Here is a 72089-nt window from a genome sequence, read left to right on the forward strand (position 1 = left end):
GACAATCATCCAGAGCCGTTTGCTCACTCATCGACTGTGGCAGGTCAGCAGCACTTGCAACCGGTGTTTGCGAGGAGGCCCTCGACCCGGCCTCTCAGGTGCGCCCATTATAGTGAAAGCCCCAAGCTCGGTCTGCATAGCACCAGATTGTCACACCAGGCACCACACAGTGCTCCTAGGCTCACCACCAGACCACACAGTCCACAACGGTAGGCTGCAGCTTGCTGCGTCACTCACGCTTACTCTTATTGGCGATGCCACCATTTCCAGGTGGAGCACTAGCTGCGCTGTGACAGAGGGTGAACCACATGATTACTCACCAGAGGCTACCTTTATATTCTTGTCGCACTGAGTAATGCTGTGGGTCTTTCCCTGCCATGTCCGCCGCTTGACAGCCACCAACACCTCCGGACCATCTCTGGGGGTTCTCCTTCTGCCCCTGCAGGGGCCACGTACCAACAGCCCGAGCTCTAGTCCAGCCGTGAGCGCTCCTATGTCTTCTGCCAACATACAAGGGGGCAGCACCAAAGCCCCTGCGGCCACAGCTCCAAAAAGGGCACTGGCCTCCAGCTCCTTACAGATCTGGTCCCACACTGCACTCCATGGCCTGAAATCAAGCTGCTGTCATAAGCATCATCACCCCCATCGACTTGGGGGGGACACAGCTGGCACCAAAATCCCTGGGCTCTGAAGTTATGCCTCTGCCCAAGTGTGTCTCGTGGGAGACATGATGCAGTCCCTCCCTGCTCACTGATGCTCCTCCGTTCGCTGCCAGTCCTTTAAACTGCACAGTAGCAGATACAGAGGATCCTCTCCTGCCCCAGAAAGCAGCAGCTGTGGTCCCCTATGCCTCCACCGCACTGCGATATGGGCACTGCGCAGTCGTCCCTCAGGGCTGGAGATAAGGCCCGATCACCAGTGCCCCACCCCGTCACTCAGTCGAGCCAGGCTGCAGTCTCTCTGGGGCACACCAGTGCTTCTCCATAGCCGGCATCGCACGTTCCCCGGCGCTTTCATCCATTTGTGCCGACCTCCTGGGGTTTCACCGATGCGGCGCCACCGTCTTCCACCAGCAGTTGTCGGCTGCCAGTTAGAAAACAAGCATTGAAAAAACAATAGGTCTCGCCTTTTATTAAGGTTAAGCCATTTGCTTTGCTAATGGTATTGTATAGCAAAGCAAATGGCTTTAACTTAATGAAAGATGAGATCTATTGCATTTTTAATGCTTGTTTATTTTACGACTTATAATAGTGAGGAATTTCATACCCACAACGTGTTTGATCAGTTGAAATTGTGTGGTTACAAGTTTGCTGTTTTGTCTAGGTTTTTCATAAAGCTTTTCCATGTTTTTGGATTGGTGTCAGCAGTAGCGGTCGGCAGTAGGTGTTTCTGTAGGGCGGTGATGTGGGTAGGGGGAGGGGCAGGCTGGGGGGAAATAATGTATGGATTAGGGAGTTTTACAGGTAAGTAAACATTTAAAACTCCGTAATCCATACATTATTTCCCCCCACCCTGCCCCTCCCCCTGCCCACGGCACCGCCCTACAGAAACACCTACTGCCGACCGCTACTGGGTGTCAGAGTTTAATCTTGGTAAATGTCAATGAATCTGGATGTGGTAGGAAAAAATAACCTTCTTTTTGTCTTGAGTTTGTAGACTTCCTGGCTTGAAGAGCATTTGACCTAATGTGGATAGGAAGAAATATTATTTCAAGTAACTTTAGATCAGCCATGTGGTGGGGTAGTTCCACGAAGAGCTTTCGTTTTTTTATCAGGGTTGCCAATGATGCCCTTGTGGACTTCAATCAAAAGGCCCCTTGGAGAGCGGGGCGTAAATATAATGGCAATGTATAACTTTGAGATTATTTTAATGTTGTTGTTGTCGATAAGCAAGTATTTTAAAGATTTACCTTAATCAAGATGAATGAAGGATTAATTACACTGCTTGAAGTTTTAATAAAAGACTACGCGGTGAACGACAACAACCTACTTCATGTCTTTTATGGGGGAGAGGGCGTCTCGCACCCGGTAGGCACACTATGAGCCAGTAGCCGCCAACTCCCGTCTGGCTCCAGCGTCCCACTGGCTCTGATCCCTGCTACTGCTGTGCTGCAGTTTCGCTTCGGTGCTGGCCGTTCCCAGGCCCAAGGTTTGCACTGTGTCACTGTATAATGCGAGTCACACTGTGGAGCGAGGCCGAAGTGACGCGCACAGCCGGCAAGCAAATTTTAACGAATCCTTCCAGCGCAGCTTTACTAAAGCGGCATGTGAGCTGCGTGGTACCACAGGGTTTCTGCACCCAAAAAATCAACCCAAAAGTATACATCCACTCCCCGAGGAGTGCGTGAATCTCTCTGCAGGAAGCACCTCAAAACTCAGAAAGCATTTTATAACTTGTGCTGTCTCTGCCTGCCGACGTGAATTGTGAATGCGCCACTGTTTTGTCACGCATGCGTACGATGTAAGGCATCACACGCATACGAGACAAAAGAGTGCGAATTGACCCACCAATCACACGCCAAACAAGCATTTCTTAATGCAATAGGACGCGTTTTTACGCAAAACCTATTGCATTGGAAATGGGAGGTTGGGGGCCCAGGAAAGCATGAACGGGATTCGGGGAGGGGGCTGAAGGGGGGATGAAAAGTCACAGACTGCTGAAGGGAGAGGTGAGGACATAGGGGATACAATAGTTTTGGAGTAAAGGGGTCAATAGCCAGGGAAGGATATAAATGACAACATGGCCTTCAGGAGGAGGAATTAACAGCATGAAAACAAATCCAAATGCAGCATTTAAGATTGAAGCCAATGAAAAACATAGACGGAAAAGTGGGCGGAACTTTCCCCCACAATACTGTATACAGCATCTCTCGACGAGACAGTGCATGCGCTGCCTAGCCGCGACCTAAAAATTCCGGATTATGGGGACAATTGACTGAGAGTTCTCAGAATGCATCCGCGATGCTGCCCCTGTTGGCCACGCCACAGCTCATCTATTCCTTACCTTTTGCACGTGTTGCCTACAGAAGCTAGTTTGACATAGAAACAGGTTGTGAAGAAGCTGCACGCTATTATCCTTACAAGGTACATTGCACACATTTACTCAGCTTGTGTTCGACCTATAGCATAACCTAAAACAGTGATAAATGTTCCTTAACCAGGACATTCAACTGTAGTTGCTGGCCATAATCCTCAAATTTAAGCACTGAATAAATGTGAATTTTCAGGGCTTCTTACTTTAGCTTCTGCCAAGGCCTCAAACTCAATGCCCTGATACCAGACTCAAATTCGAAACTAAATGTAACCTACTCGCGTGTACTGACTGATTTCCTTAAACCGCTAACAATCCTACTCTTCTCATGTTAGCATGGAGTCTAGTATCAAGTCATGAAGTCTTCTATCAGAAGGGTTAAGAATTTCGATGTAAAATTAATACATTTAAAGTTAGTTCTACAATGTCCAAACCTGTACATTCAAATACGAAGAAGTACCTGGAATTCAGATACAATACTGAGTATTTGCAATAGAATGCAAAAGCATAGAACAAACCTGGAATATATATTAAAGATTTACCTTGTTCGAGATATTGCAGTCACGTCCTTAGCACTAGCCCGATAGAGAGTACGGATTTCTTTGAAATGGAAGCTATTGCGCTATAAAACGTGGTGCCCTTTAGTACAGGAGACAGTTAATCTAGCTGAATGCCGGTGTGGTTTTCACTTCCCAGAAACCAAGGCCATCACCATTTCCAGCACTTTAAATCATCTTACTGCAATATTTGTTTAAAAGTGAAAGGAAGCAAAGCAATAAATTCCAAAGGTTACACCGCTAAGAACTATCAAGATGAATTCTCAATACCTGCCACCAACAAACAAACTAAATAAGCACATGGGCACGGGGCAGGGAGAAGGCTGCAAAAAATATTGCAATGAAGCCCAATCCAATGACATATATACCAATCGACAGGTGATGGTGGCAACCAAATCCTCCAATAGCACTTAGAGCACACGAAATGAATGAATGATGCACTATGGACGAAATAAGTAAGAATGCAAAACCGCACCACATTGGTAGGACTAGATGCAGAAAACTTGTTATCACAGTTGTTTAACCATTGACTGGTGAAAGACCTCCATTCCTCTTTCTTTCTTGATGAAATCCCACAACTGGCTGCCAATGTCAATCAAAGAAGATCTTCATAGAGCCCAAGCTGGAGCCGGGCAGGGTCCATGAAATGCAAAAAAACTAGTTGTTCTTGGTGCTTACTATGTCTCACAGATGTCTTCTTAAAGAAAAAAAACAAGTGTCAACGGTAGTTCGATCATGATTAAAGCTCACAGGGGTATATTATCAACAACTAGCGATAATTTTTGTCTCTAACTTGTTTAGAGACAAAAATTATCGCCGCACATCGGCGATTTTTATCGCAGATAAACCTTGCTATTAGCAAGGTTTATCGCAAATGCGATAAAAAACGCCCGCAATGCATGAATATCGCTGAAAAGTCAGCGATATTCATGCATTATCGAGCAAATGCTCTTAGCCATGTTATCCACCTCCCATTGGATAACATGGCTAAGAACTGCTCAGGGCAGGTGTTAGCTTTTGGAGATATTCGCCCTTAGCGCAAATATCTCCAAAAGTTGGTAATAGGAGATAGCGATGTTAGCGACTGTTTCCAGTCGCTAACATCTTGGCACGCCCACTTTGCATATCATTAGTGATAAATATCACTGACATGCAAAGTGGGGCCCAAGATGGTCGCTATTTCCTATTAGCTGTCGCTAACTGGTGTTAGCGACAGCTTGGTAATAGGGAGATAATTTTATCTCCGCTTTCTTGGCTTTTAAAGCCAAAAAAGCGGAGATAAAACCCCTTGATAATATACCCCACAGTTTTAAACCTTGAACACTACTCTCTGCGTTGCTTGTATGAGGCTCTAAGGAGCCAATATACACCCAGCTTAGAAGAGGAAAGAGAAGTTTACATGAGAGTGTTTCACTGGAAATCCGAAGCTTTTTCTCTCACTGTGGCATTACCGCATTTAAAATAATACTAGGGACAAACCCAAGTTACAGACAGAACTGGCACACGGGGCAGACTTAAGAAGCAATTGATGCTAATTCTGTTAAAAGCACGTTTCTTTCATAACCAGTTCCTTAATTTGTACTCATATCTATTATTATTATTTCATTTGATCAAATAAAAATTGATCATTTACATGAATGAAGGCCATCATAATGCAATATCACATAACAGTTAAAAAAATTCAATAAAGGATCTTATATCAAATAGAGACAATTACAATTAAAAGATAGGAGTTCATTTCATATCTATTCTCAACCTTTGTCAGTTTAGGACACTGGTTAATTTCTAAAAAAAAGAAGTGTTGGGGCCCTCGTCAGGGGGCAACTTGCATCAGCCAATTTCTCTTAAAACAGAACCAATTACTAACTATGAAATTTGGGAGAGGACTTGGGGTAGTGCCCAGAGCTGCTGACTTCAGAGCTGGGGAACAAGGTTCGAGCCTCCCTGTTGGTTCAACATCCTGTGATTTTGGACAAATAACGTAATCTCCCTGTAAATGAATGCGTCCTTAACTGGTGCTCATGAAAAGTGCTTGTGTTGATGATTAAGTGCCAGTGCTGAGCAATAGAAACCACTGGTTCAAATTAAGTACTGATTTAGGACTAATGCCTTCATCCATCATTCAAGGTGTTTGCTGTGCATCATGGGGCTTATTTACAAGTCCCTTGCACAACAGGTGGCACATTTTAATGCCCCATATTTACAAGGACAGGAAAAGCCCCCTGTGAGGCTTTTCCTATCGTTGTAAATATGGCCCTTTACACGCAGCACTTTGCGTGAAAGGGGCATTCCATGGGTGTTGCTGTGGGTGTTCACACACACCACCTATGGAACCTAACACATTTCCATTTTACCAGAAATTGTAAACCTGAAATGCATCTGAATGCTGTGCCTCCCTAGGAGAGGCATAGGGAGGGGCAAAGACTAGAAATGTATTAATGTCTCCTCGTTTGTTTCCTCTTTCTATGCGTGCTGCATTCTGCAGCACGCATAGAACGAGGAAATCACCTCTGGTTACTGTTTATGTACAGGAAGGTGTCCCTTTCTGCACATAAAAACAATCATACCAGAGATGCATGCATCCTTGCACCATGGTGCAAATGTCCTTATGTTGGTGCATGTCAGCTGTTAGATTTGGGGGTCTCTAGTTGCTTGGTAGCTTGGCACAAGCAGGCAGGCTTATCTCAGAGGCAGTGTGTAAAGCATTTGTGAACACATACAGTAACATAGTGACAACACTACAGATGGACTTAACACAAGTCCACAAAACAACAAAAATCCACAATACTGTACTTTAGAATGGTAGAAATAGCTTAGTTCACTTTAGATGGTAAATGCAACACTTTACATTCAATGTACCTTTGGATGCGTAACGCTATACAACAAAAGAGTTGCAGGGAATGTGATGCATTGGTTCCTTACATGCAAGAACAGTGATGCGTCGGTTTCCTCCTGCTGCGTAGGGGACAGTGATGCATCGGTTATTCTCCGCATGGGGAGGTGAGGCGTCGGTTTCTTAGTGCGCTTCCGTGGCGATGCGACTCACAATGCCGTGATGCGATGACGATCCGATGCAATGAAACAAAATGGTGTCTTCTTCTTGATGCGACAATGACGAGGCGATGCCTGCACGCCGACTGCCGTGCAGCGACTCTACAAATCTTCTGGCAGGCCCTGCGACACGCTTCTCCTGGGATGTGACGGCGTCTGTTGCGACGGTGACACTTTTCTCCTGGGATGCGAGGCGCTTCGGTGATGCGATCAGACAGCTGTGACATCCTTTTTCAGTGATGTGACAACAGCGGCTGCGGCGGCGTCACGCTTCTTCTCCGTGAGTCACTCTTCCAGCTCCCAGCGACACGCAGTGTCTCAGAAGGCCCAGCACAATATGCAGGCACTTCAAATTCCCAGCAAGGGAACTCAGGGGAGCTATTTGATGAAGTCTGTTATCCCTGAGACTTCAGCAGGAGGCAAGCTCAATTTCCAAGCCCTTGGAGATCCTTTACAAGTTGATGAAAGTAGCACAAAATTCCTTTCTCCTTTCTTTGGCAGTCAGGCAACCACTACAGGCCAATCCCCCAAACAGTACTCAGCTTAGGGATAGTCTCCTACTTCAGTTTCTCTCTGGTTCCTCTCCTCAGCAAAGGTTCTTCTTGTTTCCCAAAAGGGATCTCAAGTTCTGGGTTCTGGTCCACTCTTTTATACACCAAAATCCTTTGTCTCTGAAGGCAGAGAGTGTCTGTGCCTAGTCCAAACCAGTTCTGTGCAGTCCTGGACTACTTTCTTTACAGGACTTCTTCTCTTCCTTTGACAGTGTAGGTCAGGGACATCAGAGGCACAACAGGAGGTGGAGCCAGCATTGTGGAAGGCAGGCACAGCCCTATTCAGGTCCCAGGAGCTCCCCTCCCACTACTCTACATGCAGATGGGTCTATTCAGCCCTGTGCTGACTCACCCTGTCTCCTGGAATCCCCCAGCCCCTGTCACTCAAACTCCAGACAAGGAATACACAACCTAGCAGAGGCAAGCTTGGATAGTTAGGCACTTTCTAAAAGTGGTATTTTCAAACACAGAATGTTAAAACCAACTTCACTAAAATATGTACTTTATTATTCTGAGTTCAGGCATACTAAACTCGAATCTCTACCTAGTTCCATGAGTCAGTTAGGATTTTAAAATGTTATAATCAAACTGCCCATTCTGGCCTATGGGGAGCAGGTAGCCTTACAATAGTGAAAACTGAAAATGGCTGTAATACATTATTAGGACATGCCACACACATCAGGGCATGTCCTACCTTTTACCTACAATGCACCCTGCCCTTGGGCCTACCATAGGGGTGAGTAATATGCAGCAAAGGGAAGGTTTAGGGCTGGCAAGTGGGTGCACTTGCCAGTCAACATGGCAGTACCAGACTGCTCACAGGCTCTGCAATGGCAGGCCTGAGATACACTTTACAGGCTGCTTCTGTGGGTGGCACAACCAGTGCTGCAGGCCCACCAGCAGCATTTTATTTACAAGCCCTGGGCGCACTTTAATAGGGAATGACGAGTAAACCAAACCAGCCAATCATGGAGTCACTAATCCATACATCAATTTACCATAGGGAGCACTTGTGCTGTGGCACTGAATAGCAGTGGAACAGTGCCCAAAGCATCTATGACCAGCAAGAACATATAAGGCAACAGCAAAAAATGGAAGGAAGATCTACGCCAATGGTGCCAGGTCTAACACGTGTCCCCTCCAGCTGAAATGGGGGGAGAACTACCCTATCTCCTGGGAGTTCTCATCACTAAGGGGGAAAATCTAGACAGGCCTACAGCATTTGCGTGTTCTCTACCAGGGCAGAGTTCCACCGTGAAATCCATCCCCTGTAGGGAAATGCACCACCTCAACAGCTTTGGATTCTCACCCCTCATCTGCATCAACCATCTGAGGGGCCTGTCGTCTCTCTGAACCCGGAAGTGAGTCCCAAATAAGTATGGTCTCAACTTCTTTAGTGCCCAGACCACAGCAAATGCCTCACGCTGAATTGCACTCCACCTCTGTTCCAGTGGAAGTAAACTCCTACTGATGAAGGCTATGGGTTGATCTAGGCCCCCCTCATTTATCTATGAGAAAACAGCACCCACAACATGCAATGAAGCGTCTGTTTGAACGATAAACTCTCTTGAGAAGTTGGGTGCCAAGGGCACGGGCGCTGTGCACATGGCAGTCTTCTGGGTATCAAAAGCTTTCTGGCAGGTGTCAGTCCAAATCACTTTCTTGGGCTGCTTCCTGGAAGTCAGCTCTGTCAATGGGGCAATGATGCTGTCATACCCCTTGACAAACCTCCTGTAATACCCAGTGAGTCCCAAAAAGACTCTCACCTCTGTCTTGGTCTTGGGGGGTTCCCAAGCCAGGATGGTCTCAATCTTGGACTGTAGGGGCGCCACCTGGCCGCTCCCAAACTGGTGTCCCAAGTACACCACGGAACCCTGCCTGATATGGCACTTACTCGCTTTGATCCTGAAGCCTGCTCTCCGCAGCGACATCAACACTTCCCAGAGGTGGCGCAGATGTTCTTCCCAACTGGTGCTGAACACCGCAATGTCATCCAGGTAGGCAGCACTGAACTCATCCAGTCCTGCCAACACCTGGTTGACCAACCTCTGAAAGGTGGCAGGGGCATTCTTCATCCTAAAGGGCATAACCCGGAACTGGTATTGCGCATCTGGTGTGGAGAATGCTGACCTCTCTCTTGCCCCATCAGTCAAGGTGATCTTCCAGTACCCAGACTTTAAGTCAAATGTGCTGAGGTACTGTGCAGCCCCTAACCAATCTATGAGCTCATCAGCTCTAGGGATGGGGTGCGCGTCAGTCCTGTTGACTGGATTGAGCCCTCAGTAGTCCACACAGAACTGCAGTTCTGGTGTGACACCCAGTGCAGCAGCCTTTGGGACCAAGACCACTGGGCTGGGCCAAGTACTGTTAGAGGATTCAATCACCCCTACCACAAGCAACTTGGAGGCCTCCTCCTTGATGCAAACCTTCACCCTGTCAGTTACCCTGTACGTTTTGTGCTTAACAGGAGGACTGTCTCCAGTGTCCACATCATGGACGCACCAATCAGTGACACTGGGAATCAGGAAGAACAGATCAGAAAACTGTCCCAGCAACTGGTGACAGTCATTATGTTCCTCAGGGTGAAAGAGGGGTTCACACCATCCACTGACCCATCTCGCTCTGTTGCAGACAGAAGGTCAGGAAGAGGCTCAGTCTCCTCCTCCATTCCAGGGTCTGTTGCTAGGAGTATGCCCACTTCGAACCTCTCTAAGTGGGGCTTTAAGCGATTGACATGCAGGACCCGCAAGGGGTTTCTGGGAGACTGCAAGTCCACCAAGTAGGTAACAGGACTTTTGAGCTCCACCACCTCAAATGGTCTGGTCCACTTATCCTGGAGCGCACAGGGCTCCACTGGGGCCATGACCCACACTTTCTGACCAGGCTGAAGCTCAACCAGAGTGGCATTCTGGTCGTACCACTGCTTCATCTCCTCCTGGCTGGCTTCCAGATTCACCACACCGAGTAGTCTGAATCGGCCAGTTTGATTCCTGAAAGCCAGTATGTAGCTATATACGTCCTGGGGAGGTTTCCTGGGAGATTGCTCCCAGCCTTCCTTGACCGAACTCAAAGGTCCTCTCACTGGGTGACCATAGAGAAGTTCAAAGGGTCTGAACCCTAGGGACTTCTGTGGCACCTCGCGGTAAGCAAAGAGAAGGCATGGTATGAGGACGTCCCACATACGCCTCACGGGTTCTTCCAGACCCATAATCATGCCTTTGATGGTCCGGTTGAACCTTTCAACCACCCCATTACCTTGGAGGTGGTAAGGAGTGGTAAACTTGCATGTTACACAGCACTCCTGCCACAGGGACTTCATATACTTGAAATGAAGTTTGTAACTCGGTCAGTCACCACCTCTCTAGGGAACCCCACATGGGAGAAAATTCCCATCAGTGCCCGTCCCACCACGGGGGCTGTCACTGTCCTGAGAGGGATGGCTTCCAGGTACCGAGTGGGGTCCACCAAGACCAGTATGAACCTATTGCCCACGGCTGGCTTGGGGTCCAGTGGCCCCACAATGTCAATACTAAGGGCGGGCGTAGTTGGCGGAGTACTACTACGCGTTGCTCCATCAGGCTCCCAATTAATAAAACAGAAACCTCATATACTTTTGGTAAAATAACAAGTATCTCTGTCTTTACATGCTAAAATGCATATAGTAATTTCCCAAAAGTGAAAATGAAAATTATGGGACGGGATTAGCAGTGGGCAGTGAATATTAAAGTATCCATTATCAAAATAATTCTACAAAGAGCTGCAGTTCAACTAGTCGTTACTAGGTGTCCCTCACGAGTCAAATGCAAAAGCATTGAAATTATTACATAAAGATGCAGTTCCACTAGTCGTTACTAGGGGTCCCTCACGAGTCAAATGCAAAAGCTTTGAAAGCCTTTCATGAAGCTGCAGTTCGACTAGTCGTTACTAGGTGTCCCTCATGAGTGAAATGCAAAAGATTTGTTACTGACATTGTTTGCATTGCAAAAGTAAAATTAATGCAATTTTGCTTTGAATGTGTTTTCTACTTTCATTGAGACCTCACTAGACAGTATGAAGTGCTGGACTTGTTCACTCCCAATAAGCCAGGTCTGACCAATAGGCTGTTGCCTTTATGTAATGCTTTCTGTTATGAACAGAGAGCCTTATTTAGATTTTAGCAAAAGGAATATTCAATAACAAACATGGTGGATGCCCCGTCTCATGTATTTCAGCAAATTTACTATGGCAGACAGGATATACTGTCCATTAATCCCTAAATAAATGCCTGGGTTTTTAAATCAGCATCATCATATTTCTTTATTTCGGCATTATTTTGCCATAAAAGATTTTAACAATAAACATTTCATTTAAAACAATCCAAAATCCATTTAACACACTATGATATAAATGATATTTAACATGTTTAAAATTAATAAATTTTAAAAATCATAAAATATTACAGCGTGGCTGTCTAATTCAACCGACAGAATCAGTTCTTAACAACATGCAAACGTCCCATAGCTTTACAACTTTAAGCCTTTTTTCTTACGAATAAAAAAGATGGAGTGGAGGTATCTGCTGGTACTGAATACAATAATCTGTGATGTATCGGATTTGATTATTCTAAGTGCCGTCATATATGACCTACTTCCTAAAAAATTGCACAAGGGTTTAATCCACTTTCTTCTGGCCAGAGTATATGCTGGGCAGAAGAAAAGGATATGAATGTCGTCCTCCTTATAATTGCCCTCACACAAAGTACATACATTTCCTACAGTTGGAATATCATTAACATTTTTCCTAGACCAACGTGCTAGAGTTGAATTAATCATAAGGTTGCCATACCTGAATTTCAAAAAAAGGGTTTTTGCAAGTGGGGGCTCAATTTCGTCAAGAAAACTCTCAAATATGGGTACATCCTTAAAGGTTAGAAAAGTACTAACCAATGACCCACTATTATTGCTGTTAAATACTTGATTGTTTATAAAGCCCCAAAAGGCCTTTTTTACCACATTTTTACAATTCGGCGGCAACCCTTCAGGGCTTTTCCAAAAATGGGGAAGGCCTATTTTAGTAAAACATATTCTGATATGTGTTAGCCAAACGTTGGAATTAGATACGTCTAAGCACAATAACTCTTTTAACCCATTCCTATAATCAAGCAATTCTGGAGTCTGCCATAGTCTGACCCAGAACATCAGCGGCCGTACTATAGTATAATGATCGGTCCTCCTAATATCCAAATCGAGTTGAAGGGGAACCAATGGCGTACCTTTCGGGGCCCTTACAATGCTGCGCATGAATTTATTGTCCAAAATGTCAAAAGCATCCTTTGACATTGGCCCCCAGATTTCGGCGCCATAAAGGCCTGCTGGTTGTACTTTATATTTAAAAAGCTCAACAGCTGGTGATACCGCTTTACTAGTACTTGAATTGTGCTTATGGAGAATGGGTTTTGTGTTCTGTGCAAATATTACCTTGCTCTTCTCAATCTGTGGGTTCCACGTGAATTTAGAATCAAGCGAGACCCCCAGATAGGAACACGATTCACCCAATTCCAGCCTTTGGCTATTCAAAAATAAAGATCCTTTATCAGATTTAATAGGGTTCAGAGTCATTTTGTTACATTAATTTCTAACCCTTTTTTATTACAATAGTCACCGAATGAATGGAGTAGTGCCTGGAGACCTTTCTTAGTTTGCGAAATAAGGATGGTATCGTCCGCAAAGAGTAGCGCAGGCACCCTCTCTCCATTCAATTTCGGAGAGTCGTTCGAACAGTCATCTAAGTATTCAGGAATATTGTTCACAAACAGCGAAAATAGGGTCGGGCCAAAACGCTGCCCTGACGCACGCCGCGCTCGATTGGTATATCCTTAGTAAGTTCACCATTCGGGCCCCACCTAACTTTGGCAAAGTTCCTAGCGTGCAACTCGACTATCTGGGTTAACAGACAATTGGGTAGTCCAGCATTATGAAGGGACCTCCAGAGAAGTTCTCACGGAACTAAGTTAAATGCCGCCTTAAGGTCTACAAAGGCGACATACAAATGGCCCTTTTTTATGTGAACGTATTTCCAATAAAGGCAGCAGAACCTAAAGACCTGATCGATGGTACTCACTTTGCTCCTAAACCCAGCCTGGAACTTAGTGAGGACCATCTTGTCATCTAACCACTCATTTACGCTGGTTAAAATATGCCTTGAATAGATTTTCTGGAGGATGTCCATTAGGCTGATAGGTCGATAGTTCGAAGGGTTCGACCTGTCGCCTTTTTTAAAAATTAGGACAATCTCGGCTCCACGCCAGCTATTGGGAAAATCTTTGCTACGTGACAGCATGTTGCATAAAAAGTTTATGTAGGGTGCCCATATCTTTATGTTGTGTTTATAGAGATCCCCAGGTATTTTGTCTAACCCTGGTGCCTTACCGCTCTTCACAGAGTTTATTGCTGCCTCTGTTTCTTCAATTGTGAAATCAAGTGGGTCAGTAAGGGCTGTGTGCCAAGGTTCCTCAGCGTTAATCTCGCAGGGATTCCCATCATATTTTTTGTATAAGGTTGAGAAGTGGTTGACCCACATCATCTCATCGAGATAGACGTCCTTAACAACTCTTCCTACATGATTCCCATTCGCGACTAGCCGCCAAAAACCTATTATATCCTTTGTTTTTGCAGCATCTAGCATGTTGGCCCAACTGGCCTCTTCCCACAGCTTCTTTGATGCAGCCTGTACTCTCTTATAATCTTCCCTTGCAATTCTAACATCTGCTGGTGTTTTGGTTTTGATCGCCAACAATAGTTTCCCCTTGGATACCCTACAAGCCTTGTCATACCAGGGTTTACTATGTGACAAATTGCTCAGGTTTTGATGGCTCTTTTTTTGCATTTTTGTCACCAATACTTTTAATGCCTTAAAAAATTCATTGTGAAGAGCAATAAACTGTTCAGGGGTATTTAACTCGGGGGTGGGGTCTATGAAGGCTTCAAAATGCCCAGCTAGGTGTGAATATATTGCCGCAAGAATGTCGCCATACTCTAATATACGAGACCACTTCACTATGCGCCTGTTGTTACTAGCCAGGACCTCATCACTGGGACTATAAGACTCTTGTAATTTTGGTGTGCCCTCCTCCAAAACCAAACATTCTTCAATCAATAGATCCAGAGGGTAGTGATCACTCTCTGTCCTATCCTTCACTTCAAGATCTACCATGTGGTGCCAAATGGACAACGAAATAATTATAAAGTCTAAATTACTTTTACTGTTGTTCCTACAGAAGGTCGGTTTTTTTGAGGCGTCCGACGGGAGGTGACCATTGGCCCTAAGACCATGTTCCGCAGTCAATTTTACTAATTGTCCTGCCAGGGTTGTACAGTTTACAGATACAATGTTTTCCAGCGGAGGAATATTATTTGCTTGGTCTTCCTCCTCAAAGATCCCACTTAGCCCTTTGACTGGTTCCAAGTTACAGTTTAGATCACCAGCTATGATGATTGCTTCCTTACCTGCTAAACTTCCCAAAAAGCAATCTAGCTTTGTTAGGATAAGCGACTCCTTAGATGTAGATGCGGGTCTGTTGTAGACATTAATTAGGTAAAATACTTTCCCCACATCATTAGTAATTTTTAGAGCTAGTAGGTCTAAAGAGCCAGTGTCCATAACTTCAACCTGGATCCTCAGTGATAAGGCCACCTGATGGCCTACCCCTTGTCGATGGCACTGCTCCAATCCCATAGGTTTTGAAGCCCACCCTGTGGGGTACATCAACCGCCCATGATTCTTGTAGTAGGCAGAAGTCACTAGAATCATCATACTCTGCCCAGTCTGGGTCCCTCAAATTTTTGGCTACACCAGCTATATTCCACGATATTAATCTCAGTGTTGCCTAGCTGCGACTTGTTACTGGGGCTATTTCTAAATTTACCTGCCTTGGGTTAGGGACGAACGTGCCTGTTGAGTACACCATCTGTAGGTTCTCTACAGTAAACAATGTGTCTTGCTCACCATATATATTATCTATGTGTGTGCCGTTAATCCCTTTTTTTACAACAATGTTGGGAGTATTTCTCCCTCCCTGCTTATTCCCTTCAGCCATCACCTTTTTCCGCTCTGCTAGGGGACATTCCCTGGGATTATACACAGAATTAGGACTACTTGTGCGTGGTGAATCAACAGTGCTAATTTTGACACCCATCGTAGGCCTCAGTCAATCCACTGCTTCCAAACAGCTGAATCTGTTGTGTGTTGGGACACCTATCCAATGTCTTTGGTTACCCTGTCTCTCACCACTAGACCCTCCCTGAGCATAATGATTAACCAGACTCCACCCTCCCCCCCCCATCAATACGCTTTTCTGGCGGATAAAAGAAGGAGAGTGGTTTGGTGTCAATCTCAAGGGGTCCACTAAAAGAGTTCCACGCACAGATATGAATTACAGTACGTGGATCTTCAAATGTTACAATAACACAATCACCCGCAATGGATTTATTTCTGGGGCCTATCCATGGGGTCCTACGAAACATTAGGATTTTGCTCTTAGCGTGGTGAGGTATAGGTCTTTTTTCATTTAGCCAGTAAGAGACTTTGTTTTTGAGTGACCAGAAGGTTTCCTCATGATTATTATTATTTACTTCAGGTACCCCCGTCAACACTTCAACAAAGGGACTAGCATCCGGTGGTAAATTGATATATCCTCCTCTCCCTTTTCCCCCTTTCTGAATCCCCTTTTGATCCTGTTGGATGCGCTTAGTAGCATTTGTACCCTGGTGTGGGATTCTTTGATCTCTTTGGACAGTGACTACATGATTCAAGGTCCCTTTGGTCTGTTTGGACAGTGGCTACATGATTCAAGGTCGTTGCTTTTGGGTTGTTAGCGCTCTTACCCTTTATCGGGGAATTAGGTTTGGTCACATGGGGGGCCAGCCTGGCCAGTGGAGTCTGACTAGCACCAGTGATGGAATTAGGCGTTGGTCCGGCTATACTAATGCTTGTTAAGGCTATAATGCTTTTTTCCACCTCGAGTAACTGTTTTTCTATAGATGTCAATCTCGTTTCAAGAGGGGGTAAAAGTTTTTTTATGATATCACCTATTTCCTTCAATAAAATGTTAGTCCCACCTTCCGCATTCCTAGTTCCCAAACCTCCCGAATTACCTAAGTTTCCCATACTTTGCGGGCTCTCAGATATGTCTAAGTTTACAACATTTTGGACCTCTTTATCCCCACTTAATGAATTAAGAGGTACCAATTCAGTCCTATTTCCCTCATTGTTCACCACACACCTTGACACCTGTTCTTTTACTATTTTAGATTTTTTTCTAGCATAGGCTGAGGCGTTGGGCCGTTTCCTTTTTGATATTGCGCCTTCCTGTCTACCAGCAGTTGCCTCAAGCTTGCGTCGTCACCCTGGACGTCTGTCTCAATTTGTTTTACTAAAGTGTCTCCCGTGACGACTTGCCCATCGGGACTTGTGTTATCAGTGATAGTTTGCATGGTTTCTTGTGGCGAGGTTAATGTTGTGGAATGGGGAACCGGAATGTTGTGTATGTCGGCGTGTGTAACAAGTGAAACAGGGCTAGATACACGTTCGGGAGTTCTAGCTGATGCTATATGACCCAATGAAGACTTTTTCGACATTGCAATGTCCTGGGACAATCTCCTTGCAGCTGCTAGATCCATCGAAACTTTATGTTCCATTAGTTGAATACCCATGTCTATTACAGAATTTGATCTAGTAATAAAATCGTCAAGAGTGCCTGTAAGCAATTTTCCCCTTTGGCAGCCTTACTTCTACTTTCCCTAGTGGCCATCCTTTGTTATCCTTATATATTTTAATGGACTCACTAAAGACAATGTTTATATGTGGAGTAACACAAGATATAAGGCACAAAGAAGAATAATATGAAACCAAGGGAGGTGGCCTGGTCTGGTCTGGATCGGTCAGGAACGGGCTAGAACGGGCCCGCCCTTGGCCAGGCTTTGCCCTGCGCCGTCCCGCGCGCGTCCCGCGTGCGCGTTGGTGGGGGTGGCTAAATAGGCAGGAGGCAGGGCGGGAAGAGTCGCAGGTGCGGCCGGTTGAGCGCCCAAGTCACCCCTGGGACTCGCTGTCCCGCTCGGCCAATGTCCCTCCAGCAAATCAGCCCAAAAGTAGAAGTCCGGTTTCCTGGAACAGCAGGGAAGCAGCCAAAGCACCTCACGCCTCTCGCTGCGACTGCCTCGGCCCCGGCACACCCTCACTCAGTCTCCGGATCACTCAAGTGTTTTGGTGACTGCTTCCTCTCGTTTCCAAAGTCGTACTTTACGTTTTTAAATATATTCACAAACCGAAAATATCACATTGTTTTTATATTTCCTGATTTGCCTGGGTAGACTTAGTTCTCAAAGCTTCAGGTGCGATCTGTGGTTTTCCCAATGACGATTATAGCTTCCCGTTGGGCACTATCGGGCAGCTACTCAAAGCTTTTGCCCCAATTATCTTCACTCTATTTTCAAAATTCTTCATATTGATTTCGAAATCCTGTTGTAGATTGTTCATATATATATATATATATATATATGTATATTACCTACTGGCGGTCGCCAGTAGGTAGTTATAGATAGGACCTAGTTTCCATAGGAAATCCTCAACATTCTATTTGGATTAACTTTGGCTCTGGTGGATGAATCTTTGCGAATTTCTCAAAGAAGATGGCTCAGTCCGCTGCGCTCCTTCCCGGAAAGTTTGGGGGGGATTGGTGAAGCGGGGGCTGAGATAAAAGGGGGGTCCCAAAACTTGTTTTCTCCATGTTATTTTCCATAGGACGTTTAGACACGGCTACAGGTCGAACGGCTGAATGGGTTTATAAGAAATTTGGCAAAACTGTAGAGTCCGGCTCGCAGATTACGCTTTTTTTGGAATGGTGTAAATCCGTTCAGTAGTTGCTGAGAAAATTAAAGTTAAAGTCAATTATATATCTGTAAGCGCGCATCATCGCTGGCTGCGCACATGCTGAGTGCTTCTGATGCCACTAATTCAGTGCACCACAAGTCACCACCACTTGGCCTTATTGAGGCAGAATTAATTAGGCAAAAGACATTGCTCCAAGTGCGGCTCACCCAAACCACGCATCTTCGCTGGTTGCGCACACGCTGAGCGCCATTCTTGCCACTTACTCAGTTCACCACAAGTCAACACAACGTGGTTGTGGGCCCTTGTTCACTGCTGCCTCCGGCCTACACTGCAGTCAGCAGGTCTCACACATATCCAATCTAATCCTTTTCTGCATCAACACGCCCTCATCGCTGGCTGCACACACGCTGAGCTCTTCAGGTGCCACTAACTCTGTGCATAACAACTCAGGGACTCTTTATGATTCATGCTGTAGACACCGGGGCCAACAATGTCACCTCAGGCAGCAGGAATATTCCGAAAGGACATTAACAATTTCTTCACATGAGCATGCTCATCTCTGGCGCCCCTACCTCAGTGCACCACAACTCATGGACCCTTTATGATATAATCTTTTGTGTATGATTTCAGATCTGCTGCCCCTACCGCACCACACCGCAAGTCATGGACCCTTTACTATAGAATATTTTGTGTGTTATTTCAGATCTGGTGCCCCTATCTTAGTGCACCACAAGTCATGGAACATTTATGATTGAATCTCTGTGTGTGATCTGATAATCACTGTTATAGTTGTTTCCAACACTAACCATTCCCTGAGGGCTGGCTTACACTCACCCCACACGCATCCAGCACAAACGTCAATGGACATGTGACTCTGGTAATAAAAAGGGGCCGGGCGCACGTGTCCGTAGCCAGTTCCACTATCTATCTAACTGTGTCTGTGTGTTCATTATGTATGCATGATGGCCCTGGGCCCAACCACATTACATTGTGCTGTTGACTGCGCATGCAACCATGTTACCTCTGGCAGTGGGGAAGTCCTAGGTTATGTAACTTTGTCTCGGTCATTCGATAAGTACATGCGTAGAGACTGGATGATTAGAATACTGCAAGGAGAGTACGTGGTGAATTTATAAGTGCTTGGGGCTTGGCGGAGTGATTGGATAAGTGCATATGTTGGCGGAGTCTAACCCTGAGCATGAGCTTGGCTCTAATTGGCTGCCAACCAGTGGCAACTCCAGCAGAGCATCAGGATTGCAAACCAAACCTCGGGAGAGCCGCGCTACCTATGGGAGCGTGAGTAGGCACACCGCCAGTTCCTGAGGCACCCGACTTCTTTGCTACAGGATCCCCACAGCCTTTGCTCCAGTTCCCTGGGTTCCCACCCACTAAAATCTGGGCCACTGACTAGCGGGACTTCCGCATGGATGCCTAGAAAACCAAGTCCATGAGCTTGGAATTCTCATTGTGGTACACTGTATTCTCATTCAGTGGATACCCTCCCAGGTCGTTGATCTCTGGATCAAGGAATTCTGACTTTTGGATCCCCGGAGTCCCTTCCACTGGATCCCCTAAAGCGAGATGCTGGGTCCGTGGAGCACCGGTAATAAAAGGCCCAGAATCCTGTCTGCAAGAAATTCCCAGCCCCACAGCTGGGTCATTGACATATGGCGGATAGAATCTACGGAATTCTGTAAGCGTAAGAGGAGTGGCAAGAGCTGGCGTACGCCAGTCATGGGTGCAACTAGAGGCAAATTTTGGGGGAGGCTGATAAAAATTTTGGGGGAGGCCTAATTCTTCCAGTCATAGGCAGAGTGGAGATGCAGGGGCTCTAAGAAGGAGTGAAAACACAACAAAGCCTCATTAACAGGTAAATGGTCTTTTAAAGACCTGTGAAGTACTGGGGTGCCGTGCTGAGCTGCGCACCCAACATGTTCACACTAGGGGGCCGTGCTGAGAGCCGCACGACCAGTGCGTTCACATTAGAGGGACGTGCTGAGAGCCACGCACCCAGCCCGTTCACACTAGGGGGCCGTGCTGAGCGCTGCGTTAGGATTGCCACTCCAAACTTTTCTAAAAAAAAAGGTCCACTTACATTAATTGATACTTGCCTCAAGGACCCCATCCCCCGGGCACATGCCCAATTCTTGAATGCTTTTATTAATGGATGCCTGCATGGATGCCTGGAAAAACGAGTCCAGGAGCTTGGAACTCTCATTGTGGTATACCACGTTCTCATTCAGTGGATATCCTCCCAGGTCGTTGATTTCTGGATCACGGAATTTTGACTGTTGGATCCTGGAGTCCCCTCCACTGGATCCCATAAATCGAGATACTAGGCCCGTGGAGCACCGGTAATAAAAGGCCCAGAATCCTGTCTGCAAGATATTCCCAGCCCCACAGCTGGTTAATTGACTTTTGGCGGATAGAATCTATGTAATTCTGTAAGCGTAAGAGGAGTGGGCAGAGCTGGCGTACGCCAGTCAGGGGTGCAACTAAAGCCAAATTTCGGGTGAGGCTGATAAAAATTCCGGGGGGGGGGCTAATTCTTCTAGTCATAGGCAGAGTGGAGATGCAGGGGCTCTAAGAAGGAGTGAAAACACAACAAAGCCTCATTAACAGGTAAATGGTCTTTTAAAGACCTGTGAAGTACTCGGGTGCCATGCTGAGATCTGCGCACGCAGCACGTTCACACTAGGGTGCCGCGCTGAGAGCCGCGCACCGCACCCAGTGCGTTCACACTAGAGGGTCATGCTGAGAGCCACGCACCCAGCCGTTCACACTAGGGAGCCATGCTGAGAGCTGCATTAGGATCGCCTCTCCGAACTTTTCTAAAAAAAAAGGTCCACTTACATTCATTTATATTTGCCCCGAGGACCCCATCCCCAGGACACATGCCCAAATGTTGAATGTTTTTATTAATCATTAGGAAGGGGGGTACGTGGTCCCCCTTCCCTTGTCCACTTCTGGCCCTGGGGACCCCATCCCTGGGGCCTCCCCTCTTCATTGGGGACCATGGGGAGAGCCCGAATGCTCTCACAGTCCCCCGGCTGCCAGCCTCCTATGGGAACCAACATTGCTTTGGAGCAAGGGGAACTGCTAACATGCAGCTCCCCTTGCCCAAGAGCAATCCTGCTTTGCTTCCTGCCTTGCCATAGCAAACACCAATGTCTAGGTGTTTGGTACCCTGGGAAATTGCATGAGCTGGGCCTGGGGGGTGGTGGTCCCCAGTACCATCACGGGCTCCAGGAGGGGGGCCGCGTGGCCCACCTCACTCTATTTTCAAAGCCCTGGAGAAGTGGTGGTCCCTGGGGCTTTGCAGGGCCCACAAGGCCCCCCCTGCATATTTAATCAAAGCCCTGGGGGTGGTGGTCACCGGGGCTTAGGAAAGCCTCAGAGGCCGCCCACTAATTACAAAACAAGCCCCGGGGAGGTGGCAGTCCCCGGCACTGTGGAAAGGCCATGTGCCCTCCCGCACCTAAAATACATAGCCCCAGGGAGGTGGCGGTCCTTGGGGCTTCGGAGGCCCCACAGGCCCCCACAATATAATTACAGGATTGCCCCCGGAACCTGGCCCACCCGGGGCTCATTTAAATGAAGTGGGGGAGCACCCGCTTCATTTTTTTAAAATGTTTTCATCCGGATTCGCGCACCCATCGTACATTCAGACTTTAAAAAAAACTATATATATCATTTTGGGCCTGGGCGTCCTTGTGGGACCCCTGAGCAGGACAAGGGGGTCAGGGTGTTTCTACCCTGCCCCCTTTTTTTCTTTTTTAATCGTTTTTCAACTGTTTTCTTGTGACTAGGTTCTACTGAGTCAAAAAATGGCTGCCAACACTTCCTGGTTTGGAGTGTTGGCAGCCAATCACAATAAAGCTTGTGGTCATGGCAGCCAATCACAGTGAAGCTCGTTGTCAGGAAAGTGTGCGAACCCACCGCTGCCCCAGATATCGAATCTTGTATTTTTTTTAATTGCTAAGCAACTACTGAATGGATTTACACCATTTAAAAAAAAATCGCTTTCAGAACCAAGCACTACCTTTTTTCCAAATTTGGTGTAATTCCATTCAGCAGTTCTGGCTGTGGCCTTGGCTAAAGTTTCCCATGGGAAATTGATTTTCAGACTTTTCTTTTTTGAATTTCTCAACAACTACTTAACGGATTTACACCATTTAAAGAAAGGTCGCTTTCTGAACCAAGCGCTACCTTTTTGCCAAATTTGGTGTAATTCCGTTCAGCAGTTCGGGCTGTAGCCTCTAATAAAATTTCCTATGGAAATTAACATGGAGAAAAGAATAAGTTCTAACTATAACTACCTACTGGCAACCATCTATCCTTGGAGTCCAGTGAGAAAAGTGAGCTGGAAAGTAGGGGACAAATGACTTTCATTCCAATTCTTGCTGTGTCCTCTCCCTGAACCGTGGACGAAAATTATTACCCGCCATGACACTCTGCTAATAACATGCGGCATTGTGGAACCTGTAGTTTTCCAATCCACACAACCATTGTCAGCCAGCAGGTAACGTGGTCCAGGTGCACGCTTCACCATTGGGGAAGGAGGCGCTTACAAAAGACATTACTCAGAGAGACTGCGCAAAGATGGAGGCATCCGAAGAAGGCAGTTCGCTGAAACGCGTTATGCCCAAATATTCTAATAAAGGTCTTTGAAACCCCGCTGTGTCCCTTGTTGCTGCTTGATGGGAGGAGAACTACTGTGTTTTTTGCATGTTTGCCAGTGACACGCATAAAGTAACCCTTTCTGCAAGAGGTCACAACAGACATTGGCAAAAAGTGAAGGTGTTTCTGTGGCAGCGGATTGTCGTGACCCGCCACCTGACCCCTGGAACCGAGGATGTGCCAGCATATGCAGGTCCATGTCTCCACGGAATGGCGCAGTCAATGTACAGGCACCTTCTATCCTTGGAGTCCAGTGGGAAAAGGTGAGCTGGAAAGTAGGGGACAAATGACTTTCATTCCAATTCTTGCTGAGTCCTCTCCCTGAACCGTGGACGAAAAATCGTACATGCCATGACACTCTGCTAACAACATGCAGCATTGTGGAACCTGTAGTTTTCCAATCCAAACTACCGTTGTCAGCCAGCAGGTAACGTGGTCCAGGTGCATGCTTGACCATTGGGGAAGGAGGCGCCTACAAAAGACTTTACTCAGAGAGGCTGCGCAAAGATGGAGGCATCTGAGGAAGGCAGTTCACCAAAACGCGTAATGCCCAAATCTTCGAATAAAGGTCTATGAAGCCCCCCTGTGCCACTTGTTTCTGCTTGATGAGAGGAGAACTACTGTGGATATTTTGCCTGTTTGCCAGTGACATGCATAAAGGGACCCTTTTTACAAGAGGTCACGACAGACATTGGCAAAAAGTGAAGGTGTTTCCGTGGCAACGGATTGTCGTGACCCGCCACCTGACCCCTCTTTGAAATAAAACAACATTCCATTGAGAACTTCTCAGGCATACATTTCCCAAATGCATTTCGGGCTTTCTTTGCCCTTCGTCAGGGGGGCAACTATAAAGAAAACATAGGACCACTTTTCTAAAAATTAAATGGATCACAAAGGAAACCGCCTTATACATATTAGTGCCTGTTTAAATGCACCACTCTGTGAATATACACTCATGCTTACTTGACCAAGGATTGAAAAGAAAACCCTAGTGTTAAAAAGAAAAGAAAGAACAGAAAATGCATACTAACTGTTCCATGTGAGTTCTTCTGTTAATAACCGAGTTGAGGGACACAGGGCATTTCGCTCTATACATCGTCAGTCTAGAAACAAAACAAAATCGCTCCTCACAGTAATCAGTACCAAACATGAATACTATTAATAGGAACTGACCTCACCATGAAACAAATGTCTCTATGGTAGTTATTGTGGAACTAAAACACACTGCTTTATGAGCTTGAACAACAAACAGGCATTACCAACTGCATGAGAGCAGCTCAAAAGACTCACCCGCGGTCAACGATTGAATGACACTTGTTAGAAAGTCATCCTTTTGCCATGTTCACCCCCGTTTTTTGCCTAATGATCCTGGGGGTATCTGACTCTGACTGTACTCTGGGCCCTGCTAACCAGGGCCAGTGCTATATGTAAGAAAGTACATGTAATAGGGTACACTTACAATTGCAATGACATACTCTATAAGTTTCTAGTAGATTACAGGGCCAGTGGGTTCAAAATACCTATAAGTTCCAAATATATGGTGGGGCATGGAGGTTTAGAGGCCTAGCAGATTTCCTGCACTTGCATTTGTGCAATGCTGTGTGCCTAATGTTCCTTAAAAGGCGGACCTGCCTTGCAGGCTCACAATTTTTATTGACAGACCTTATATGTCCCTAGTGTATAATAGGGTCAGGAGGTTTGAACAACCTATAAGTCCCTAGTATGTAATACGGCCTGCAAGTATAGAGATCAGCAAATTTCCTGCACTTGCATGTGTGCACTGCTGAGTGCCTGCTGTCATTTTTACTGCAGCCTGGCCTTGTAGACTGTTTTGAAAAGTAAAATTGTGTACAAACTTGACTTTGGTGGTGTGATCACTTTAAAAGTGATGATCTAACTTATTTTTATATATTAGGTACCCCCAGAGTCTAACCTAGGTGTCTCAGGGTTGGGGTGGATGGGCATGTCACTATAAGCAGGGGCCTGATCAAAGATGTTTTTTATGCCCCGGTGAGGGAAAAACCTCCCATTTCAAGTTTCCCCACAGTAATTACCTAGCTCCATATGCTAACACAGCAATATTTAATTTAGTTTTAAATATTGCTGGAAAAGGAGGCAAATATCATTCAAGGACTGAAAAGATTGGTATTGAAAAATCCCACAACTTTCCATTGTTGAATTTATCATAACTAATTCAGAAGAGAAGTAACAGATCTTTCTTTTCTGTAAGCCAACATCCAGCCTTCTAGTGGTCTCTGCTGATTGTTCAGCCTTAACAGGCTTATCCAGTCTGCTTTGATTAGGTGATAAGTGCCCAGGCAGGATCAGTGGATATCTGAAGGAGAGAGCTCTGCCGCTAGGAAGGGTAGGGCCTGCATAGGGGGCTAGGTAAATCAAATTGAGCTCAAAGAGAGAGCAGATTAGTAAGGAATGCCAGGCATACTACAAGAAGTCCTTTATTACAAGTATCAGTGACAAGATGCGTACACAGCATTCACCACAAGTCTCACTCTCTAACTGCCATATTCCCCCATTTCCATCTCCCTTGGCAACCGCAAAGTTCCAAGGAAAATGTTAGTACTCAAAACGTACCTACCCCCACATCCTGTGCCCCAGCCATATGGTAGGTTTAGAACAGGTATTTGCAGAGGGAGGAGAGCTAATGAAAATGAGCCACACTGTGAGTTGGTTTAGCTAGCTCTTACTCCTCTGGAGGGAACTGATCTATGTTGGATTTTGGAAGTGCATTGCTTTGTGGGACAAGAAGATGCCACACTTTGGAGGACGTTGAGATGCTTTTGGGTGGCACCCAGTATCTCAATGGACAGAGTCCCCTGCTTGTTCCACAGAACACTGAATACATATCTAAGAGCTGCATAGTCTATCAGATGTGCTGCTGAAACTACAAGGAAAAGAAGGATTGCCCTGCTGGAATCTGGATTTGCACCCAAAGGCCTGGGCTCAGAATGACTGCGTCTGCTACACAATCTGGTACTAAAGCCCTAAGGGACTGTGCCTTGCTTTAGGAAGTATTAAGGATTGGACTACATGTAAGCTACAGGTTAACAGAGCCCACATGCATCATCTCCACCAAGAATCCCCATCCTGGAGTGCGTCCAGTGGACTTTTATGGATTTGGCATGGTGCATTGTGGGAATTGTCTCCCAGACATCCCAGAGACCATTTATGAGATTCCAGACCTTGGGATTGGTCATTTGGCTACTATGAATCTACAGAGAGACCTTCAGGAAGCACCTCTTGAAGTTGGGAGAACTTTTATGAAAATGCTCCATAAGGTGACCGACCAGACCTCGTCAAGACGGCAACCTTGAACCAACCCAGCCAGGATCTCAGGTTTGTCCTGCTGAAAGCTCCAGAGCTCCAAACCTCTAGGATTTGACTGGGACCTCGTGAGAAGTCCATCTGGCGAACCCTCTCTGAATCTAGCCTGCTGTTGAGTGCCGTCGGAAGAAAAAAGCTCCAGAAAAGTTTTTAAGTGTGAAGGTAAAATGTTGACCGGGTCTTCCCGCTTAGTGTTTCCAATCAGGGCTCCATCGTGGTCAGCCTCAAACTTTAACTTTGTCCCGGTCACACACGACCATATGTCCCAGAGTGGTGCCTAAGGCCTTTAAACACTATGAAGTGGTTAATACTCAAAAATTCACATCTCCAGTTTCCTACATCAGATTATTGTTGTTTTGGTGTCTATTTGTTCATAAAATTATTTCCTATTTTTATAAATTGGCATGGGATTTTGATTGGATGTTATGTTTTACTTATTTGATGTGTTGTTGTTTTTAAATGCTTTACACTCCTGTCCCCTAAGTTAGGCCTGACTTCTCGTCGGCTATAAACGGTTGAGCAAGGGGCTAATTTACTGAGACCTTTACTGGACCCTATACTGTGTTAGTGACCTTATTACTAGTGGTAGGTGCCTACTTACCAATGCCAAAAACCCACTTTCCAACAACATTGGACATGCCTGTCATGTAAAGTGAATCCAACATAAAGGTGTTTATCTTCCTACAAGTATTAGCCATTATATTTCATGACCATGTAGTTGTGTAAGTGCATCATTCCTTGTTTTGTGATCCACTTGTGCAAAAGTCCGATGCCGGCCACCTTCCCTGCGGTCACCTTCCCCTTGTAGGTAAACATCTACTGCAATCCCTCTACCTGGTGCAAGTGTAGATGCATTATTCAAATATATGGTCATGTGCATGCATAATATGAAGTCTTACCTCAAATGTTGAAAGGCCACTAACTAAGCACAAATGCTTCAAAAAGAACCAGCATTACCAGACAACTCAGTAAAAGGCAAATATAATACAATGTGATGTATTAAAATATGTGATCGCAAATTAGAGTCATTAAATTGTGCATCCTGATAACATGTACAAAATATGCAATGCTATGGTATTGAGAGGTTAAGTATTGTCAACATCAACAATCCAAATTCTGTTAGAAAAAAACAAAACATTTCCAGGATATCATTCATCCCCCAGGCATAAATAAAGAATATTTTAAGATTTATCCCAGCATTTTCACATTGCAAAAATCTTTTTACATTGTCAACACCTGTGGTAGATGTTACCCCTTTAAGGACCTGGATATGAAGTTGTGAAATATTATGTTTACATTGATGCTAATGGGACACCATACTGGAGGTCTTATCCATATATTACTTTTGTGTTTGGTCATTCTCACTTATGTTTCCCTTTCAGTTTTCCCTACATATAATAGGTCATAAGAGCTCTTCAAAGCATAAATACAACTTCTTGAATCACAACTTGCAGAGTGAGTTGATGCTATTTTATTGCCTTGGCATTAGAATGTCACTGTGTTGCCTAGAATTATATTATTGCAGAGTACACAATTTCCACATTTGATAGTTCTTTTGTATTTAGATTTATTGCTTGTCCCTTTTGTCTCTTCTTTTTTAGCAATGACTATGCTAGTTGCCCAGGATTTCCTGTCCCAGTCTGAACCCACCATCATAAACCTGGTAGTAAAAACCTCCTGTGCCTGGTACCTGAAAGGCTAGACTTGCAGAACTAGACATTTTGGATGATTCTAAAGTTGTACTACATTTAGAAATATCTCATATAAGACAAACCTCTTCTAATCAATGGAAGAGATCAGGGATTCGTTAAGGATTTGTGTGCAGTCATGTTTTTTTCGATTATTAATAGCGTGCATAGGGTGCTTTTACACTCAATTAAACATGTACACACTAATATAACTACTTCATCAGTCTACTTGTCTTGCCCCACATTAATTTCTTATGATGTGTAGAAGTATGTTTTCCTGATCCTTGTTAACTAGACTTCGGGGGCCTAGAAGTCATCTTTTTCAAAACGGATGCCTTCCCTGACTACCCCCTGCACATTTCACTGTTCCTTATTTCTGCAGCACACAGTTAAGCAGTCATGTTTGCTTATTTACATTGCCACATTTTTCACTGTTCATGATCAATCTCCCTAGTTTGGTACCTAAGGGCCTGATTTAGATTTCTGTGGACGAGTTCTCTGCCACAACGGTAACGGATATCCAGTATGCCGAAATATAAATCCCATAGTATATTATAGGATTTATTTTCCGGCGGACATGATATCCATCATCAGTGTGGCAGAGAAACCCATCTGCCAAAATCGAAATGAGCTCTAAATTGTAACTTATGTCAGGTTCCCTATGCTAGCTTGTGGACATCGCAGATAATTGCCTTAGCATGAGCTGAAGCCATTTTATTTGTGGCACCCATTTTGTTAGCCATGTGATTCTGCCGTCTTCACTGTTGCCTGCCTTTCTATTCTGCATGAGTCATCAACTGTAGTTAACTCCTTCAGTACTGTGCCAGAGCACTGTGTAAGCTCAGAAAGGCCTGTAGCTGCTAGAATGCACCTGTTTTTAGAATGTAACTGGCAGGCTGTTCCAACTGATGTAAGCAGTTCTGTCTCCCCTCCCACTCTGCTGACAAAGTGGTTTCTAACTGTCCATGTTAGTCGATAGCTATTCCTGTATATGCTTCTGCCTTCTACTTGAGTCTCCATACTTGCTGTGAAAGAAACAGGATATAAAAGACCCTTGATTTCTCTATTCCTTGTACTACCTCATACAGTGCCCGAGGGTGTTTTATTGATGTAGTCCCACTACAAGCGCGGCGAGGCCTCCGGGTAGTTTCAGCGCTATACAAATGCAATTTTCATTCATTCACTAGTGAGTGATTAATAAACTTGTTATTTGATATTCCAGCTTCCGTGCCAATCTCTATTTTGTTGGCTTAAGGACCAGTGGACGGATAAGGGTGAACCCCCGCACCGGTGGGCTCCTGAAAAAAGGCAAATTTTTACAAATTGGCGCCCAACTCGCGTGGCTCATTGGAGACGCAGCTGCCCGAAGAAGTGGTCTTGACGGAAGACAGGAATCTACTGAGAAGGTACCCTGCACGAGGAGACTCTTTGTCTTTGCAGATCAACGTGTTTTTCCAGTTTTCCCAATCTGACCCTCCAGGTGGTAGCCGGTCCTGACTAAGATCTCTTTTGGCATAAGTATTGCAGTGACCATTTGGTCAACCCAGAGCTTGGCAGGTAGAGGCTGGGGACTTTTGTCATTTAGTAAAATTCGTAAGTAGAGATATGGAGCGCTCTTGGGTGTTCCGCCAGGACATTTGGTATTTCGGTCTCTTCTTGTAAAGGCTTGGGAGTTTTACCCTATCTTCTTTTGGATGGGTCTGCAGACCCCTGTAATAGGCATGCCTTATGATTTGGTAATGACACAGAGTGTTTATGAACACCTCGCCAGACTAACTGGTAATTCAGCGTATTTTGGAAAAGGTCTGGGGCTAGAGCCTGTCTTCTTTGGTAAGGTCGTTGAAGCGGCACTTTTGATTTTGGGTTTGCGTGGCCAAGATTCTTGTTTTGTTTGTTTGTTTGCTGCAATAAACAAAGGCAGGTAATGAGGGGATTTTTGTCTCTACTGTTTAGACTTGGGATAAATACTATTTGATTATAATATTATATTTTATTATAATATTTTTGGCATGCCTGCTCCTAGCACACTTTGTAGAATGTGTTGCTGTATTGGAGGTACCAATATGGATCTAGAATGTAGTTAGCTGGCTCCCCTAGAGGGGACACTTAACAGGTTTATGTATATTAAATATGGCATTTCGTCCATAATGTATAGTACACTTTGGAACAAATATATAAACAAGGATCCTGATCTACGATGGCCAGTAAATGGGTCATTTGATTTAAAAAAGATTTTATGTTTGATTGTGTACAAATGTGGGGATTTTTCTCCTTATGATATCTGTAACATGGAACAGTCTTTGGGCTGTTTACTTGTCTTGGTACTGTATCGGGACTGCTTTTGAGAGCTCTTTTGTTTGTAAATATGATTTACAATTGGTTTGGTTTGGGTACAGTCTGTGGGCTGCCTCTTGTTTTTGTCCTAGTGTTAATTCATGGGTTGATTGTGTGTTTGAGTGTCTATGAGGTTTGTGGACTGACACAGGTGGTAATGCTTGTGATGTACATGTTTGAGGGAATCGCGACTGTGCTCTTTGTGTAATGATGGCGTGCCTCAGCAAGCTGTGTTGTGTGTTATGAGTGTGTGGCCCCTTCTTGAAAATGTCTGAAATGAACTCAATTTGGGTTGTTGTCGTCGTTGTGTTCTGCAGATGCCATTGAAAGAATTACACTTTAAATTTCAAAGAATAAATTATATAAAATATGTTTTGTAGCTGCACACTACTATGGAAAGTAAAAGCAGTAACAAAGTATAGATGTGTGAACATTTAATTATTATATTGCCACAATGGTAAAAATTTAGAATTAAAACTCGAAGCAGAATTGCCTAGCCTTCTATATAAAAAGAAATACCACTTGTAAATGTTATCTCACAACATATAAAGCGCTTTGAGACCTTTGGGTATACCAAGAGCTATATAATGTTAAACTAACTTTACCTAGAAAAAGGCACTCAAGAGGAAAAAGTAGGGCTCAATGAGAAAAATGAATTTGTGTGTTTTATACAACTAGGACTTAACAAAATTAAAAATAGATGCCCAGCATTTTGTTAGTACTGCCTATCAGCTGTGCAAAATGTTACAGCACTATCCTTAGATACATCATATTAAATATTAAAGGCATTCACAATATATGAGTAATTGGTTGCTGCTAAAATAAAAGTGTCCTTCTTTTACCACACTGCAAAAAATAGATTTTGACTGGCTTGGAATGCCTGGTTTTTAATAGAATGAACTGAGCCTCATTCCCAGCATCAGAAAGAGAGCTTTTAACAGCTGCTCAAGCTGTCTGTCCGAAGGAAGCTCTCTGTCAGAGCAGAGGGAGGTAATGAGTGGATTATCAACTTTTTGGTGTTTCTGTGAAGAAATTAGAATACAGCACATTGCTTTCATATTGGAAACAAATAGCATCATAATGGGCCCAGTGCCATTAAATGTCAGACAGGATTTATCAGCCCTAGCGCACAATGCCTTCTCTCCTGAAAAAAGTGTAGAAGCTAACACCTGCCGGTCATAAAACACAGCTAAGTAAATAGGACAGGCTTTACCCAGGCACAAGCTACAAATAAACACTGTGGCACCTAGGTTTAAAGTTAGTACAAAATGGCATAAAAGCATGTGCATTAAATTACTAATTTTGAAAAGTTTGAAATACAGCTTCATTATTTTGGATAAAAGAGAAAGGATAAAAGTAAGGACTTTCTTTCCTGTTGTTTTCCTAAGAAGCACATTTGTGACTCTGATGGTAAATAATGACTACTTTCTAAAGGGTGGAACAAACTATCTATGTTTCAGTAAAGTTTCTGTGCTTAGTTTCAAAAGAAGTTTTGTAAGTGTTATAAATAAATGCATTTAAGGACAAAAGGAAAGGAAGGAGGCTTGATTTTCATATGTAGAAACAGCAAAAGGGTTAGTGATCATTATCCAAAAATTGACTGCATGTAAAAAATTATTAAACGTCAGTGCACTAAAATCATTTTTGCATTATTATGATCTTTATAATGTCTAATAACATAACTGTTAAAATTCAATAATATTTAGCAATGAAGAAAATTACCCTGTGCAGATTGTGCATTAAAATTTCAGGGGCAGATTTACAAGCCACTTGCACCTCTTTTACACCGCGGTTGCGTCACTTTTGTGATGCAGCTGTGGTGCAAAGCCAGCGCCATGCTGCGGGGTATTTACAACGTGAGGCATCTGGGAGATGCTTCACGTTGTATAGCACTGTTGAAAACAAAATGCCCACACAGGAGGGTTTATTTCTGGCACTTCAATTGGAAGACATTCCGTAGGAGGGGGCAAGAGCTTAGAGGGAGAGGGGAAGCTTTGCATATTATTTTTGCTAAAAGACCAGGCAGGTTCTCTGAAGCCATAAGAGAGAAGGAGGGGCAGCAGCTTCTGTGGGCAATGTGCAGAAAGCATCTCTGCCATGCATAAAGAATAATGTTTTTCAACTTAAGTTTGAGGTGGCAGGACTAGATAAGGAGGCAATGAAATTTAGTTTGCATTCTTGTGTGATCATGATAAAACAGTACAATAGCTAAAGGAATTGGTAGTTGGTCATTGGATTAATGTTTTCTAGTATTGGACATGACCTACTTGACATGGATTCCCCTAGCTATTTACCTCCTACTAGTCTGTTTGTGCCCAGCTGCCAAAGGGGGTATGGTAAGAACATGGAACTTGTTTCCTCCATTCATCAGAAAAATCTCTTCTACGTCTCTCTTCAGAATGGAAGCAAAATCATTCCTGATGAGCAAATTCCTACATTAATTCCGCACAACCGCGGCACCAGTTCTTCAACCCCTCATTTACCTCTACTCTCGGGTTGCCAGACGCAAAATGAAGACCTACATGATCCTATTTTGTCTTTTACTGCTCAGAACATTTCTTCTCATTACGGCCTCGAGAATTGAAGACCTACACGAACTTGAATGGTCTTTTACTGCGCAGAACAATTATGCTCAATGCTGCTACTTTTTGTTATGTTCAGATTTTGTTTTCTGTGTATGTAATGTTCCCCCGTTGATTATGATCATGGTACGCCTTATGTAAAGCGCTCTGATACCCTGATACCCTAGCTTGGGTCTGGTTTGCGCTCTATAAAACTTTAAAAATAAATAAATAAAATAAATAAATAAAGTATTGTCAACAGGTCACCTGCTTAGGTTACCTACCTACTGTCGAAGGGGGGTAGGAGACTAGCTCTTGGGCAAATTAAGGGTAAGCAAAATTAAGTAATGCACTGTATTTTCACAGGGCAGCTTGTTGTTGTGTGCTCTCTCTCCCTCTCTTGGATAAGGATGAAAGGATGGGTAGAATAGACTGATATTCCCTTATTTGACATTTAAGGGGAACTATATGTTAAATTGTTTTTGTTCCAAATCCCCAGGTGGCAACACAATTATTGGTTATGTTATTACAGCACTACATAAGTCGCAGAGGCATCACAAGTCCCTCATTAGTTAGTCTATGTAATCTAGCTGACAGCCCTTGCTAGAGCTGGTGAAAAGGTTTCTCCCCTGAATATGATATTGCATGGCCCAGATTGTGAAAAGTATGATGAATATGGTTCACAATGCTAGAAAAGAGGCCCAAATGCCCTTAGCACACATTTTTAACAACAAAATGTCCTTATGCTTTTTTTATTGTCTGCCACAAACAAGTTCTGCTTCAAAATTCATGACCTACTAGATTATGTTTAATTTATCAGTTATTCATGTAATATGGGTTTCTGTTACATTCACAGTTTTAAAGTTACCTGCTACACCTATAATATAAGAGCATGGTCATAAAGGGTAAAACATGGTTGTTCTTATGCAAGGAAAATAATTTTAGAGGTGTCTGCAGTTTTGCACAATAGAGAAGGTTCACAAAGTCAAAGCTGTATTGTAATTTCTATGACTTATTAAATTCAAGTTTATTAAAAAATATAGTTGTTGTGAAATTCCTTTTCTTTGAGGTTCCTCAGATGAATAATTTAGGGGCATTTCTGAAATAGAATATCATCCTTTGATTGATTATTTGTATGTTGCGTCTAAAGATTTCTGTTCTGTTTACTAACAGATATATGCTGCCCTACGACCATTGCCAGAGGGGCCCGGACATCAGATCCAGCCTGGGGATTCAGCGCAAGTCCAGCTTGGAGCCTAGGTGAAGGGAACCAGCACTGGCAACTAGGACCGCAGAGAAGGTAGAAGGCCGGAAGCACCGGGTCCATGAAAGTGACATGAAACGTTTACCCCTACCACTGTTGGATAATTCTTGGGTGAAAGATGGGGTCACAAATCAGGACAGAGAACTGATTCTTCACTTTGTTCCTGGTTTTTTGATGCCTAGCTAAGAGAGGCACAGACCTATAACAAGCAGCAAGTTTCTGTGCATCAGGCCTCTGAGATCCGGTCCCCAAGTGAAAGCAAGTCTGCACCTTTGTTTGTTGATAAGCAGGTGCCTGGGCACACTAGGTACAATCTGCGGCCCGACAAAAGAGCAGTGCGCCAGCAGAGCAACACAGGATTCAGGGAAGGACTTGAGTTTAGGGTACAGGTGCTGTGTCTCTGGTGCCTGTTAGATCACAGTAAAGAATACCGGTGCACTGCCTGAGACGCTGGACAGGATTGTTGAGGGTATTTGCCCTGGAGGGTGATTGCCCTATCCTGAAAGAAAGATTTTTTCCTTATCCTGTGCCTTGATTGTTTTTCTGCAAGTTGTGCAGCTCCACCATGGGAGAAGTGAACACTTGGTGAGCAATTAGAGCCTCCGTGTGAGGCTCAGGTGGACACAGGGAGATAACTCCCCTCTGGCTGGTTGTACAGTGGCTTCAATGCCCCAAGCACTTTTTTGGTAGCAATGTACCCCTTTGGTCGTCCCATTTTTTAGGAGGAGCAGCCCTTTGCGGCTCCTCATCCTAATTCCCATGGCCCGGTTTGGTCCTCCTGGTCCCCAAAACAAAGATTGTTTTTGTAACAATTGTTCTATTCGTATTTGGAATACTGTTTTTTCTGCAGGAAAAATATTTTGTGCACATTTTGATAAATACTACTCCCCCCGAACATATCATTGTTACTCTAGCCCTCATAAAGAAGAACACTAGTAGGTCTATCAAGATAATGTTTTTATTTAGACATTGCATCAGACATGTGCTGTTGGCTATTTCTAAGCTGCATACAAAAGCTACTGAAATCCACCAGAACTCAGGGACATGAACTTGGACTGGATGGCTATGGACACTGTTTTCTATCTGGGGCTGGAAGTTCTTATCAGCCCTATGTATAATTGTTGCAATCCTTTTTTCCTGCTACCTCTGTATACAATCTGGCCCAATGATCTGTTCCCTTTGTGCTCCTACCTGTACCTCATGTATAGCAGCTAAACAAAATGTTCAGAATGTAAATGCCTGACTAGCAACTGACCAAGAAATAAGAGAATTTGACATAGGTCGTAACGTTTATGTTTCTTCTACTGCATAGCGATGTCTTCAGCTAATGCTAAAAGGGCTATCTGTGGAAATCGCAGATAATTGCCTTTTTAATTGCCATTTTAGTTGTGGCACCCATTTTGTTAACCATGTGAGTCTGCCATCTTCACTGTTGCCTGCCTTTCTATTCTGCTTGAGTCATCAACTGTAGTTAACTCCTTCAGTACTGAGCCAGAGCACTGTGTAAGCTCAGAAAGGCCTGTAGCTGCTAGAATGCACCTGTTTTAGAATGTACCTGTCAGGCTGTTCCAACTGATGTAAGCAGTTCTGTTTCCCCTCCCACTCTGCTGACAAAGTGATTTCTATCTGTCCATGTTAGTTGATAGCTATTCCTATGTATGCTTCTGCCTTCGATTTGAGTCTCCATGCATATTGTGCAGCAAATAGGGTATTAATGACCCTTGGTTTCTGTATTCCTTGTACTACCTCATACAGTGCCCGAGGGTGTTGTACTGATGTTGTCCCACTCATGAGTGATTAATAAACTTGTTATTTGATATTCCAGCTTCTGTGTCAATCTCTATTTTGTTGGTTTAAGGACCAGTTGACAGATAAGGGTGAACCCCTGAACCTGTGGGCCCCTAAATAGGCTCATTTCCACAATCTCACAGTACTCTATTCATTCAAAATAGCTTTATGTGTTTCATGTCTTTACTTTTTTTCAACCAATTCCAGACGACATTAGCATATAGTGGGCAGAATCAATATTGATGTTGTTGGCTACCACTTCTGTGCTTAGGCAACATGACGCATAGTAAAATTGTGTTCTGATTTGCTGAGAATATAAGACTTTTGATCATACCACAATAATTCTGTGATTTAATAGGAAAATAGTGTATATACACAGTGTGTTTTGGGGTTGAGAAAGAGCACTTTCCGATTCCAATAGGGATGCTGTCCCTTTCCCTATTGATTTTGCTGCCCACTCAGGATTTAGAATAATTTTTCCTTGAGCACTTTTCTGTAATTTCCTATTTGCTGAACAGCCTTCATGGCAATTATTCTGAACCTTTTTCTTTTTTTTTTTTGGGTCTTATCGTGCGCAAACTTAGCCCAATGGGTGTCAAGGCGCCTCATTCCAGAGCCAGCTCATAGCAGAAACCCTGCAGTTCAGCCTGTGTAGGCTCTTGAAAAGCACCACGTTTTCAAGGCCTTTTTAAACAACACTAGAGAGGGTAGAGTCTTGATCTCCATAGGCAAGATGTTCCAGAGCTGGGGGGCAGCGACAGAGAAGGCCCTAGCTCCCCATCTGGTGAGCTTGAAGCGAGGGACAACAAGCTGGAGTAATCCCGAAGAGCAAAGACACCTTGTAGGATGGTAACGGGTAAGCAGGGAACTGATAGCGCCTTTAGGTCCATCCTCGAGAGCTCTGTAGGTCAGACACAGAATTTTAAAGTAAATTCTGTGCTGAATAGGCAGCCAGTGGAGGTCTCTCCTCGCAGTAGTAGCAGAAGAAGCCCTAGAGAGGTCTAGGACAAAACGTGCAGCAGCATTCTGCACGATTTGCAGCCGATGTATAAGGCCCTTGTTGGACTCCATGTAGAGAGAGTTGCAATAATCTAACCTGGAACCAACAAGGGCGACTGCAATCTGCTTACGTGCTTGAAGAGACAGATAGCTGCGAATTCTATTGAGCGTCTTGATCACACCCCAACAGGTTGCAACAGTCTGATTCACCTGAAGAGACATCGAGAGTGAAGTATCAAACACCACACCCAGATTTCTGGCAGATTGAGAGGGAGTGGGGCAGGTGCCGAGAGAGGAAGGCCACCACTCACTCGACCAGACATCTTGGTCCTTTCCAAAGACCAAGACCTCAGTCTTGTCGCCATTTAGCTTCAGGAAGTTGATAACCATCCCGTCTGCAACATGTTGCATACAGGACCTGAAGCTAGAGGCAGATGTTATAACAGAGGACTGAGTGAGTGACACCATAATCTGGGTGTCATCGGCGTATGATACCACCTCCATCCCCTGCGATCTTACAAGCCTAGCAAGGGGGGCCACGTAGATGTTAAACAGGGTCGGACTTAATGCCGACCCCTGTGGCACCCCACATTGCAAAGACTTCGCTGGGGAGAGGTGGTTGCCGAGCATCACTCTCTGTTCCCTATCCAGGAGAAAGGAGTTGAGGAGGCTCAGGGCCGAACCAGTGACACCTGCCTCCCTAAGCCGAGATGTTAAAATGGCAGGAGACAAGGTGTCAAATGCGGCCGTGAGGTCCAATAACACTAGAACAGTAGTTTGTCCAGCATCAACTGTACGTCGGATGTTATCGACTACAAAGGTGAGAGCGGATTCTGTGTTATGATGTTTTCGAAATCCATGTTGGGTGATGTCTAGATACTCAGAGGCCTCAAGAAAAGAAGATAAATGGCGATTCAAATGTGCTTCTAGAATTTTTGCAGGTGCAGGGAGCAGGGAAATGGGTCTAAAATTTTTCAGGAGGCCGGGGTCAAGTGAAGGCTTCTTAAGGAGCGGTTTCACGATGGCCTTCTTCCATACCGATGGAAAAGAGCCTTGGGCAATCGCCTTATTCATCACCTCAAGCAAGGAGGGAAGGAGACTACTCCTACACTCTTAGCTTTTTAAGAGGCAATGGGTCCAATGGAGAAGAGGATTTCATCCTGTCGAGAAGAAGATTCAGTCCTTCCAAAGACAGAGATGGAAAATCCGAAAGAAGGCTAGAAGGGGCTATATCCAGTGACTCAAGAAAGCTTATGCCTGAAGAAATATTTTCGGCCAGGGAGAGACGTTGTACTTCTAAAGAAGTATGAATATCAGAAATTTTTTATGAAAAAAGTCTGCAATGTCGTCACAGAGACGTTGAGAACTGACTACGTGAATGTTGTAATAAAAACTTTACATTTATTCTGCTGATCTAGGACTCATTTATTGATTGGGCTCTTTATCTAATTGTATTTGTGATAATTCTGATGTATTGGGAGGTGCTTTATTTTGGAGATGCATTGCTTTATGAAATTGAGGTTTAACACCATCTACAATTCATCGAACTGTGGGTGTTATGTTGAGGTAGAGTTCTGGGGTGTCAGGATTTTGGACCCTCCCCCCACACACACACATAGTCACAATGGAAATCCTTGTAAGGTGTACTTCATGTAAGTATTTCAATCAGCTAGTGCAGTTACCCAGTCACATCAAGAGCTAAATTGCAACTTTGTGCCATCCCTTTGGGTTAATATGCAGAAAGTTCGATCTGTATTGTGTCAATGGTAAAGTGACTAATGAAAAGTTCTCGTGAAGCAACATACCTTATAGAAAACTATTATATATCAAATTGTTAAACAACCCATACAAAAAAACTGGCAAGAGTGGCATGACCATAAACACACTTTAATGTGCAGGGTGAGGAAAGAAAGAAATATCAAAACAATTCAATGTCTTTAATACTCCCTAAACCACAGCTTTTTCATCCTAAGACTTAAAGGGCCGGATGTAGGTCGGCAAATACCGGTCGGGACCGGTATTTGCAAATGGAGATGTAGGGGCCTTATTTACCATGTAATACTATTGCATGGTAAATAACAAATTCTAGTGTACATGCACATCTGTGCATGTATACCTGTGCCGATTGTGGAGATGAAGGGGCCTTAAAATATACAGAATCGGTATATTAACCGATTCGGTAAATTTACCGATTCTGTAAAATACCGAATCGGTGAATTTACCGAATCGGTAAATACAGATGTAGGTGGCACTTCAAACAGTGCCACAGGCCATTACCGATTCGTTATTTACCATGTAATACTATTGCATGGTAAATAACGAATTCTAGTGTACATGCACATCTGTGCATGTATACCTGTGCCAATTACCGATTTGCCAAGGGGGAAAGGGTGTCACTTTGACACCCTGTTGCACCACTATTACTGGCTTGTGTGCCATGTGACACACATACATGCCCTTATGTATGTGTGTCACATGGCACACAAGCCAGTAACAGGGGTGCAACAGGGTGTCAAAGTGACACCCTGTCCCCCTTGGCAAATCGGTAATTTTACCAATTCGGTAATTACCAAATCGGTATTTGCCATTGATTCCTATAGGCTTCAAGGCCCATAGGAATCAATGACACATACCGATTCAGTAATTACAGAATCGGTAAATACCGAAACCTACCGATTCGGTATTTTCTACAGAATAATTACCAACATTAGATTTACCGATTCATGAATACCGAATCGGTAAAATTCGGTATTTATGAATCAGTAAATCTAATTTACCTACATCGGGCCCATAGTTGCCAATTATGGGCTTCAGGGTGCGAATCCCCACATCTACTGCTCAAACAAACCGTCACTTATTGAAAAGGCATTGATACATCTTTTTCACATAGTAGACTTTAAGTCCTGCTGAAAGTTTCACAGCGCAACATTTGTTGCTTATTTTCAACATACTAAGAAATGTTGTGCCATAGCCAACTTCTTAAAGCTCTCCGTAGAGATCATTACATCCACCAGTGAGTACCATGAAACATAAGCTCACCTAACTGGCAATTTTTATGTAGTTTATCTTGGACGCAAAATTGTGTTTCCATATTAGAATCCTTTGTCCTTATATAACAAATCATTGGTTTCTAGGAGTTCTTTACATTATTTGAGTCAAAAGAACCAACTGGACAAATGCAATCTAAATTGAAAAATGTTACAAAGAATCAATGTTCGTGCTAATTGAGCACTGTTTTTATGTTTGGAGTATGCCAGATAGCTTATTCCAGATCGAGTCTATAGTTTCCATCCTGTCAGGGTGTCATTGCTCTGAACACGTAATTTATTAATATGAGCCCTATACATTTCAGTGATAGATGTGAGATAACATGCTTGTTCACGACTGCTATTTTATCAGAACCGATGGAGGAACAAGTGTGAGTCTAAGGGCGATATGTATCATGCCTGTTTGCGAACGCATTTTCGCAAAATGGTATGTATCACCCAAATCTGCATGCAAAATAAGAAATCGCAAAATTTGCGATTCCTTATTTTGCGATTCCATTTAAGGAATCGCAAATTTTGCGATTCCTTAAATGCAATGTAAGAAGCCCAAAAAATTTGCTAAATGGCCTTAAGGAATCGCAAATTACCACCAACTTCTAGTTGGTGGTAAGTTGCGATTTACTTGAAAAATGCACATTTCGGCATTTTTCAAAGTGCCATGTGACGCACATACATGCCCTTAGGGCATGTATGTGCGCCACATGTGCACCCATGCATATTTCAGGGGTGCAACAGGGTGTCCTTTGGACACCCCTGCACCCTTGAAATTATTCTCAATTTGCGATTAGCAAATTGCGAATCGCAAATTGCGAATTGCAAATTGAGAATAACTTCTCATTCATTCCTATGGGCCTCCGGGCCCATAGAAATGAAAGGGAAAGTATTCCTTAATTGCGAATTCGCAATTTGCAAATTCGCAATTAAGGAATATCAAGAAATCGCTAAAAAAATGCAAGTTTCTTGATACATACCAATTAGCGATTCTGAAATAGCGATTTCTTAAAAATCGCTATTACAGAATCGCTAATTGGTACCTTGATACATATGGCCCTAAGTCCCTACAGTGAGGTGGTGACAGACTGCTAATGAACGTGCTCTCCTAGCTATGACGTCAGAGATGCAAAAAGTGATGGTCTCACCGTTTGGGCATCTACATATATACAGGGAATTATATAGGTGTTCACCAGTTACAGCAGATGTTGCAGGTGCATCTCATGATAAAGTAATATTTGATCTTGTGCAATATAAACAATCTACATTTTGCTGTAAACAGTTGTCTCTCAGTAATCAAAGTATTTTCCAACCTTTCATTATACACACTTATTAGTAGATATATGAACTTTTGCCCTCCAAATTGTTTTACAACAACCACCAGTAGTTCTGATGTGAAATAGTTTTGCAAAGTGGTTACCCCATCAACAGTACAACACTCTAGGACCCACTTTTCTCAACAAAAAGACCCAAGGTATGCTTTACCTTGTTTCAAAAGCAGTTTCATTTTAAGCCTTGATGGTTTAAGCAGTGTCTAATACTGTCCCTATATTGCAGACCTATCCGTAAGTTGACTCTCGGTCAGTTATTATTTTCAATTTCTTGTCTGTAATCATTAAATATGTTGCATAAGAATCTGTGTATACCACTGCGCCACATGACTGTGGACCTCAAAGCTATGCATTGAAATCAATGTGCACCTTCTTCTGATGCTGAATGCGCTAGTTATGATAAAAAAATGTTTCTTACATTCTTTGACCTGGGCATGCGTTTAAATATCATCATTCTGAAGTACGGTACTGATGATGACACTGTCTGTTTGCACAGTCACAGATCAATCAATGTTAAATAAAACTTCTTATTCAGTTTCTTCTTTACCTGTCTCATACATGAATCAACCTATGAGACGTAGAGATTCCAGTGGGCCTCCTTCTCATTTCTCTCCCTGCCTGAGCCAAAGTACATCTTCTTTTCACTCATGCAAAGCCTTATTTATGTACCAAGAATCATTCTAGTACATTTCTCTCTTCCTCGTCCAAGTCCTTACTAATCAGAGGTGAGGGCACCTTACAGATATTGATGAATCACAGATACAATATTGAAATCAAAAATATTGTGTAACACGTATATATTGTGCCAAAAATATTGTGTACAAAAATATTGTCCCCCTATCCTTATAATGGAAAGTTCACAAATATTGGGCGAAAAACTATAATTTCAAACTAATATAAATAAAAAACATATAACAATATTGTTTTTAATATATACAAAGTTTAAATTAGTAAATCCTAAATATTTTAATAAATACTATGACTATGTTAATTAAAACATCTAACTAATATTTAATACAATACCGTAAATAAATATATAAAGAATCTTAAAGAATCACACTTATATATGTGTGTGTATCTTTATATATGTATATCTATATATATATATATATATATATATATATACACACATATATATCATATATTTATAATGTAACACTATTATTAAAATATATATTTTACATTAAATTACATTTTTGTTTCATTTTTCACATTCACTACTATAAAAAGCACTACCTATATATACACACATATATATATGCATATATACATACATATAAATATATGTATACATAAACACATATATCTGTGCATGAAACATTAAAATATGAACAATTCAATGTCAAAACATTAAATAAATGACCAAACAAATAAAGTGTAAAAAGTAAAATATACCTTTATAAAAATGTTAAAACAAATAAAAATGTACCCAAACAATATAAGATTCAAATTATAAATATATATTAATAATAACTATATTTAGCCAATATTAGGAACTGTATTGGAGTCTGGGAGTAATAGATATACTATTACCTCCCCAGTTTATGGAACATTGAAGAAAGTGTAGGACTACAGAGGGGTTACATTTATTATTTGAACTCCAAACAGCGCAATAGTAGGGAAAGTGTTGGACTTCAGAGGGGTATGATTTACTATTCCGACTCAAGTCTATGCAACAGTAGGGAAAGGGCTGGACTTCGGAGGGGTAACATTTACTATTCCCACTCCTGTCTAAGCAACTGTCGGGAAACCATTAGATTTTTTTTCGAGAGTTTACATTTACTATTCCCACTCCAATTAGCAGGACAGTAGTGAAAGTATTGGACTTCAGAAGGATTACATTTACTATTCCCACTCCAAGCCGCACAGCAGTAAGGAACATGATGGACTTTGCAGTGGTTAGATTTACTATTCCCACTCCAAACGATGCAATATTAGAAAAAGTGTTGGACTTCAGAGGGGATATATTTACTATTCCCATTCCAGTATGTGTAAAAGTAGGGAAATTGTTGGACTAAGGAGAGGTGATATTTACTATTTCCCATCCAGTCTGTGCAACAGGAGGGAAAGCGTTGGACTTTGGAGGTGTTACATTTACTATTCCCACAAGGATCTGTGCACCAGTAGGGAAAGTGTTGGACTTCGGAGTAGTCAAAAACTAAAAAACAAAAAATGTAAAAAATGAATAAACAATGTTATAAATAAAATTCAATAAAAATAATTCCTATTTAATTATTACTTAATTAACTTGAAACCTAAACCCCTATAAACCTAGCAAACCACACCTAAAATACAACTAAAATAAATAAGTATAACACAATTTACATAATTGATAATTAATTACATAATTACCAATGAATAAATAAGTGTTAATTATCATTGCCTAATTAACTTTCCAACCTATAACCCTACATACCCAGCAGCTCACAGCACCTCCACCACGGGTTCAATCTCATAATCAGGCCCTAAGTCAACTGACCATCACAATTTAAGAACTGGAATGAGGAAGATGGAGGTCCTAATAATGGAATTACCAGTGAGTAATCAAACATTACCTCCTCATCCACTTCCTAGTCACAGTTCTTTCTAAAATTAGAAAATACGTAAAGAGACTTATGCTCCATTCAAATAAAATTGCAGCGCTTAGTGGTCAGCACGCGTATCAAAGAAATCAAAAGAATAAGGGAATCCACAACTACCAGATAACCTGGAACAATAACAAATGAATACCAAAACTCACTTCCCTTACTAATGCCCATCCCCAGATGGGAGGAGAATACCAACCAGGAGCAACACCAGCTAATGGGCTGTAAAGGGCTAGCATACCAGGCACACAGAATACAGTCAACGTTTGAGGAGAGCGCCCCAAAACCTCCAAAGAGCTTGACACATTAGGGAGGAACTTTAAGACAAGTTGAAGCCACTGACTACTATTAGATGCATTCAGCTAAAAGTGAATTAATAAAAGCTGACCGAAAAGCAGTAACACTCATGCTGACTCAAGCCAGTAATTGAATGTTTTGAGAGACAGCAAGGTGGTGAAGTCCAGGACATGGAACTGGAAAAAACCCTGAAGAGGAGGGAAAAGATCAAAATATACCACAATATTTACTGTTAAAACTGGAAGAAGTAGTAGACACTGGGAACAATCTCTGGAACCTGGAGGATAAGAATGACATTGTGAAAATATGAGGAGGACAAACAAGGACCTCTAGCCTACCCATAAAATGAGTCAGAAGAGAAAGTCACCAGCACCAGAAATGTAAGACCCACAGGCACAGGACTGTATTCAAGGGAATTGTGCAGATAAAACAGCCCCATGACAGAATCTACAAAGGAGTAGGAGACTGTATTTGATTATAGTGCCTGCACAACCCTTGCAACAGATGGGGGTAGAGGAAAACAGTCAAATGAACTTTGTCGAAAGAAATAAGGAAGGTGTTAAAACCTGCCCACTGGACTCAAAGGATTAAGAGTTGAAACTAAAAAAAGAAGAACCAAATAAACCAAACAAGATTGAAACACAGTTTCAAGAATATATCCCAGGGAACACAGTAAGAACTTGCGTATTCCAGAGAAAACCAAGCAACAAACTAGTATCAGGATGACAAGCAGGATGAATCCCTATAGCCACACCCTGTGACAAGTCTATGCTGAAAGGCCTCAGTCACAAAACATCCAGACTGAACACTAAGGCTCCTGGAAGTGAATAGAAAGATGAGTAGAAGGGGAAGAATGGGGGCAAAAAACAAAATCCACCATCATGAACTAATTGTTGGGTGCACAGCATTGGAACAATGCATCCAGAACCACAAAGGAATTATCAAATATATATTACCAATTTTCCCTAATTTTGAGTCCATCCTCGATGCAGAAATGAGAGAAAGAGAAAAGGTGTAAAGAAGGCCAAGGAGCTCATAGGGCAATCAGCCTCCGAAAGTTAAGACACAAAGTTGAACTTACAACAGGGTCTGGTATCGATGCTCAACAAGAGTAGCAGCATTATTCAGGTCCAGAATGGGGAACCGAAGGGCATATTTACAATTCCCTATCACCACAGGAATGTGTCTTTTCACAACTTTGGGGTGACGATAGGTACTTCGTCTTACTTACAAGGCAGTATTAAGCCACTTTATGTGGGCTAACGCTGCCTTGTAAATCATGCACCCTTTCACGCTATACTTAGCATGAAAGGGGAGGAAAATGGGAGAAGCACTTTCCTGTTGCTGGCGTGCTGTTAATCAGAGTGGGAGTTTGCAGTGATTGAAGGACTGTAAAATTAAAGCGCCGAAGCCGCCTCAGCGCTTCAGATTGGAAAAGCGCATTTTGGCAGCGCTCTTTGAAAATTCCTGGCAGCGCATTTTGGCAGCGCTCTCTTCAACTACAGCTCGCGTTTCCCGCTTCGCGGGAAACACTCGCCTGGGTGTGCCGGTGGAAGGCAGGTCAGACACAAACTACATTGACCAGAAGCCTCGACGGACAGGACCAGTCCCTGCCACGCCCCCCTCACCTGGCTTCATTAACTCCAGAAGTCTGCAAAGAGGTGGAGAAGCACTTTCCTGTTGCTGGCGTGCTGTTAATCAGAGTGGGAGTTTGCAGTGATTGAAGGACTGTAAAATTAAAGCGCCGAAGCCGCCTCAGCGCTTCAGATTGGAAAAGCGCATTTTGGCAGCGCTCTTTGAAAATTCCTGGCAGCGCATTTTGGCAGCGCTCTCTTCAACTACAGCTCGCGTTTCCCGCTTCGCGGGAAACACTCGCCTGGGTGTGCCGGTGGAAGGCAGGTCAGACACAAACTACATTGACCAGAAGCCTCGACGGACAGGACCAGTACCTGCCACGCCCCCCTCACCTGGCTTCATTAACTTCAGAAGATCCCGCATCGCGGGACGCGCGCGGGTGACGCCGGGCTAAGCCCGGGCAAAGGGCGGGCCCTCTGTGGCCCTCAGTGGCCGAGGTAGGCTGGGCTGGGCCCGGTTACTTACATTGACTGCGTTATTTTAATTGTGTGTCATCGAGACTATTTGATATTCGCTGGACGGTCAGAGGAAGAGTTACCTATTGAAACTGTGCCGTCATCTTCTTGAACTGTTTATTTTGTCAGTCTCTATTGGATCTCCTGGATTATATGTTTTATTGTGGAGTATTATCCTAATATCTTATATTAACTCTTCTGGAAGTTCAGCATCTTTTGTACCACTAGTTTGTGAGTTAACCTTATAAAAGATGTTTAAAAAACTGCGTTCTGGGAGGGAAGTAGGAGGCACATTAGCCTCACAAAAAGAGCCTGTTCGTATAAGAAACAAATCTGTTAATAACCCCCCACTGAAGGGTCAATGCCAACTATTTGATCTCTGGGATTTGCCGACCCTCAAGAACGCTAATCTGTCCATGAATAAAGCCACTGGTGTTACGGCCCAGGAGGTCTATACTCCTGTTTTACGTCTCCCCCGCCCATTTTGGTGCAGCCCTCAGTCTTACAATCTGCACTAGCGGTGTCTCCTCCTCTTGTTCATGCTGAAGGGAAGGGAGAAAGTAAGGTTGATCTTGCTGGACCTGAAGGGGATCCCACGAATTATCCACTGCTGTCTCATACTCCGCAGAATGATAGGTCGGGTGGTGGCTTGTTATTACTATCCACCGACCCTGCACTCTGTGGTCGGTATGTAAATATAGCTAAAGTGGAAACTCAGGCCCCTATTAGATCGTCGGGGGGTGCGACTCCTTCTGGGCTTATGTTGTATAGTAGTACCCCCTCTTTAAATGGTCAGGATACGTCTAATCTGTTAGATGCTTCTGGGTCTTTGGGTCTTAATCTATCGGGTATATGCCATCCTCAGGAGGCGTGTGAAAAACCTATTTCTGAATCCATGATTGCCTTGGAACAATTATTATCCTCGATTTTAGCCCTATTGGGGAAATTTGTTGGCAGCTCAGATTGCATCTTGGACTCAGTTACCCAAATTTTGAAGGCTCTGTTACAAAAATCATCTGATATGAGAGGTGTTTTTCCTTCTATGACCGAACACAGTCAGCCAGTGGGAGAAATAAATGCCCCTTTAGAAGTCGCTAACACGAAGGATGTGGCGGCATCTCTGCAAATACACACTGTAGCTATCCCCTTAACTGCAGTGCCAAATTGTATTAAGAACTCAGTTTTAGAGATTGAGGAAGAAAACAAATCCATCTCTGGGTCTAAAGGGGTTCAAGACCTATTTCCCATTTTTACGTCTGAGAATAGAAAAGACGCGAATGATACTAAACAAGAGGTAAAGGTAAAAATTGCCAAACATGGAAACAATAAAGGGAATAAAAAGAAACCAATTCGAAAGCATAGGAAGAAAAGGCAGCGTCGAATAATTTTCCAAAATTGTTCGGCCGAAGTGGAGAATGAAGTAGTGGACTTGGAACTCTGCTCATTATCCGCAAAGGCGGATGTTGAGTGGAACTCCTTCATTCCTTCACCTTTAAAAGGTGATAGTGAACCGTGTCCATCAACATCTCTGGAAGTTTTGTCACAAATAGTGGGTCATTTTCCAAGTCAGACTCTACCGCCTGTGAGTGGAGACCCAAATTATTGTCCATCTGGGCCTCTTAACCGCTTGGCTCCTCCTTTCTCTATAGTTCTAGAGACTGATGATGGCCTTATAGCGGATCACCCCCAAATAACATTAAAAGCTCCAGTGGACACTCTTGTTTTAGACTTTCTTCCTCTATTTGATGTGGACCTTCCCTTAAACAGAGCCTGGCTACTTAAGCGCTTTAGTGAGAGTGAAAGTCTCCACCATATCCAAACTAGGGACATTGAGTTGGTCACCCTGTTTGGTGAAGTCAAGGTCTCCAGTATAAGGGTTACATTTTATTCACCTATTATTGTAAACCTGATACTGCAGCAAGCTGAGTTCTTCCAACGTACAGGTATTGATATTCTCCCGATCTGTAACCTGGGAAATATTAATCACTCCTTTGGGGAGGTACCTGGAAGAGATAAGATTAAGGGGGTAGCCTCTTCCCTTGAGGATCTGAAGATTCGGGTCTCTAAGGGAAAACGCTCGGTCCTGCAAGTGAAGCCACTTCTGCTAACGCAGACTGCCTCCCTTATAGAGGATAACGATCGGTGGAACTGGCTGCATAGTGCCTTAACTACAAAAACTAAAGATAACCCCAGATTGTTTCAGCATCTTTAACACCTCGCTGAAAATTATTTCCTGGAACGCGTCAGGGATTCATAGCAGCCCAGAGAATTTTGGACTCCTTTTTTCGTTAGGAGCTAATGTGATTTGTTTACAGGAAACTTGGTGTGTCAATATGTTGAATGTTTCTAAGGACTATTATGTCTTGGAAGTGCCTGCTGCCCCTTCCAAGAAAGGGCACGCTAGGGGGGGAATCGCCTGTTTATTATCTAATAAATTTCAATGGAGATTCTCCCATTATATTGATTCCAGTAAACTTTTCCATGCTATAACTATTGAAAACCTGTTTAATGTTGCCATAAAGGCCCCCATCGTGATTTTAAATGTGTATATTCCTCCAGAAGAGCGTTTTAATGTGTTAATGAAGCAGGTATTTCGTTATGTAGATCAAATTAAAAATGTTCCATTTCCCCCGGAAGTCATGATTGTGGGCGATTTGAATTGCAAGATTTCTAACGTTAGTCTGGAGCTCTTTAGGAATAAGTCTAAAGAAGAGGCGTATTTTGTTCCTCAAGCTCTCTTTCCTGAAAAGTCAGTGACAAATAAAAGAGGGAAGATCCTGTTAAAAGAATTACTGGCTGTCGATGGGCTTATATTAAATGGGAGATTCCCGTCGGACGTTCCTGCAAAATTCACTCATAAGTCTCCCTTTGGGTCTTCCATCTTGGACTATGTCATTGCTGACTATGGCCTGTTTCCATTTATTCTTGACCTTTAGACTATACCTACCCCTCTGAGTGACCATACCATACTATTTGTAACTATTTCCTTAAATTCCCTGCCTACTGCACCGTGGTCCCTTAAGGGCAGTGATCCTGCCTTTCATGTTTCATCGGGAAGGTGCTTTTGGAACTCCTCAGCCATCAATGGGGTGCAGGACCTTTTATCCGATACCCTTTTAGTTTTAAATGAGTGGCGTGGAAATGAAATAGTATACTTTGAAGAATTTTTGCGGAAGATTATTTCTTGCGCTAATAAATCTTGAAGATCGAGAAGAGGGGTTGCAGTTCCCAGTACATTGTGTATCCTAAATAAAGAAATTAACAATTTAGTCCGGGAACAATACTTAGATCGAGGTACGGAACGTGGAAAAGAGATCTCCAGGCTAAAAAGAAAGAGAAGTAGACTTAAGTCAAAAATAAAAAAGGGCAAGGAAGACAATGTCTGGATTGACTTAAGGGAATCTGTTGCTCATGGTAGGATCAGAGATTTCTGGGCAATAATTGGTAAGGGGTGTGGGTCTAGATTAAGCCCCTCCCCTATCCCTATAGCGGAAGAGGTATGGACCACTTATATTCGGGACCTTTATGCAGGGAATTGTACCTCTGATACTATCGCCTTTGATGATACTTTAGGTGATGATATCACTATCGGTTTGACTGCGGATGGCCTTATGAACTATCCTTCTGAAAAGGAAATTGAGATGGCCATAAAAAATATGCGTGTCTCCGGGGCAATGGGCCCAGATGAACTCCCCATGACGGTCCTCAAACAGGATCCTGTAAGGTGGAGTAAAATCCTGTACCCCTTGTATAAAGCATGTTTTATGTCTAAAATGGTACCTGCCTCTTGGAGGGGGAGTATCCTGGTCCCCATTTTTAAGAAGGGAACTAGGGATTGCCCAAGTAATTATCGTTTGATTGCTCTCCTCGATTCAATCGGAAAGGTTTTTGCGAAATGTCTTTTAGGATCCCTCTCCGCTTGGGTTGAGGAGAACAACATCCTGCCGCTTGAACAGACTGGCTTCCGCAGGAACCACGGAACGTTGGATAATCTTACCGCTCTTCATGTGGTCACGGATAAATATGTACAGGTGAGGCGGGGGGCAGTGTATGCAGCTTTTATAGATTTCTCCACAGCATTCGACAAAGTGGACCGTGGAATGCTGTGGAGAAAATTGGCTGCGCTTGGCCTCCCGTCTTATCTGTTGGAGTTGGTGCGGGCTCTCCATACAGAGACTTGGTGTAGGGTCCTGCTCGGGGGTGAAGGGGGGCTATCTGACCCAATTCCATCGGGTAATGGCCTTAAACAAGGCTGTTTATTAGCTCCCCTTTTGTTCTCCTTATATACGGCTGACCTGCCCGCCGCTTTATCTGCCACAGAGGGCATCGCCCCATTGGTGGGGGGGACCCCAATATCTTGCTTGATGTACGCCAATGATGTCCTTATTCTTGATTTAACCCCTAAAGGACTCTCAAATCGGCTACATGCTCTCCATAGTTATGCTGTGGCTCATTGCATGAAGATTAACATAACCAAAAGTAAAGTCATGTGTATAGTAGGCAAGAAGAGGTGTCGAGCTGCAGATTTCGGTTGGTTTATCGGGGGCAAAAATTGGAGGTTGTAAAGTCTTATATTTTTTTGGGGAAAATCGTTACGGCTAATTTGAGTGAGAAGCTGCATATAGAGCATTGCTCTCGCAAAGCTCTAGCCCATGGCAAAGGTTTAAACTCACTATACCATGCAACGGGGAAACGGCACTTTCCGATTTTATTGGAAGTGTACAGATCTAAAATCCCCGCAACAATTCTCTATGGCATTGAGTTAATAGAGGTGAAAAAGTGGGACTTTTGCCATAAGATTGAGGGGAAACTCTTAAGATCGCTTTCTTCCCTAAATACTGCTTGCTCTCTGGCCGCCTGCAGGCTCGACTTTGGTCTAAGGAGCAGTTGGGTACAAGGACTATGTGCCCTAGTAAGATGGGTGGCCTGTCTTGCGAGAGCGGAAGTTGGGACATTGAGAGTTCTCCTTAAAAGTGAATTATTGGGTAATTTCAAAGAGTTTTCTCAACTTGTTTGTAATTTTAGAAAAGCCGTAACTCTTTTAAAATTAGATGAAACTACTCTTTTTGTGTACTCCCCTTTACAGTTAAAACTTGTTTTAAAAGCAGCCTCTTGGGACCTTTGCTTTCAATCGGATAAAAAGTTAATTCGTGGAAAAAGGAATGTAGATATCCTTTCTGACACCTATCTGATGAAGCATCCACAACCTTATGTGTGTTGGTCCCTTCCTCACGGTATTCGTAGATTTTGGTTCCTGCTACGTTACGACCTAATACCACTAAATCTCTTGTTATCTAAATGGTATGGTTCCTCCTCTTTGTGCAATCTATGTAATTTGAATACTCAGGACTGTATGCATGTTTTACTGATTTGCCCGGCGCTATGTAAATTGCGCTCTAGATGGATAAAAGTTATTTGTCTCCGTCTGGGCATTCTCACTTTGAATGATTTTCTTCATGCACTTTATTGTCCCCCCAATGAAATGTTCTGCTTCCACATTTTTAAATTTTTTAAAGGTTTTTTAGCTATTTATTATTAATCCATGGAGATGCTTCTTGACTTGCCAATTTTCTACAGTTCTGTTGTGTATGTTAGCTTGTATTCAATTTAGGTATTTTTAGGGCAGACTTTGTTTGTATAATGCATTGTATTGTTTGTATTTCTGTACATTTTATGTGGCCCTCGGCTGAGAGCCAAAACATAATAAACAATTTGATGATGATTTATGGGGAGGAAAATGGGTGTTGCGATCGGCGTTCCACTGCAAACCCATTGATTTTAAATGCTGCCCTATATTTACAAGGGTGGCGTGAATATGGGGCAGCACCAAGACCAAGGAAATGTTTACTTTCTTCTTATTCTTGTTGTTTCCATGTGTGCTGCATTGTGCAGCACACATGGAAAAAGCAAAACGCTATTGATTGTTTATGTGCAGGAAGGTGTCCCTTCCTGTACATAAACAATCATTTAAAAATGACGATTTGCAACTTCTATGTGTGCTGCATTAAGCAGCACATATAGATGTTACAAAATGTAGGGACACCTACCTGCACAGAAACAATCTTCCCCTGCAAAGCAGACACCCTTACAATATAGTGCCAGGGTGCCCGCATTGGCGCTAGGCAGCTAAATTTAGTTCCAGCGCAGGGGAAAACACACCATATTGTTGTAAATATTGTGCAGCCCTGCATTTCAGAAGTGGCAGAGCGCAGCATTAAGCTAATAAGGCCAACGGCGCGCTCTGCACTTCTATTGTAAATATGCCCCTAGTGTTTTTATTCAACCAAATGGCCGCAGGATATGTGAAAAAGAAGGCTGAGCAAGGAAAGTCCCCCAGGCAGCTATGCATACAGTAGACCTGCACAGTGAGCAAGAAAAACAGGAAGACTGCCAAGTGAAAAAACTCAGACTGCCACTTCAGTAAAATGCCCTGTTCTGGAGTATCCCAAATTGAAGAAGTATTTCCAGGCAGGGAACTTGGAAAAGTACTTACTTAACCAAAAAGCCCAGATTGAGAAGACAATAAGAGCATATTCAAATACTAGGAGTCAAGAGGGGCAGAAAGGACTGGATCGCCCTCCACTCAATCCAACAATAGTCAAAAAATGACCCAGTCCTCAAGGCAACACAGAAGTATGTGGGGCTGTAAACAGTTCTAGATCGTCCAAAGAGCACTCTAATTATATCTCTATTTATAGAGATTATAACACTGTTTCAGTCTATTGCCAACGTTAAAAATAAGCCCATCTCTGATAAACAGAAAACCATCCAACACAGTACAAACATTCACTAGAAGGACAACATTTAGAAAAAGTGTGAATAGCTAGATGACACCTCACGGGCGCACCACCAATGGGGCCCCTGGTTGGTACTCACCAGGTCGGCCCTGTTCTCATCATCGGTGTCAAATAGCTTAACGAAAACGTGTCCAAAACCCAAAGTAAAGAAAGTAACAGTGAATGGTGCAGTGTACAAACAACATATATGTGACACGGACTAACAACGTTCAACATATAACACACACAAAACTGCGCAACAAGATACTACTCATTACTTTATTTATATCTTCTTGTTGCATTGCAGTTTAACATGTAATATAAAAAGGGTGAGTTATGAATACTACCTATCGCCTCATACTCAGCCCCCAGCCGACATGTTTCATTGCCTTAGGTATTATATCAGGTAATTTCTTCAGGGCCAACGTATATTTACGATGTCACTGCCAGCGATACTGTGCTTTTAAAATGCTAGATAAGTCCTTTACTTTCATACCGTTACCGCTCTGGCTCTGTGCAAACTCATAGACCCCCTTCCGATCGGTAAGTAGGGTCCCGCCTCCCTTCTATGAGCACTCGTGGAGGTACTACAAACGGCGTTTCCTCAACCGTGGAGGTACTACAAACGGCGTTTCCTCAACCGGTGTTGAGGAAACGCCGTTTGTAGTACCTCCACGAGTGCTCATAGAAGGGAGGCGGGACCCTACTTACCGATCGGAAGGGGGTCTATGAGTTTGCACAGAGCCAGAGCGGTAACGGTATGAAAGTAAAGGACTTATCTAGCATTTTAAAAGCACAGTATCGCTGGCAGTGACATCGTAAATATACGTTGGCCCTGAAGAAATTGCCTGATATAATACCTTAGGCAATGAAACATGTCGGCTGGGGGCTGAGTATGAGGCGATAGGTAGTATTCATAACTCACCCTTTTTATATTACATGTTAAACTACAATGCAACAAGAAGATATAAATAAAGTAATGAGTAGTATCTTGTTGCGCAGTTTTGTGTGTGTTATATGTTGAACGTTGTTAGTCCGTGTCACATATATGTTGTTTGTACACTGCACCATTCACTGTTACTTTCTTTACTTTGGGTTTTGGACACGTTTTCGTTAAGCTATTTGACACCGATGATGAGAACAGGGCCGACCTGGTGAGTACCAACCAGGGGCCCCATTGGTGGTGCGCCCGTGAGGTATCATCTAGCTATTCACACTTTTTCTAAATGTTGTCCTTCTAGTGAATGTTTGTACTGTGTTGGATGGTTTTCTGTTTATCAGAGATGGGCTTATTTTTAACGTTGGCAATAGACTGAAACAGTGTTATAATCTCTATAAATAGAGATATAATTAGAGTGCTCTTTGGATGATCTAGAACTGTTTACAGCCCCACATACTTCTGTGTTGCCAAGACAATAAGAGCAACCTTCATTCCAAACACTAAGGTCCAAGTAAAGGGTAGCTAGTGCCAATTCTTACTGTACAAATGGAGAGCTAATATAAAAGACCCAATGAAAGCATCCACAAGTGACAATATCAGCAGACCATGAAGAGAACAAAAAAGAGAGATGGAATGAGACCCACTCCACCCAAATGTAAAAGAAAAGATCCAAGATACTTCATCTAGATCTGGACATGTCAAAGGGGTCAGAACAATGCTGCAGTGATGATGCCCTAGACCTGCATCCAAGTTATATCGGTTGCCACTCTCAGAGACAAAATATGTTGCAAGAGGGCATATAGATAATGCATAGTGCACAGGCAGGAACACTGTTCCCGGGTTTGTTTGAAGAAGGTACCTGGGAGTGAGAACGTCACATAAGTATATTAAACTTGAGGAGAAGGAAAGGAAAATGGTGAGAAAACACAATGCACACCATGGAAACAGTAGATCCGGGCAGTATTGTAGAGCCCACAGCAAGTGATCAGTCATCCAGAAACAGTAGGATAGGGATCCATCTAATTATGGAGAAACCTCACAAAGTAGGGCCATCTCAGTGAAAAACTGGAAGTGTGAACACCACATGAGGACCATAACCCAGAGTAGACATTAGTTATCCTACAAAAACAGAAGAACTGGAATAAGCAAGAGAGAAAATGTCCATGGAGACAGGACCTATCAATCCAGAAACTACTAGATGACTACTTCGGTATCCTGTTTAGCTCTGGGTTTGAAATGGAATCCTCTCTTGATTAGTAGTGTACAACAATTTAAGAAAATCGTGGAAGCAATTTTTAGATTGGGTAGCAAGTCCATAAAAGAAATGCTAACTCTGTATAACACCAAATGTATCTCGGCAGGGTACATGAAGCAGGCCTATGGGGCTATTCAAGTTTGTTTACTCTCCAACGGGCAGAGAACAGTTTTATCAACAGATTACTGATGACTCCACCAGAGACTGCCATGCTTGTCCCCCATGAGTTCTAGGACTGGCATACCAAGAAGATAGGTTGGAACTTGCCTTGCTTTTATTATGGATAAAGATGGGGATTAACCCAGAGGCCCACTTGATTAAGTCCTGTATTCAGCATTGCCTTGCCCTAGATGTGTGGCCCGTATTCCATCGATCACATATCTGAAACAACCGTTTGAGGCATTAGGCTAAAAGAGTTGTTTGAAGACACAATTTATTACATATCAGTCAGACATAAGACTAAGGGAGGCACAGTCCATGGTTTCTTTGAAAAGATATGGTGAGATCTCGACCACAGATTATATGGAATCATATCTTCTTTGGGTCATGAATCCCATCCATTAAAGTTTCCTTACTCTTTTTAGGCTGTGCATAATACATTATAAGATCATTTCCCCTCAGTAAAGTGTTTGGATGCATGTTCTACCTCTGTGTAATTGTGTTCAAGTTTCCAGACAAGTCCCTTTATATTGTTTTGTCCATTTTAGATTGTTTTTAGGTGAAATTATCTAATGCCCGATTTAAAGAATTCTAAACTGAGGCTGCATAAAGAAGGCTTGACCTTCCTCCAGAAACTTTCCACCCCAGGGATATGCTATGCGGACCTAAATATTATCAGGAAGGCTCTTAAATGAAGGAAAATTCCTGAAATGGTTGCACTATGACAATACTATATTCAAGGATCTTTTGAAGCTTATGTCTCTCTGTTGATGTACACCTTGTTATGCTTCATATGATCATGCTTTAGATAATACCAGAAAATGCATTACTTGGTGCGATCAATAGTAAATGATTTTAAATTCTTAATATTTAAGAACCTTTATGTAGGTATGTTTATTGACTTTTGTGGGCAAATGGCCCCTTAAAGTATTGTTTGACTACTAATTGCCTCCTGGAAAACACTAAGGTAAGAATGCCCCGCAGCAGTCTTGTGGAATTGGGTTGTGAACACATAAACTGCAGTCCTCAGATTGCTAAACCTTGTGAAGCCCCCAGATGTCCATACCCTAAAAAACACAGGACGAGACACATTTGAATTATACTCCAAAACTCCCCTGTAATAACCTAATAATCTTATGTTCAACTTTCTTTCATTTCTGTATGAAAACCTATGTTCAGCATGCCTTTCATTTATCTGGATTGCTGATTCCCCATTCTAGAATGTCTTATGCTGCAGCTCATTTAGAATTCTTTGTTTTCAATTGCTGTTTGTGAGCTGCGTGGATAGGATGTTTCTTGCTTTGGTTTTAACCTATGAATAAAGATCATCTGCCTTCTAACCTTGCTTCGTGCCGTGACCAGCTTTATTATACCCCCACATCGGACTGACCGTTTGGAAGTTTCAGGAGGCCCTTTAGTTCACCCTGAAGAGCAGAGACCATCATTAAAATAAGGGCGGATGTCAATAGCTGGAGCCTGACCTCAGCAAGCCACTATGTTCTGCATGACCCTGAAACCAGCCAAAAATGTTGAAGAACAAAGGGGCAATTTATCAAGGGGTTTTATCTCCGCTTTTTTGGCTTTAAAAGCCTAGAAAGCGGAGATAACATTATCTCCCTATTACCTAGCTGTCGCTAACACCAGTTAGCGACAGCTAGTAAGAGATAGCGACCATCTTGGGCCCCACTTTGCATGTCAGTGATATTTATCACTAATGACATGCAAAGTGTGCGTGCCAAGATGTTAGCGACTGGAAACAGTCGCTAACATCGCTATCTCCTATTACCAACTTTTGGAGATATTCGCGCTAAGCGCGAATATCTCCAAAAGCTAACACCTGCCCTGAGCAGTTCTTAGCCATGTTATCCAATGGGAGGTGGATAACATGGCTAAGAGCATTAGCTGGGTAATGCATGAATATCACTGACTTTTCAGAGATATTTATGCATTGCGGCCGATTTTTATTGCATTTGCGATAAACCTTGGTAATACCAAGGTTTATCTGCGATAAAAATCGCCGCAGCTCAGCTGTAAATATTTGTCTCTAACCAAGCAATAGCGATAATTATTGATATTGCTTGGTAATATGCCCCAGAGTGCTTTATGGAAGGCATGCTGAGGGTTGTCGGTGATGCAAGCACTGAATCCAGAGAGGCACTCAACTCTACTCTTTCAGCGAACTAACGTTTATAGAGGCAGCAAGAAATGCCCAAAACAATCCGAGTAAGAGGATGTAGTCATGGTTGTAGTTTAAACATGCAGAAGCCAAATCAAAGCAAGCAATTGATCCAGCGCTCTGACTGAATAACTGTCTCAATAACGCTACCTATTACCTCAATACTCACCATTAATCATGAATCACATATAAAGGCCCATAACACCAATGAGACAATTTTTGAGCGACTGAATCATGTGGCCTGATTAATAAAGCTATACTTATACTATTTACACATTTATATACAACTGCAGTTTAATTGTCTTCACCATGGTTTAAAACATTTATCATTTATAATCAAGCCACTTAGGCAATTGAATCAACTGATTGTAACTAGATCATGAATAAACAAGACCAGCTTGTCATTTCAAATCTAATTTTTATTAATTTTATTATTCATAAAGGAAAAGTCATTTACGTTTAATATCTTTATTTTATAAGCAATCAAGAAAGCAGCATTTTAGTGAGGAAATTAATTAATAAACTGACATTTTAAAGCAAGTACAAAATCATGAATTAATAGCAGAATAACAGTTTCCATTCCCTAAATCTATTTCCCTGTCTAATTCTCTCTCCACCTAGAAAGGAAAAATCATTTAAAGTCTGCTGTCCTTACGTGCGCCAAAAGTCCAACAGCATGTCACGTCAATCAGGAATGGCAAGCAGCAAGAGTTTTTCCTCCACTCCAAAGGTCAGGTTTTATACCTTTCCTTTGTAGCTAAACTAACAACTTTTGCATTCCTTCGTGAAAATCCGATCCTCTCATTGGCTGAGCCATGTCAGTCCACTGTTAGGTCACCTCCTATTTTGACCAAGTTCAGGCTTCACATAAGCCCTATTGTCTCTCACTTAAACGACTTCTAGCTTCCTCAGGATTGATACTTTTTCCTGGAGTTTCAAAATTCACTTCCTAGCCTTGGCAGTCGTAACAAGTTCCTGTCCTTGAGCTTTTCTCCGAGAGCACATTTGATTCAGCTGAATGTCTGCTTTTCCAAATTATGATGATTATGCAGTAAAAGTCTTCACAGCTGCGCATGTGCAAAGCATCGCTCTGGACAAGTTTCCGACTGCGACTCTGTTTGCCAAACCACTTCGAGGCCTCACTTTGGAAACTATTATTAAACAAACACAAGATATCAATTAATAAAAGAATTGAAACCCATTCTGTTACCCACCCCCTTTGCTAATTAACCCCATTAATTATGTTACCTAGCTGAAGCACAAATAAGCAGCTTTATATCTACCATTCCTCTTAGGAACTGTAGGAACTCTTTTATGCATTTTGTCACAGAAAAGACGTAACATAAGCACACAAAATAAGCACATACCATTAGTTTAACAGCCGCATTTAATACTGACAAAGACAATAGACAAGGATGGTTTATTATTTTTTCTTTGCGTTTGCGACATGAAAGCACATTAGTTAACCCACGTGTATTTGATGCAAAAACCTTATACTATATTGATTAGTATTTTCACCACATGCTTGTTAATTCTGTTATAATTATGAGAGATTAACTTCGCAAGTTTGAACAAAATATTGTTCTCTACCTTGCTTCATCAACTCCCTCATCTGGTGATTTTAAAATCACCAAACAATACTCACAAATTTATAATTTTCAACCCTTGAACAAGTTTTGGACTTTCTTAATATTAGTATTTCTATAATTTAGATTCATTTACTTTTCTGCAACTCTCGTATTGAGTTCTCCGAAACTCTTCTAATTCTATTTCTTTTTCTTTCTCCTTTCTCAGTTTGTAAATTCTTTTCTTTTCCATAGCATGTTTTCTTCTCTTGTGTATCATGTAACACATTTTTAACAAAAGTATAACTATAGCTATGACTATTAAAGGGAAAATTATTTTACCTATAATTGAACTACCAATCTCTTGAAACCAGTTTTTAATTGCTGCAAATCTTTTGCTTAAGCGTTCTGAAAAACTATCATCTTCTAAATGTTCTGTTTCGTCATGTAATTCAGTTATATTTCTAATGTACATTTCTATATTTTGACTCTTGTCTGGGATATATGTACAACAATGTTGGACATGCAAAATTCCACAGACTCCACCTTCTTTTGCTATCAAAATGTCTAAAGCAAGACGATTCTGCATTACCATAGACCTCATGGCAATAAGCTCTGTATTCACTAATTGAAAACCATTTGCAGTATCAGTGGACAATCTATCAACAATTGTAGTCATTTTCCTGATCTTAACTGCATTCAAGGTTATACCCACCATAGGTATTACTGCACCAAATATATCTCCCAATATTTCTGAAAAGCTTTCTCTTCTAAATCTACTCAAGTGACTACTAATTTCAAATGAACCTTTTGCATTTCTATCAACATGGAAAATTTTGGGAAAAACTAAACCTATATAGCATGTGCCATACCAGTCATCCGGAAGATTGTAATAAGCTTTGTTCCCACAAACAAAATAGATTCCAGGAAAAATTGGATCTTTGCCCTCTTTGAATCCCCAACCCCCTGTTATACGATAAGTGTCTTCACATTGACTTGCACCAACAACATAATTATCAAACAAGGTATTATCTCTTCTAATACAGAATTTTCCACTAATAGGTTTATCTATGTTAATTGCAACATTCTCAATTCTACCATTCAGTTTTTCATCTTCCATTTGCCAAAATGTAGACTTAGTAGGTTTCAACATCTCATTTCGCTTGTAAATTGCCCTTCTCTCTTCCACCAAATTTAAGGACGACTTTTCTTCTGCTCTCAATTTACATGTTAAATTGTTTCTAAAAGCAAACTCATAAGTGAGTTCATTAGTTACTAGGAAAAATCCCCTCATCTGTTTAGCATGTTTCACTTTATTCAAGCTATCTACGATTCTTAAATTTGCAAAAATTTCATCAAAATCAGAATAGTAATATTCCAAACGTTCACTCTGATAAAATAAACTAGCTATTACACTACAAGTAATACCATAAGTAAGAGGAAGCATATTGTAAGTCACACCTTCAGACACAGAAGTAGGTAATTTTACACAAATATAGCAATCTTTTGTATCCATCACCTTAACATATTTAGATAAAAGTCTTGAAAAGGTATTACTAGAAAAATCTCCTACAGATCTATCCTGATGAATTTCTGGTCTGTGTACAATGATTTTATCAGATTTTTCAGCTTTAACATGATTAACCACAACTTTACTAGTCATATTAGTTTTATACGTCTCTTTATCAATTCCAAAAGGAAAAATGACAGCTAGAAATAACCAAACTAAAATTATCAAAATTACACATATTGAAGGCAATTTACAGCACCTCTTGAGAATCGAGCATCTCGAATTATTATTATAGGAAGGCATCTTAAAAACTAAAAATTAAAAATTACTGAATATACTCCCCTCTCTTTTTTTTTTTAACAAATAGCTTTATTTTCTAACAGCTTTTCTTCGACCTTATGTCATACATCAATATGTTTTCCAGCTAACACACTTTCTTCGACCTTGTGTCACCTAACACAATTTCTTCAACCTTGTGTCACCTAATAAATGAAGTCAATCATTATCACTTGCATCATCAAAATTACTTTGACTATTTACCTCTACTACTGGAGGTATGATGATGTAGGTCCACTCAGGCGATTTGTACTTCCGATTTGGCTTTATTACTCTTTTTGCTCTGCTGTTTATCACTTCTATTCTTTTGCCTGCTTGAACTTTCTTATTTGAGACTTCTTCTTTTTGACTTGAAATCTCGTTAACCTGCTCTTTTGCTAATTTAAACTTTAGGTTTTTGTTTTCATCTGGCCAATTATCTCCCTTTCTTGATAATTTCTTTTTCGTTTCCGCTGAATTATGTTCCACTCTCCAAGCTCTTTTCCTTGAACTCTTCACCTTCGATTCATCTCCACTTTTATCAGTTTCACTTTCTGTGTCATCAGCTGATTCATTGATAATCAGTTTTATTTTGTCAGATTCTTTTCCAGATTCAGGAACTTCTTTACTCGGCAGTTTCACTCTGTTAGGAACATCATCCTTATAGCTGGTACTTGGAACTTCTACTTCTTCTTCTTCAATTACTTCCAACTTCCCAGTTTCAGAACTATCGTTCCTGCTTCCAGAGCTTCCAATCTGCTTTTCAATACTCTCCTGATCTTGATCTTGAATCACTACTTCTTCAGCTTCTTTTTCTGCTACTTGATCTAGCAGATCTTCATCATTTTCATTGTCTTCAGAATCTTGTATCACAATCTCTTCATTTAATGCCTCATTCACATTTGAATCTTCCAGATGTCGACTTCTTTGTCGATCTTCAGTATCTGGATTTTGATTTCTTTCAGGTGGCATATCAATGAAGTCAAGCTGTAATCTGGTAAAAGGACCACCCTCCCGTCCTATGGTTCCCATGCTCACAACAGTTTTTCTGTTTGGGTTGATCTGTTGGCAGGTAAGGAACCTCTGACGAAGGGATTCTGCAATTATCCTGAATTTTGGATTGTATCACGTTTGTCTAAATAATCTGATCATTGAGTCCCTGCCAATGTGTCCTGGACCGTGATACACGCGTGCGATGTCAGAAATCATGCTGTCTGGCATTACTACTCTGTCATCTTTGTAAACCCAAACCTCATCTTCTTCTCTCTGTCTGCAGCCTGCTTTTAGCCATGTGTTTTTCTCTTCATCATCTGTCTCATCTTGCAACTGTTTTACTCCCTGCCAAGTCTCAACTACAGATGTTAGCATAAGTGAGTTCAAAACATGTTCATTTGCTTTTTCCCGATTGATTGACACATTATTATTCGCACAGAAGTTTGCCACTTCATCAGCATATGAATTTCCTTTTGTTATGTAATCCTCTCCTTTTTTATGTGCTGTGCACTTTACAACTGCAATCTTTTCTGGCAACTGAATTCCATCGATCAATCTCTTAATCAACTGTGCATTTCTGATTGGTGATCCTGCAGAAGTTAAATAACCTCTTTGAGACCAGAGCTGGCCATAGTCATGGACTACGTCATAACCATACTGACTATCAGTCACTATGGTAATCTTTTGCTCTTTTCCCAATTCACATGCACAAATCAAAGCAATCAATTCTGCTACTTGAGCTGAACGAATTCCTTTGAGACAAGATGCTTCAATTACATCTGCAACTGTGCACACACAATAAGCTGCATTCAGAACACCTTCATCTGTTCTCAAGCATGAACCATCAACAAAATAAACATAATCTGATTCGGCTAATCGGACATTTTTTATGTCCTGTCTGGGTTTTGTGCAATATTCTAATACATCCAGGCATTCATGATCAACAACCTCATCTCTGATTTCTGTTTCAGTACCATCAGGTAATAATTTGGAAGGATTTAAATTCACACATCCCCGCAATTGAGACATTATCTGAGCCAAGGATAACCTTTTCATATTTTGTTAACCTACTGTTTGTCAAATGTTGTGTTCTGCTTCTTGTGAGGAGAATATCAACTGAGTGTGGTACATATACTTTTACAGGGAATCCCATTATTATTCCTTCACTTTGTTCCAGACTCACACTGGTTGCAGCTACTGCGTTTAAGCAACCTGGTAATGCTTTTGCAACAGGGTCAAGAACAGCTGAGAAATATGCTTTTGGCTTTCTCATTCTTCAATGTCTCTGAATCAGAACTGATAATGCACATCCTTCTCTTTCACTGCAATACAACTCAAACTCTTTCTCATAGTCAGGCATTCCCAATGCTGGAGCTTCACACAAACTTCTTTTTAACTGTTCAAAAGCTTGTAACTCAGTATCTGTTAGACTAATCGGGTCTTTTATGTCTGCTTTTGTCAGTCTCTGCTGTGGTTTTGCAATTACTGAAAATCCACTAATCCATTGGCGACAATAACCAACCATTCCTAGAAACATTCTATTTATTATTATTTATTATTATTATTATTAATAGCATTTGTTAAGCGCATGGTTGCACAAAGAACAGTGCGTCCCCGCGCTGAAAATCCCAATAATCATCATATCAGCCTAGCTCAGAAAGAAGCACTCGGACCGGGAGGAAGAACTAAACTAATTAACCTTGGGGAAGAGATGGGTTTTCAACCTCTGTCTGAACCTAGCTTCAGACGGTTCCATCCTCCATTCGATGGGTAGGTCATTCCAGTCTTTACTGGCCAGGAGTCTGAAGGATCGTCCTCCCATCCTTGCTCTGTAGATCCGAGGAACCACTAATAGCATGCTGCCCATTGACCTAAGAAGGCGCGAAGGACGATAGATAGGAAGCAACTCCTGGAGATATGAAGGTGCCTTTTTGTGAGCTATGCGATGTGTAATGCACATAGTTTTAAATTTAATGCGTTCTTTAATTGGAAGCCAATGCAGGCAATGCAATGCATGTTTACCAGAAGCCCTCCTAGGGAGGTTCAGGACGAGCCTAGCAGCTGCGTTCTGGACTCGTTGTAGCTGCATTAGGCCTTTTTTACTGAGTCCACATAGGAGGGAATTCCCATAATCCAAATGGGAGGTAACTAAGGCATGAACCATTGTTTTTCTGGTGCTGGGAGGCAATAGGTCAAGGATTTTCCTCAGGACCTTCAAAATGCCATAGCATTTGCCAGCAACATTATCAACATGATTAGTATAGGCAAGATTAGAATCCAGAAGTATGCCAAGGTTTTTGACTGTGTCCACCGGTGCAGGGACAGAGCCCAGTTCTACGGGCCACCAGGCAGAAGTCCAGATGGAAGGACAGGGACCAACGGTAAGAACTTCAGTCTTATTACCATTAAGGCGGAGATAGTTCTGCTTCATCCACCCATCAAGTGCCACCAAGCAGGCCGAGAATTTCTCAGCATCCACAACTGGATCACGGGATAGATTGATCACCAGTTGTGTATCATCTGCATATGAGACATTCTAACCTGTCTCTGTGTTTTAGGAGGTTGCATTGCTTGAATCATTGTTATTCTTTCTGTTGTCACCTGTCTGACTCCTTTTGCAATTCTGTGACCAAGATATTTTACTTCTTGTTTGCAAAACTGTAATTTTGCAGGAGACACTTTATCTCCCTCATCTGCCAGATGATTTAAAAAAATAATGGTATCTGTTACACAATTATCTCTTGTTTTTGCAGCCACAAGGAGATCATCAATATACTGCACTAATGTAGATTTTCCAGGTAAATCTAGATTCTCCAAGGATTTCTTTAGCAACTGATAAAAAATAGATGGACTCTCTGTGTACCCTTGAGGGATAGGACACCATGCTAAGATACGCTCTTTGAACCTGAACGCAAACATTTGTTGGCTTTCTGGATGCAATGGAACAGTAAAGAATGCATTACACAAATCAATAACCGTATACCATTCTGCATCATGCGGAATTTGATACAAAATTACCGCTGGGTTTGGTACAATTGGGCAACATGGAACAACAATTTTGTTAACCTTTCTCAGGTCTTGAACAATTCTGAAAGTACCGTTTGGCTTTTTAATTCCCATAATCGGTGAATTAGATGGGCTGCTCTCAATCTCTTTTAGAACACCTTGTTTTATGAATTTATCTATCACAGGAATTACTCCTTCAATCACTTCTGCTTTCATTTTATACTGTGGAATGTTTGGATAATCTGCTCCTTGTTTTACTGATATTTTTACTGGTTCTACATTTTTCATCAGACCCATTTCATCTCCAGCGAAATCCCAAATTTTAACATTCACTGTGTCTTTTAATTCTTCAGGTAGATTATTCTTATGAAACACGGGAAATAATTTACTCTCTTCTGCCTCAACCATTGACATTGTTAATCTGTAAAGCCCATCTTCTTCTGGAATTTGTATCTCAATACCATCCTGTGAGCAATATATTTTACAATTCATCTTACAAAGAATATCCCTACCTAAAAGATTTACAGGACTGCTATTACAAACTATAAATGTATGCGTGTCTTTAAATTTACCTATTTCAACTTCAACTGGTTCAGTTAAATCTGTTTTAATTTGCTGATTAGCTACACCTACTACTTGGATCTTTTCACCAGAGAGAGGGAGGTTTTCTATTTCCACTGATCTAACAGTAGAACGGGTAGCACCTGTATCCACTAGGAAAGTAATTTCTACATCATTCACTTTACCATTTACAAATGGACCAGGCTGATCTACCTCAAGAGTGGCTCCAAGCACACACTCTTCCTCCTCTCTCAGGCACCGTCAGAAGTAATCATCAGATTCACTCCCACCATCTTCTTTCAACCAAAATTGTCATGACACATTAGACACATTCACTCTTGGTGGTCTGTTTACCTGTTCACCTCCGCTGAATCCTGTTTCTGCACTGTATCTCTGCACATTTACACAGTTTGGAAGTGGCAGTTGTGGTATCTGACTTTGCTGATTCACTACCTGTCGCTGTAGCTGTTGCTGCAGATTTATCTCATTCTGCATCTGTGGATTTAATGATGCATTTTTAAAATTTCTGGGCGGATTCTTACACTCGCGCTTCCAGTGTCCAATTTCGCCACAATTAAAACATGGGAGTTTCTGTTTTAACTCTTCTATATTTCCCATCAATCTTGGCTTATTATAATTACCTTTACATTTTCCTTGATTCTGATCAACATTTTTATTTCCCAAATGTGCCATTTGTTGTTCAGCCACTTTTACCTGTGCCCACATAGTTTTTTCTTTTAGCTTCTTTTGTTTAGCATCTATTTCATCACTGCAGTATTTTGCTTTTCTCAGGATCTCATCTACTGAGTTTGATTGCCAACCAACTATTCCAGTTCTTATCATTTCACCAATTTCAGGTCTCAAGCCATATACAAACCTGTATATAAAATGGCTCATATCCTTTTCACTTAAATTCTCATAACCACTGTATTGTTTGAATACCAGAGGTATTCTCTCATAGAATGAATGTACTGATTCTTTTGGCTCTTGGGTTGTTCTATCTATTTTAACCCAATCTATCTCTTTTGGGGGAATCTTGTTTTTCAAGAACGTAATTACCTGTTCGTACTTTCTCATTACCTCTGGTGAAGGAGCACCTGTTACCAACTGTCGAGGGTATTCTTCTTTAGGCCACTTTATAGTAATTTTACATTCTGCCCAAAGATCTGATGGGACAACTATGGCAAAGAATCCATCAAGACCAACCCATAAAACTTTTGAAACTTTCACAAATCTGTCTACCTGACAATACCATTCTACAGGCTTTTCTCTTAATGGGGGAAAATCATTTGTGAACATTAAAATGTCCTGTCTTGTCCATGGAACGTGTACATACCCTTCTCCTGGTATTTCTCTCATTGGTAATTCATTTAACACTTCCACTTCCTCTTTCTTTTCTCTGCCAGGAAAAGCTAAGCTTGTTCTGTCTTCATCTCTTTTCCTTGTCCATTTCACTCTCCATTTAGCTATATCACCCCATTTTCTCAAAACCACAATTAAGTCTTTTATGTGAATCATTCTTCCTGTGGTATTCATGTTTTCAATATCTTTTTTTAGAGAAATCCACTCTATAATGTTTTTGCATATTCTTTTGCTTACTAAAATCTACTTCTAATTCAGCAGCCATTTCCTCTAATTGATCATATTTGTTTTTCGTTTTCCAAGTTATGCTTTTACAAATAAACAATAATTCATCAACCTGATATAGCTTCAAACTGTCAGTTCCAATTGTCCCAATTATTAATTCCTCAATATCTGCTTTCAATTTTGCAACATCAAGTAATTTACATTCAGGAGTTTGTGTTAAATCTATTTTATTCGGACTCTTTTCTGGAGTTCCAGAATCAGATTCTGCACCAGATGGAGTTTTACTAGTCAAACTTTGATTAAAAGTTAAGTGAGGCATCATCAATTTTTCTCGATGCATCTCAGACAGATCTGAATAAAAATTTTCAGTCGCTTTCTGTATTTCTGAGTTTAAGGGAACAGTCAAAGCTGAATGTCTAATTTCTTTTTGATCAAATACTGGAAAAACAGGTCCAATCGTTACTGGTACTGTTACTGCTTCCATGTTTTTAGTTAACTGCTGTATTAATTCATTTGTAGAACAAATAATTTCTGAGATATTCAGTAATTCCTCATAGCTTTCTGTTCTTTTTCTATTTAGGGTTGCATTTCTCTGAACTGGAGTTTCATGTACTAATGTTTCATGTCTATGGACTGGTTTTTCAGCATAATTTCTATTTTCTCCTGATATATTAGAACTACATCTTGTTTCTACTCTTTCAGGTGTGTTTCCATTATTCCAATTTGTTTTAGGAGACGACTCATCAATAATTTCTCTTGGAGGAGCACTAGGAGAAGTCCATGTACAAACTGGTTGATGAGGTGGCGGTTTTCTAGTATAAATTTCTTCTAATACTGCATCTTCTAACTAATTTTCTTCAATAATATTATTTTTCTTTTGTGTACACTTTTGTCCAGAAACCTCACTTATTAGTCTCACTGGGTACAAACTATCACACATGTCTGCACTTCTCCATCGATGCATTCTATCCTGATATGTTTCTCTGTTAAGATCTAGTCCTCCATTCCTTGATATTCCTCTATTTTCTCGGTGTAATTCAAACATTTCATCCTCCCATTCAACTAGAGCTTCAAATTGAGTAGGTCTAGGCTTTGGTACAAGTTTCATCATTTTTTCTCTCAAGTTTTTCAAAACTGCCATGTTAAAAGATCCATCTTCTGGCCATGCTAATACACCATAATTTTTAGTATACTCCATCCAATTCTCAATCCAAAGACAAGTATGATAACCATATTCACCTAACATATACGCTGCAGGTGTTTTGTACTTATGAATTAATCTTCCACCTCGCGTTGCAATTTTCTTGTCAGGTTTAAGTTTATTTTTCAATTTCTGAAACCATGAAAACTTCTTTTTCTCTTTCCTGAAATAATAATCCATGTTTTAAAACTAATTCCCTTACTTCAGAAAAGTTTGTAACCTCTTCCGTGTTATTCCGCAACACCAACCAATCCGTGCGCGAAACTCACCAACAGGCCAATCAGGTTAAGCTACATCACTGTCCTGCTCAACCAATAGAATTACTGCTTTCAGGAAGAACCAATCAGCTGTAAGCTTGCCTTAGTCACGTGAACCAATCTGTGCGCGAACACTGTGACATATGTTAGCCAATCACAGCGCGACACTAGTGACGTATGCTGCTGCTGCGGCTTCTCTGTCTCTCGCTACGCTCCTTAAACTGACACCTCCTTTACAAAATATTTTCAAAGCGCCATATTTACAAATCCTTACCATCGAATATAGTTAGTAACTCCACAAATAAACGAACCATTTGTCTGTTTCGCTAAATAAAGTGATAGCTTTCCAGTCATTCAAGTATTCTTTTTGTGTGAAATAGACGACGCTATTTTCACAGAATTTTCTAAATTCGTCGATAAAGTAAGGCTACTCTACCCTTCTAGCAGGTAATAACAAACTCGTTTCCCTCTGAATGCACATAGACAACTCAGAGTTTAACTCGATCGAATATTACAAATTCATTTACGCACAACCATACGGTAAGAATCCCTAACCATGCATACATAAAATCTTTAGTAGGACTCTAACCCACCCAAAGAAATCCTCATTCGCCAGTAAGATAGATGACACTTCCTTACCCTTCAATCAAGCTTGGATAAATTCTACTACTCTTTTCACAATGAGTTTTAAAACAGCCTCCAAGTCCCTTTACTCGAAAGCTACGATTTCATAGACAATCCTCACTATACATTCTACCTAGCATACCTAAAATCCCTAAACTTGTGCTGTACATCTACAACACTAGTGATATACGACATTACAACTATTTGAAACAGAACAAATGCACTGTGTAACTTCACCTGTCACACTTCTCTTGCCGGCACAACTAGGAATGTTCACACTGCTGGAAAAAACATTTCGACTACATATGACAACTTAACAGACTCAACATATGTTAAACATCGATCCTATGTAATTACCATGTAACATGTCAGTTACCATAGTAACCGAACTCTGCTACCAAGAAACTGATCCAGCGCTCTGACTGAATAACTGTCTCAATAGCGCTGCCTATTACCTCAATACTCACCATTAATCATGATTCACATATAAAGGCCCATAACACCAATGAGACAATATTTGAGCGACTGAATCATGTGGCCTGATTAATAAAGCTATACTTATACTATTTACACATTTATACACAACTGCCGTTTAATTGTTTTCACCATGGTTTAAAACATTTATCATTTATAATCAAGCCACTAAAGGCGATTGAATCAACTGATGGTAACTAGATCATTAATAAACAAGACCAGCTTGTCATTTCAAATCTAATTTTTATTAATTTTATTATTCATAAAGGAAAAGTCATTTACGTTTAATATCTTTATTTTATAAGCAATCAAGAAAGCAGCATTTTAGTGAGGAAATGAATTAATAAACTGACATTTTAAAGCAAGTACAAAGTCATGAATTAATAGCAGAATAACAGTTTCCATTCCCTAAATCTATTTCCCTGTCTAATTATCTCTCCACCTAGAAAGGAAAAATCATTTAAAGTCTGCTGTCCTTACGTGCGCCAAAAGTCCAACAGCATGTCACGTCAATCAGGAGTGGCAAGCAACAAGAGTTTTTGCTCCACTCCAAAGGTCAGGTTTTATACCTTTCTTTCTAGCTAAACTAACAACTTTTGCATTCCTTCGTGAAAATCCGATCCTCTCATTGCCTGAGCCATGTCAGTCCACTGTTAGGTCACCTCCGATTTTGACCAAGTTCAGGCTTCACATAAGCCCTATTGTCTCTCATTTAAACGACTTCTAGCTTCCTCAGGATTTATACTTTTTCCTGGAGTTTCAAAATTAACTTCCTAGCCTTGGCAGTCATAACAAGTTCCTGTCCTTGAGCTTTTCTCCGAGAGCACATTTGATTCAGCTGAATGTCTGCTTTTCCAAATTATGATGAATATGCAGTAAAAGTCTTCACAGCTGCGCATGTGCAAAGCATCGCCGTGGACAAGTTTCCGACTGCGACTCTGTTTGCCAAACCACTTCTAGGCCTCACTTTGGAAACTATTATTAAACAAACACAAGACATCAATTAATAAAAGAATTGAAACCCTTTCTGTTACCCGCCCCCTTTGCTAATTAACCCCATTAATTATGTTACCTAGCTGAAGCACAAATAAGCAGCTTTATTTCTACCATTCCTCTAAGTAACTGTAGGAACTCTTTTATGCATTTTGTCACAGAAAAGACGTAACATAAGCACACAAAATAAGCACATACCATTAGTTTAACAGCCACATTTAATACTGACAAAGACAATAGAGAAGGCTAGTTTATTATTTCTTCTTCGCGTTTGCGACATGAAAGCACATTAGTTAACCCACGTGTATTTAATGCAAAAACCGTATACTATGTTGATTAGTATTTTAACCACATGCTTGTTAATTCTGTTATAATTATGAGAGATTAACTTCACAAGTTTGAACAAAATATTGTTCTCTACCTTGCTTCATCACATTGTACCTATTAGCAAGAGTACGACCCTGAATATCACAAAGAACCTGATATCCTGAGCCTAGCCAGAAAACTCCAAGCCCTGAAAACAAACAACACACTCACTGCCTACAGATTTCATCCTGTAGATCCAATCTCAAACTCAGGCCCTAAGCCATCCAAATCCATTCACTGTGACAGATGAAGAACAACATCAGAGTGATATCCAGCCAGAAAACATGGAGAAACTAGGGGATACTACCTTATGGATTACAGTGGGGTAATTCACCATCATGAACACATTGGGATAAACTTGACAGCTCATGCAAGCTTGCCTAACCTCATCTCCAAGGATGAGCAGGAGCGGATAAAACAACCACTCCATCCTAGGAAAGTTGTCAAAGCAGGGCACATTCCTAAATCACCAGGAACATTTTTTGGGAAGCTGAAAGAGCAGCATCCACCGACTTAAAAAAAAAGGGCACAGCTAATTTCACTATGGTACAATATGCAAGAGGCTCAGGAGAATATGTTGGAAGCAGACACTGTAGTACTAACACTTCTTTAATTTGAAAGAGACATTACGAGCATCTCTTGGCTGTGTAAAGCTTTCAGTGGGAGGGCATCTGCACTCCTCAGTAACAAACAGGTCAGCTGTAAGGTTAGCATTCACACTACTCACTCTAAGATGGAGAGCATCTGGACCTTAATATAATTCATTCCAAATACTGATAGTAGTGGAAGGGTAACAAAAAGTAGAAAAGACCACATGGACTTGCAAGTGTATCAAAGGGAAGCTCCTAAAAGGTTTTAAGACTGTACCTGTACAAGATACTTCATTATCACCTCAGAACGGGAACGTTTGGGGGCAGAAGCAGACAAAAGGAAAGAAACCAAATTCCAACGCATGAATCTGGAGCCAGAGAGAGTTGACAAAGAAGTTGTAGACCACCTTCAGAGGAGAGAAGGGGAAATCATCAATGACATAAACAAACATGGCATAGCTCCACACAATTCCAGAATGGAGGAGCATCCGAAAAAAAAGAAAGCAGTCCAAGCCAAGATAGATCCCGCCATAACCATTGGGACACTAGCAAAGGAGTGAGCACAACACCTGAAGTAGCACAAGTTACTCTAGGAAGGCCAAGCCATAAACAGGAAGCTGGTGAGATTGATATCACACCTTATCCCAGACCACCTGAAGTGCTCTTCATTCCAGATGGGGGAGAAGAGG

Source organism: Lissotriton helveticus, chromosome 3_1, assembly GCF_964261635.1.
Source record: "Lissotriton helveticus chromosome 3_1, aLisHel1.1, whole genome shotgun sequence".
Taxonomy (NCBI): domain Eukaryota; kingdom Metazoa; phylum Chordata; class Amphibia; order Caudata; family Salamandridae; genus Lissotriton; species Lissotriton helveticus.